This window comes from Populus alba, chromosome 8 (assembly GCF_005239225.2).
Source record: "Populus alba chromosome 8, ASM523922v2, whole genome shotgun sequence".
Taxonomy (NCBI): Eukaryota; Viridiplantae; Streptophyta; class Magnoliopsida; order Malpighiales; family Salicaceae; genus Populus; species Populus alba.
The window spans coordinates 18,326,263-18,391,675 of NC_133291.1; the positions used below are offsets into that span (position 1 = coordinate 18,326,263).

A 65,413-nucleotide genomic window follows, 5' to 3' on the forward strand; every position below is an offset into this window, starting at 1 on the left:
CAATGCAGAGGCATTCCTGCTGTAATCAATACTCTTGAAAGTTGGCATAGTGGTTCGGGGACATTTCTTGTTAATGCTCATGAGTTCTTTAGGATTAAAGGTGAGAGTGTCCAGTGGACTAGGGTTGTTTGGGAGGAATGGTCCCTTCCTCGAACCAAATTTATTCTATGGCTCACTGCCCTTAGTAGACTCCGAACAAGGGACCGGCTCAACTACCTCCCTACAGAAATTGTTTTTTCTTTATGCAGTAAAGAAGACGAGACACACGCCCATCTTTTTTTCAATTGCAACTAGACTTCTTTACTATGGAATCGAGCTAAGAGCTGGCTAAGAATCAATCAGCCTATGTCTACACTTTCAAGTGCCATAAGAGGACTGAATAGGAGGAGTAAAGAGTTGAAGCTAAGAATGAGACGTCTGTCCCTTGCCCTGCTTGTGTATTTGATTTGGGATGAAAGAAACAATCGCATCTTTGCACAAAAGTCATCCTCTGTAGATGCCACATTCCGAAGATTCCAAATTATGTTTTACACAGTTTTGCATTTCCATGAAAAAGACCATTCTCTTTACCATGTTGCTGCATGAGAAAGGCAAATCGATTTCCTTCCGCTACGTGACTACATGGGGAAGCTTTGGTCATGCATGCTTTACGTGCTTCTTTTAATGCCAGGTCCCTTATCTCTACATGAATAGCCATTACCCACTATTCTTGGCAGCTAGTGAATTAATTTGCTTGGTTGTCGTTTTGCGTCTCTGCATGGATGGATGGGTTGTCTTTACGTGAATTAATTTGCATGGTCATCCCTGCATGGAGGAGCTGGTCTGAATCTGCGTGTTCTCCTTCGTCCCTGCATGGAGGAGCTGTTTTGTTTTTCTGTTTCTTGGCTGCTAGGTTGTTGCCTCTGTCTCTGTATGGAGGAGTCAAAGCTTGTTACTGCTCTCGTCTAGTTCTGAGCTCCTGTCGCTGATTTGTGTCTTCTCTATCTCCTAATGTGAGTGGATGTTGTTGTAGCTGTTTCAGCTCCTCGTCAGCTTGCTGCTTACTCTCATGGTTTGATCATCAAATCAGTCTGAGCTTTCTGGTCATCTTTCTCTATTGTAAATTTTCTCAGGATGTCCCTTTGTCCTGTCTTTTGATTTGTGTTACGTTGGGAACCTTGTAATATTTGGTTCCTTTCATAACCATGGTCTTATTTTTATTTTTATTTTTACAGTGGTTTGCTATATAGCTCACTAAGAGAGTCTGTTTCCTTTTTGTTTATCCTTGTTTCTCAACTTGCTGGCTCTCCAGCATTGTATATTTTTTATCTTTTTATACACTTACATTTTGATCAAAAAAAAAAAACAATTGGTTTAGAACTTCTTAACCGAAGGAAATTTGGGTTTAAATTATGGTTTAATTGAAGATTTTTAACTCCTTTTTTCCATGCATACAGCCAGACCCTCCCCCTCTTTTCCCTTACAATTTCTTCACTTTACTACTTGTTAAGGTGTTTTCTCTACCTAGTAATCTAAAACTTGTGTAGGCTTGACAATGTAGGTGTTTTTCTCTTAAGTTTAGTGAAGGAAAAATCTAAAATCTTCTCGTTCTTTTTTCTCTCAACATGTCTAGCCATATACTCCCATTATCTTTTAATTATACTTCTTTTCCTCTTTTTACTATATCTCCATTTTTTGTAAGTTTTATTATGGCTACTTTTGGTATGATAGCTTAAAGACTTTTCTTATTGAAAATGGTTTCGTTATTGGCAAAATTGACACCACCCTCTTCATAAAGAAAAAAGGCAATGAAATATTGATTGTACAAATACATGTTGTTGATATTATTTTCGATGCTACTAATACATCTCTTTGTAAGGAATTAGCAAAATGCATGCAAGATGAGTTTGAAATGAGCATCATAAGGGAATTAAATTTATTCCTTGAATTGCAAATAAAACAAACAAATGATGACATCTTATTCAACCAAAGCAAGTACATTGAGTTACTAAAAAGATTTGGGAGGGAACATGTTAAGAAAGTCGACACACCCATAGGAAAATCAATAAAGCTTGATATGGATGAAAATGATAAGAATGTAGACTTCATCAAATATCAAGATATGATCGGTTCACTCTTATATCTAACCGCTGGCAGATCCACTATTATATTTAGTGTTTGTCTGTGTACATATTTTCAAGTATGTCCAAAATAATCCCATGTAAGTGCTATAAGACATTTTTCGATATTTTAATGGTACAATCAACTTAGGGTTGTGATATTTGAAAGGATATGAGTTGAATTTAATTAGTTATTCAGAAGTGGATTTTACGAGATGTAAAGTTGATAGAATAAGTACTAGTGTTACTTTTTAGGATCATCACTAGTATTTTGGGCTAACAAGAAATAAAATTCAGTAGCCCTATTGACATGACCAAAAGATTGATGTCTTATCCCAAGTGCAGAAGTGTCGAAGTAATAAATAACCCGACAAGACCGAGTTCGAACCACAGGGAGGGAACTATAATAAATTATATATATATATATATATATATATATATAATAAAGAGTTTATGAGAATTTTATGGATATTGATGTAAGGATTAAACAATAATAAAATAATTGTTCAAGATTAGAGGATCCACTAATAGTATTAGAAATAAATATAGTATAAACTCTTTTTATTAATAAAGTGGAAACCACATATAAAGAGGTTCCCATCGGATGATTTATCCTTAATAGTTCATTATAAATTTTTAACATAATCATATTAATTATCTTATTTTAGTAACACCATACTTTTTAAATATTGTCAGGAATTCATGATGTTAACAACAAATCAAGTTCCTTTCATAACACAGGTATAGGTTATATACCGTACAGTTGGCTATGAAAATGCCAAGCATTTGTTATACCAAGTGTTATACAACAAAAAATCTAGATTAACCATTTAACAAGCATTGTATTAAGAATAAATAAGATAAAAAGATAAAACATGTTAATGACAAACTTTCTTGGATATGAACATTGAAGTCCATGTTGAGTTTATATTATACATATTCTAACATCATTAGTGAAACCTTTTCACCTTGACATAATAAACTTAGCTAAACATAATGAAGAAGAGAAACATGAATAAACAACATAAGAACATAAGTATAGTAAAGGAAATGAAAAGCATAAACAAGAGATTAAGGAAAATATAACATGAAATAAAACTTAAACATTACAAAAATATAAAGAAAGAAATAAAGAGCATGATCTTGATATGAACAACCAAGATGCCTAAATGCATGGCAAATGCCTCCTTTTATAGGCCAAAATTTGAAACTATTGATTTGATGACTAATTGTTAAGTGGGTGGCCATATCTTGACTTGGTGGCAATCCTTATCTACTTGTCTGAACAAAACATCATTGATAACATTTGAATTTGATAAGAACCAACTTTACTCATGAAAGTTCTAGGAAATTGTCTCAGCTTTCCAGGAAAAAAAAATTGAGGTCATTTAGACTTCTAGAATTCGAGATATGGGCTAAACACTAAATAGTGTCTGGACTGCAGGACAGATTCAGACTTCTCCGTTGTTGCTATAATTTGGACTTGAAAATGACCTTTTTTAAATCTTTGACTCCACATGAAAGTTTTAGGCCTATGTATTAGCTTCCATCCATATAAAACAGACTTAAATACGAGATCTATAGCTCCATATATGACCCAATTACCGAACAATGTTCCAGTTTGGACTAAACCAGCATCTCTTTTCTAAGTTTGTCCCTTTCTTTCTCCATTCAATTCTCGTACTTAAACTCATCAATTAATCCTTTCATTTATGTGATAGGCTTGCATTTAAGATGAACATTTAACATATATTATAGGTATTTTATATTATTAGATATGTTATTATAAAACATGCTTTAGTTAAGGAGTTATTGATACTTCAAGTGCAAAATGATGATATAAAACCTTAATAAAAATACACTTTTAAGTACTAATCACCTATCAACAATTGAAGTGAAATATATTTTGTTGCAGGTAGTTGTTGTGCTCAGATTTTATGGATTAAATAAACCTTATAAGATTTCAAACTTAATTTTGACCATGTCCCTATTATGTGTAATAACACAGGTGCTATAAGTCTATCTAAGAACCCTATACAACACTCATATACAAAGCATATTGAAGGAAGACATCACTTTATAAGAGATTGTATGTTGAAAGGTGATATTGTACTCTAGTTTGTTAGTACAGAACATCAACTTGCAGATATTTTTATAAAGTCATTAAATAAGGATCTCTTGTGCAAAAGATGAAGGAATCTAGGCTATATACATACTAATGATATGTAAGGTCTTATTTTTGTGTTTGTACATCATTGTATATAAGTTGGACATGTTTAAGTGATAAAATGTACATCATTTTACCGTAAAAAAATCTATTTTGCAAAAAAATTCTCAGTTAGTGTAATCTGGGAAGAATTGGCTGACCGATTCATCATAGAATCTCAACCAGATGACTAGTTCAAATAGAGAAACAGAGGTTTCACTACTGGATGAACATTAGCTTTTTGAGATTTCAGTTAGGTTTAGTTTTTTAGACTACAAGTTGAACAAAAAGGCTTCTTTTTGTCTCGTAAAACATTTGTTTTGCTCAAAACTTGGAATATATGATTATCGTGTGAACTAGTCGACTGGTTTATACATCCAGGACAACCGGCTAACCGATTGAAACAAATGACAAAAACCTTTGCTTTTTCCCAAATTTTAAAAATTTTACCCTTTTATTTCTTAATGTTTTGGACAAATGTTTTACATTAAAAAAAAAAAAAAAAAAAGTCATTTTCAAGTATATAAGAAGTATCAAAAGAGTAATTTGAAAAATTTCAAGCTTTAGGTTAAACTAGTCAACCGGTTGCTTGATAGTATAAATATTATCCTCGTTTTCCAGCAAATATAGAATTCCAAATTCCAAAAACCCTAACCCTAAATTGAAACCTCTCTTTTAAATCTCTCAAAATTCACCAAAACTCGATCTTTCCAAGTCAATTTCTTTAAATTTATACATCAATAACGCTAAAAAAAGCCTTAAAACAAATGAATCAATGAACAAAAGGGCCAATGATCCTCAATCACCTCCAAGTTATAATGTGAAAAGGTGCATGATCATTTTCTCAAATAGATCTGTTGCTATAGAAAGAGATATAGGTGATGAGGTAAATGCCTTTGTGATAAATACTTTATTTGAGGAGATGGGTTGGAGTACCATATATAAAATGAAAAAGGCTACATATCCCTCTCTTATTAGAATATTCTTGGCTAATATGAGAACAACCTTTGAACCTAGGATCATGAGTAGCCTTCAAAACAAGGCTATTGAGTTTAATTGTGAAATTTTAGCAAATATTTTGGGTATTTCAAATGATGGGCCTCATGTGTTTGAAATGAAGATTATCCCTACCATTAAGGGATTTTTATATGATAAGGTGGAGATTATGCATACCGGGGAACATGATTTTGCATCGAGTGTAAAAATTAAAAGTTAAGGTTTATTGCTTTGACTTAGGTTGTTATACAAGGTCATAACACATAATATTTTTGCCCAAAAAAAGGCACTTTGATGAAGTGACTTTTATAAACTCAATTATATGATTAAGAGAAGGCCAATTAATTTGCTATACATTATGATGAAGAATTTTATAATGACAAATTATCAAAAACAAAAGTATTTGTCTTATGATCAATGTTTGTTGACTATCTTTGAGTATTTTGATATTGAGTTAACGAATACGGATAGGACACCATATTTCAAATATTTAGAGATAGATCATAAAATCCTCACTAATATGAAATTTGTATTAAATAAGAATGGTGGTTGGGCAAGAGACCAAATGAAAAGATTAGAATGATGAGTTTGTTTAAAAAGGATTGAGTGAGCTATAAAAATTATAGTTTTCAATTGTACAATCTACTTTTTGAGAGAGTGAATCTTGTTGTAAACAAATTATTATTGTAAACACTCGAGAGTTTAGATAAACTCTTGATATTGGTAAGGTATTGCTTAGTGGTGAATCTTGAAGGAGAACATCTCCAAGTGATGAATTGCTTAGTGTTAATTCGTCAAGGGCATTATATCTTTTACTTGAACTAATGAAAGATAAAATATGGTTGGTATTTAAAATTTAGATGTAGAATTACTAAACCATGTTAGCCATAATCGATGCATGTTCTGAAGTGCATGACATCCCTTCTAAATTAGCCAACACATTCCATTAATTGATAAAGAAAAGGCAGATTAAGAGGTTTAAATATTAAAAAAAAAATGTGTCTGAAGATTAAAACATTATTCTTTCGTTATATTAACAGTTCAAACTTAGGAGAGTCTGGTTTTTTTTTTTTTTTTTCCTTGCCATCTTCTACTTCAGGAATCTGGTGTGATGCCATTAGAGCATGCAAATCGATACACCCAGCCATTCATTCACAAAGCATCAACTTCAAATGCAAATAAAACATGAATCTGGGATTATAAGAATTCAATGACCAAGAGAACCAATACTAATTAAGGAACATTACAGTTCTTCGGTGAAATTATTATCCAAGAGTAGATGGAAATATCCTCCTAGTGTTTAGGTTGCTTCACAATCAACACAGAGCAGGGTGCGTTATGAGCACAATGGTCACTAACACTGCCCAGAAGTGCCCTGAAACATGGTTAAGATTTCCTGTCAGAATACAACACACTGACAAGGATGTCTGTACATTCCAAAGATCATAGAACTGGTTCGGGCAGATTCAGTCTGCAATGGAATTAGGGTTAGCTATTTGTTGTACCTTTTGACAGCTCCATAATTATGACTGCCCACCACCAGCATGGATGCGTGGTGTCTATCTACAGCATCGCATATGACATTCCTAGCATCACCCCTCCATCACTTCTACTACCACATCACTTACCTGCAAATTAATCGCTTAAATTTGGTTTTTCCTTTGGTTAAGCAATTCATTTATTTTAATTTAAAAACTTTATAGTTTTTCAGGATATATTTCAAAAATTCTAAATCAAACCCATAAAACCACCTATTAAATCAATACTGGATAGAATATGATCTTAATCAAATGATAGGAGATCCCAGTTCCGCCCCTCTATCTTCAATAAAACATAAACTACATCATCACCCAGCAGGAGCCATGTTAATCTTCTATGTATCGTTTCAAATGTCCTTTGCAGAAACAACACAAATTACAAATTACAAAAGAAAAGAAAAGGGCATATCAAGCACACTATGCTCAACAGACGATTACTTACCCCTTTATTGTTGCAGACTTCTCTGGCCTTGTCTACAACATTTTGGGTTCTTTTCTTGGAATCTGCCTCCATGATCGGTATAACATCAACCCATCCTGCATTATTAAAAGAATTTAACTAATTAATAGCAAAAATCAACACCATATCAGTCTCTTTCCCTATTTTTCATGAATTCAAAACGCTACTGAAGTGATACCTGGTCCAGTGAATCCTACTACAGAAGCGAGACGGGGTTGAGCATGGATAATTAGGAGCTTGAATGGAGGATCCTGACCAAATGGAACAAAGAAATGATCAAGGGTCCACTGCAGCGCGTAGAAGCTCGGTTCGTTATTATCCATGCCCAATGCCATTACTTTTTTCCCAGTGCCAGCCATTTTCGCAGTTTTCTTAGCTTTAGCGCCCACAAACTCTCCTTCCCTTCTCCAGCAGAAACAAAAACCGGCCCCGCTTTTGAATATTTCAAGCTTTAAACATGTTGAGATAACAATATTACAGTAGGTAAAAAGTAAAATAAAAAATATTAGAAGGTTTGCTGTAACTGCCATGAGGTTATTGCGGCCTTGGACTCGGTTTATCAATGTGTTGTCTGTTGTGAAATATTCATGTAAGCCATAGATTGGATTTCCATTATTCGCAAGGCGGTTCTATAGATTTTATGAACCGGTCCCATGCTATTGAAGGTATAATAATATTGTTTTTTAAAGTATTTTTTATTTAAAAATATATATTTTATATATTTATATATTAAAATTATAAAAAAAAATACTAAAAAAATATTAATTTTAAAAATAAATAAATAATTTAAAAATTCAGTCCAACTAATATTTGGAGATTCTATAGATTTTATGATTTACTAGAAGTGTAGTAAAAGTTATTTTTCAAAGTATTTTTTTTAATATATTAAAATACTATTTTTATTTTTATATTTGTATATCAAAATTATTAAAAAATAATTAAAAAATATTAATTTTTAAATTAAAAAATATTTAAAAAAAATTTAAAATATGATCTAATTACACAGGCATCCTGAGTGACCTAGGCTTTAAATTATAATTGTAAAACATAGTTCAAGAGAGTCAACCTAGATCGTCCTAAGAATTTTTTTAAAAGAATCAAAATAATATTATTTTTACTAAATTTTGTTTTTCAAAAAAAAAATAATGGATTAAGAGATGAGTTATGATCGGATCAATGTTGTGTTTGTTTCTGCAACTGCTTTTGCATTTGCGGTGAAACAAACACAACAAAATATTTGATAACAAATCAAACTGCCTTTTGTAATGTGGATCCACTAAAAAACTAAGTTTGAAACATAGTTTTTGTGAAGCAATTTTTACATATTTTTTTAACTGAATTTCGTAAAACCTCGTTTGTTTTTGTGTTTCAAAAGAGCTTTTGAAAAAAAAATTAAAATTTTTTTTTTTTTAAAATTAATATTTTTTTTGTGTGTTTTTAGATCATTTTGATACGCTAATATCAAAAATAATTTGTAAAAAAAAAATTGATGCATTTTCAAATAAAAAGCGCTTTGAAAAGCAACCACAACCACACTTCCAAACACAATTACCAAATATTTTATACATGTTTTTTGCTACACATAAACTTCATCCATATTTTTTACCAATCACGTATCTAAATTCAATTAACTACAGTTGATCTATTCATATTTTTTAAAAATTACAGACATAAAAATTATCTAAAAAACAAATACACTTTAAGTCTTGATTCAACTAGACCAACTCAATTAATGAACAAATTAATCTTAAAACACTTTTTTTAAAAAATATATATTGGATGTGCAAGATGTCGAAATAATTTGTGTTGAATGTAAGAAATAAAAATAATTCTGCGTTGAAAACCTCTCCAAGATTTTTACATGGATGAACTTCCCGTCGTATAATATATAAGAAAGTGTTATGGTAAGTGTATCCTCTCTCGAAATGTTATTTATTTAATTTGGATATTTATATTTATAATATATAATGATTACACTATTTCTACAATAACCTTACTATTTTTTCAATTGAGTACATGAATTTTAAAAATATTTTTTAAAGTAAACCAGCTTTTTAAAATTTTCATCGAGTACTTCCATCCAAGCAGGTTAATTGCTGTGATTTTGCTGACACGTCCCTTTGACCTTTAACAAAAGAAAATTACAATATTGGTACATCAATTTTTAATTTTTCTTAATTGAGTACATGAATTTTATTTTATTTTCATGTTAGGACACCAAATTATTTGATTGTGCTAATCAAATACTTCTATAAAATATCCATTAATTGTTTCTGGTTATTTTTCAATCACATGATATTCGTTTATTTATTTAAAATTATAAGTATTTAATTGTATTAATAATTTATTCGTGAGTTTTAATTAATTGTGCAAAATAGTTTTAGCCTTTTTGTTTGTTTTTACATTTTAAAAACGTTTTAAAAAAAATTTCAAAATTTTTTATTGTTTTCTTTAACTTTAATTTAATTTTTTTTTGGTGTTTTTTTTGATCGTTTTGATTCGTTGATATTAAAAATAATTTTTAAAAAATAAAAAATATATATCATTTTAATGCATTTATGAGTAAAAAATACTTTATAAAACAACTACAATTATAATCCCAAGTATTTTGGCAATTGATAAAAGGATTGTTTAAATTCTTTTAAATCATTAATTTAATTTAAAATAATTAATTTAAATCTCTCTCTCCATGTATGTCTTGCAAGATAAAGCTCGAACACCTAACTGGAGCTTTCTGAAAATGAGCGATTCCTACAGGCAATGAATAAATACAGTATAACCTTTATTAAATAACATTTTTGTTATTTATATTTGAAATTTAAATAATATCTTGATTAAGTATAAGTTTTCATAATTCGAAGTAGAGATTTATTGCAATGCCATAATTGTATTGACAGAAGAAGGATCAGGGAGAATAGGGACCCACAGAGTCGGAAGCAGCACTATGCAGCAAATCTAACACCACCTTCGATTCCAACCCATTTTCAACTTCCTTCAATGCTATAACAAAGACATGTTTAGAAATGCGGTTTAATATGTGTGTTTAAAAATTTTAAATTTTTTTTAAATTAATATTTTTTTAATATTTTTGGATTGTTTTAATATATTAATATTAAAAATATTTTTTAAAAAATAAAAAATATCATCTTAATGCATTTCTAAGTGAAAAGCATTTTGAATTACAGCCGCTATTCATAATCTCAAACAAATCCTGAGACTAGACTAGTGGACATGGTTTACTGTTTTTTAGTTAACATTTTTTTTACTAAAATATTTAGGTATTGTAAATATATTTTTTAAAAAAAAAAAATTACTCAAGTTATAGCACAGATCAACTAAATAAGCTAGTTTTATTTAATCATGTTATTAAAAAAATAATAAACATCAATAGTAAACAAATACACACACACAAGAAGTCACAATAACATAGAGGGAAAAAAACACTTTATCCAAAAGAAAAGAATAATGTTATTTAATTTTTAACCAATTAAACATGGAAGAACAAAATATAGTAAAAAAATGAGGAAAAAAACGAGTGTGAGCTAATATGAGCCAGCATAGTAGACATGTAATTTAGACATTAAAGGACGAGTTAATTTCGGATTAACCTTGATAAATTTACATCCTAAATCATGAGTTTGAGATAATTCGATAGAAAAAATAAATTGAAGATAATTACAAGGTTATTTTTTAAAAAAAAAAAAAAAAACAAATGTCAAATGATGATATTGGAAAAAGAAAATAAGAAAAAAAAATATCAATCCCTGTTAACTTTTTAAACATTTAACTTGGATCATCAGACCAAAAGCAATATATATGAAAGCATCATGAAGTCCAATCCATAGGAAATGAAACGTTGAAGGATAATTTGAGAAAAAAAGTTAGACAAAAAAATAAATAAATAATACCAATTAAAAGAATGTGGGTTAAAATCAAAAGAAAAAATAAATTCAAAGGCAACAATGAATTTTTATTTTGAGAGTTAAATTGAAAAGAATAAAAACACTAACAAAAGAAAAAAAAAATTCAAAAGAACAAGGGCTAAGAAAAACAATACATAATTAATTTGGATTGAAGGGTGAAATCAAAAACAATAAAACTTCTATAAAATGAGGAAAAAATAGATAATAAAAAAAATAAGGATCAAATTGAAAACACCAATATATGATAAAATAAAAAAATTGAACATGTAGAATTTTTTTCAACGTGTTTTTTTTTACAAAAAAGAAGGTTTCAAATGTAAATTGAAAAACTTATCTATGCATCTAATTAAATCAATCACAAACTATTTTGTAAATAAAAAAAGTCATCTACGATAAATAAATAAAAACGTAATTGAAAAAATTGAAAGACAAATATAAATCAAAATATTTAATATTGTAACACAAGTCATTTACATGGTTGTGTTTAATAAATTTATTTATTAAAATTAATTTGTAACAAATCAACATACATGTAAAATCTATTGAATAAAATAAAAGGAAAAGATTTCTACCCAAGGTTGCATATATTAAAAATATTGTAAATAAATAAATTTTTTTTTTTTTAACAATAAATTTAATCTATATAAAATATAGATGAATCACACTAATCTCATAAAAAAAAATTATAAACACTCAATATAATTAAAAAATAAGTTCTATTTAAAAAAGCTAAATAAGCAACAACAAAAAACATGGAGATGGGGTACTGATCATAAATGCCAAAAACTCAAAATCCAGCCACTATAGTGGTTGAAAAGGCAAGGTTTTTTGTTTTTTCAACTCAAAAACTCATTTATAAACTATATTTTACCCAAATACTTAGGAAATACTCTTGGAATCTTGTTAAATCAATCTATGAATTTCAAAAACATAAAAAATCACTTCAAAACCTATAATCAACCCGAAAAAAAAAATATATTCTCAAGCTCAAATGTTTTTTTTTTTTTGTGCTTTCAAGGTAAGAAAACACATATTCGTAACTCCTCTCATCATATAAATTTTGACATAAAAATAGACCCTTTTTTTAAGTCAGAATTGTCGCCAACATAAACTTTCTCTATTTATGCTAGAATCCGACAACCGCCCTCTCTCCTCCAAAAAAAAAAAGGACTAAAAATAGGAAAATAAAGTTTGGTATTAAAATTGATTTTAAAAAAAAAAATTAAAGGGACTAGTTACCTATTAGCTAAAAAAGATAAAAGACTAAAATGAACTTTTAAGCAAATCTCAAAACCATCACTTGTGTTACCCGCTTTTTTCACTACAGTTATTTGTCTTTTAATTCAACACTCCCTAAAAAATATGCAATTGGATGTAAATTTAGATTCAATTATGCAAAAAAAAAATAAATTAATAATCAAATTAAAAAATTAGAAAAAATAGCTATTCTAAATTTCTAATCCATGCTGATTTGTGAAAGAATATAAAGTAACATTGTTACTGTGAAATGGACACATGACTTAGGTTTTTTTAAAAAAACAAATGGTTCAACTTTTATGATGAAATTGTTATTTTATAAGAAGAAAGGTTTGAGGTGATAAATAAATTATTTTAATAAAATAAAAAAGGACTACTTTTGTGACCAGATATTGGACACTAAAAAAGCTAAAATCAGTCAAGTTTCGATCAAAATAACTTTATAATTTAAATTTATAAATTATTTTATATTTAATTTTTATTAAATAAATAAAAATAATAAAATTTAAATTTATAACTAATTGATCATTAAATCTCTAGTATCATATTAAAAAATTAATTCAATTCAAAAACTATAAAAATTTGGGAATGAGAGAGGAAAATCCACGAAACATTGCTATCATAAGAAGAACCGAGCGTAGACAACATGATAACCCAGCAAGTAACAGGAGCCAGTTTACAGGAAGGAAGGTAGCGATCTACCAGAAAATGTGGTGGATACAGCACAAGTATGGAAAGGATGCATTATCCAATTCAGTCAAGAAAATCATTAAACTTTAATTCAAATAATCTGCTGATCTCTTTCAAGTCTTTAACTAATCAACCTAAACCTCAACCTCAACCACGCATGCTTTAAGCTAAAGCAAGGCTTTTATATATTCAACAAAAGAAGTGTGCTGCAAGGCATGATGGGTTTCTGTTGCTGGGTCCGCCGGCACCCTTCTTCTTCATCTGCCCCACCTTGACCGGAACATCGCACCCTTAAAAACCTCATTTCAAGCCAAACAAGGCATCCTGTCCGTTGTCTCGGGTCAAGCTCCGGAGCGTCGGAAGCTGATAAAAAAATGCATCAAGTCAGAATGCAGCCCTCTGAATTCTTATATCACGTAGGGTTTGGACAGAATAATAGCGCCTCGTATTTTATTCACACATTGCTGCTGCCATCATTCCTCAATTCTCGTGTCCCCATGCTCTGTGCTGCCTGTGCATGTCAAATAATCATTTCAGGACAAAGATTCAAGATGCTACACCGAGTGTATGTTTTATTTTATTTTATTATTAAAAATAAATGTCAACATCAGGATTAATTTTTCTAGTTTTAAAATTAATAGTTATATAAACTTTTAATAATTTTAAAATTTATAAAATTTAAACTGATAACCTCTAAAAATTAAATTTAAAAGCTTGATTGGCGTTGAGATAGGACTTCATGAGTGGCTAGCATAGCTAACAAGCATGGAGGCTTGAGATTCTTTTGTAGTTTTATAAATGGAGTTGGGTTCACAAATTCCTCACGCGGCAGTTGGCACAGGGAGCCAGAGGAGCAAAAAGTCGCGCTTCATCTATCTTTCCCTGTTTAGTTAAATACACTAGCTTCGGTGCCAGCACTTCACCCTCCGCTGGGTGGACTAATTTTTTATGATTTCCAGGCAGTAAAATAGGATTAAAAAGGAAAAAATATCTAGTTATGATAAATTTATAATTATAATAATTAGGATTGAGCTAGCATGATATTATAAATTCAATTATATACCAAAGGATAAAATTGAAAAAAAATTTAAATAAACAAGAATTAAAATTAAAAAAAATAATTAGTAAAAGGACATAAAAATCAAAAGAATGAGGGTAAAAATTAATTTAAAAACAAAAACAATATTTTAATTAAAGGGTGAAATTGAAAATAATAATAACTTTTATAGAAAAGCCAAGAAAAAAAATTAGAAATCAAAACAATGAGGATCAAATTGTAAAATATAATATTTGATAAATTGAGATTTAATGATGGAATTGAAAACAAATAAAACTTATACAAGAGTATCAAGACCAAAAATAAAAAATAAAAAAAAAAAAAAAAAAATAAGGATTGAAATTGAGGGTCAGATTATAATTTTTTAGGAGGAGAGATAAGAGAAGAAGAAGAAGAAGAAGAAAACGGCTTACTAGCAACAAATTGGATCATCACTAGATATATATACACGTTGCACCAATAGAAAGACGGTGCTTCTAATGACATGGAAAAAAAAAAAACATTTTTGAACACCAAGAGGCTATGCATGCGCTGCTTAAAAAGCATAGACACCTCTCACTCACCTCTAGATGTTCCATACAAGCATGTCTTTTTTTTTTTTAAATAGCTAAATACCAAAGTAATCTCGAGCTCACTTTCTAATTACCAAAAAACCATTGTAAAATATTTAAAACACTCCCTGACCTCAAGCTTAAATTTTATAATTTTAAGGATTTTTTTGTTGTTTTACTATGCATTATAATTGTTTATTATCTTTTATATTTGATCAAATACCAAATTGCTCCTCAACTTAAATTGTAATAACAAAAAAATCATTGTGAAAATATCCTGGAATGCTAAGTTTAATTATTATTTTTTGCTTTCAAAGGTATTATAGTTGTTTCACTATGCAATCAAAATATAAAAATATTTATTTTTCATTGGTCAATTTTGAAATGATAAATAAACCATGTGAAAAGACTTCAATTTCTTTGGAAGCCAGTGTAAAAAAAAAAATTGTAAAGGGGAAAAAATATCATAACTGTTTATGGTGCTCATGAGTCTGAAGTTACAGTGTTTTTCGAAGGGGCTCTAGGTTATTTTAATAAAACTATTTATCAGACTCTCATGCACTGCTTAAAAGAGCCTAACCCGACTTGATGGATTGATCTATGACTTTAGTGATCCAAGGCCTACACCGGATTGGGTCTCAACAAAGATAAAAGGAGAATTGACATAGTGTGACCTGAGGTCTAGTTCACGTTTCAACAAAAATAGAGGAATAATTAACTTAGTGTGATCCGATCAAAAACTCAGGTTTACTAAGTCAAAACCAATTGATTTTTTTAAAATGATATTATTTTTATTTTTTTTATAAAATAAAAATAAAATAAGTTGAAAATCAAGTGTAATGGGTAAACCCGTTAAACTTGTGAATTGGGTAACCCAAGTCAACAAGTTAAACCTGCAAACCGGGCAATGAACTTCATTAGAATTAATAATTCGTTTTTTTTTTAAACTATTTTTTATTTAACTATATAATAATAAAAATACACGATTGCAAAATGGAGTGTCAAACCAATACTGAGACTTGTTTTTAAGACTATGATAATCTTATAGAAAAAAAAAAAAACAAAATAAATTATGAAACTCAATTTTCAATTGCTCTAATATCAAATGATAAAATTAAAAAAAAAATTATATAAAAAAAGGAGTTAAACTCGTCATACACGTCAACGGGTCCATGTACTTTCTAAAATTTAATACATGTTTTTATTTCAAAACTATTTTTTAATTATATGATAAAAAAAATAGACAATCACATAATTGAGTTTAATTAAAAAAAAAAAAAAAAAAAACCTTGCTAAAGTCGCAAACAGAGGCCACCAGGGTTATCTTGTCAAACTCACAAAGCAGATTATTGACTCCACAAAGTTTAATAACCTGGTTTCTTTTAAAAAAATATATTTTTTTATTTAACTAAGTTTTTTTAAAAAATAAATCATACATCAATATTGAAATATTTTTCTGATACCAACCTGATACTGTAATATTTTTTTGATACTGAAATAATCATATAAAAACAAAATAAAAAAAAATTATCTATTCTAAATCCCTATAAACACTTTATATAAAATCTAAATTTAAAAACCAACATTATAGATTACTATTGTAATCTACCAGGATGGGGAAAACAATGTTTTTTCTATATCTTTTAATTTTATTTATTTATTTATAATAATCTTTCAGCATTTATGTTACAAGATTCCAAGTTTCATTATTTTCGTTTAATTAATGAGCTTGGGATACCAAAATTTAATATTTCAAATCATTTTGATTGCTTGCTTAAACTAGCTAGTTCACATAATTTACAAGAGAATAAATTCTGATTGATGAAGTCAGAGCATACTTTATTACCAATTAAACCAATTATGTCGATAACAACTTAGCTGCGAGACCCGTTTTCATGTGTTTGGACCGAAACAAGCCGGCACATGTACATATCATAAGAGATGAACGGATACAAAATGCAGGATTAGATATTCCAAGCAGGGGGAGAAAATAAAGGGAATTATTCGAAATATCTATAAATAAACGTAAACTTTGGGTATGTTTAGAATTATAGTAGTAGTTACGGATTTAAATATTTTTTACTTAAAAATATATTAAAATAATTTTTTTAAAATTTTTTAAAAATTATTTTTGACATAACACATTAAAACGATTTGAAAACATAAAAAAAATTTAAATAAAAAATTTAAATTTTAAGTTTCCGAACATGATTCTTGATTTTTTTTTGGAGAATTTTTATTTTTAAAAAAATCTACTTCAGTTTTCATCTTAAATTCTAGAAACAAAAAAAAAAAAAACTTTCAAATCTAAATAAATCAAATTAAAAAACTCATTATAAAAAATTCAAAATTTAAGTTCCCAAACATGATTCTTGAAATTTTTTTGGGAATTCTTATTTTAAAAAAAAAAAAACCAGTTCAGTTTTCATCTTAAATTCTATATAAAAAAAAAAAACTGAACTTTCAAATCTAAATAAACCAAATTAAAAAAAACTCATTATAAACTAAGGTCTTATTTGGTATTGCAATCCAACCATGCTTTTAAAAAATTTTGAAAGTTTTTTTTGAAATTTCAATTTTTTTTTAATGTTTTTGGATCATGTGTTGGTGATGAAAAATAATTTTTTTAAAAAATAAAAAATATATTATTTTAGTACATTTTCAAATAAAAAAATACTTTTAAAAACAACCTTTTAGCACCAAGACAAACTATTGTAGGGGATTTATTAAAACTATTGAATTCGAAAAACAGACCCTAAAGATTCATTAATTCAAAATTTGTCCAAAATAACTCAAATAAGAATCTAGACTTATTCAATTTTAATAAATATAGATCTTTTGTTTGGTTTGATCCAAAATTATAAAACAAAAATTCAATTGGATTAAATTACTCGAAACCGAATCATTGAAACCGATGCTCATCTCTAACTACAAACAAGGATCACAAGTAATTTTTTTATTTATTAATATGAGTGTTTGGATCAGCTTACATGCACTTCGACTAATTCCACATGTTTTGAAGTTAACAATTATATAAACTTTGAGCGACTCTAAGATTTATAAGACTCAAATTAGTAATTTTTTAAAAATTAAATCTAAAATCTTATCAGTTAATTTTTATAAAGATTACAGGTAATTATTTTTATAGTGAAATGTTACAGGGAAATTGCTGAGACAGATGCATGGTGTCCCTGGTACCTTGTTGCTATATCCTGCCTGACAGAACAATTCTCGAGCTCACATACTTTTCGGAGCCATCAGAGAAGCAAAACCCACACCTGAAATCAGAGATTATACAGGTGGGCATGCCTCTCACATGCCAGACCACACAATTACAAAAAAATCTCTCTTGTATAATCAGACAACAGTCCACTGCAGGATTACCGGTTCGTTATTGCGTTCTAAATGGTGATTTAATAAATTTCGAAATTTTGTTTTTTTATTTAAAATTATTATTTTTTTATATTTTTAAATTGTTTTAATATGCTAGTATAAAAAATATTTTTAAATAATAAAAAATAATTTTGATATGTTTCCAAGAAAAAAACTCATAAAAAAATAATTATTATCACACTCTCAAATATTTTTTTATTCCAATTGTTTTAAACTAAAAAAAATCATCCCAAAACCTAGAAAAAAAAAATCATAGCCAATTACTTCATAATAAATTAGAAAAACATCATTATTCAAAAGCATATTTGGATGTTCTAATATCATCTCTCGTTTATAAAGAAGAGGTACTATTTTTTTTTATATTGACAATAAAAAAGATTATTCTTAAACTAAGTTAAGATGAAAAGGAATTCCCTAATCGGTCAATCATGAATATTATTTTGATAATATAGCTCATGTTACCTTTTATATATTGAGTTTTTGTTTTGAATGTATAATATAGTTGTTAGATTCCTAAAAATAAAGTTTGTATTATTGAGCCGTTAAGTTAATTTATGGGTCACTGTATTAAAAAAAAAAAACTAAAAAAGATTGGAAAAACACTTTGCACACAAACACAATATGGCCACTGTGTTCGCTGTTAATAGCCAATCTTCTTGCACAATAAAATGACCTCCACGGCCTTGATGCCAAATAATTTAACTCTTCAATTAAAAGGTATTTCTGTCATTTTATACATTAAGTATTTTCAGGATACAAAAGAAAAGAAAATGGGACATGTGTTGGGCAGGTATTGTTGCTCCGCCGTCTTCGAACGGCATGTGTGGCTGATTGGAGCCGGAGAAAATGTTATCATGGTGTAGCATAAGCTTTGTCTAGGGACAATTTTAGTATTCTAAAATTGAGTGGGGGCAAAATGGTAATTTGCTTTTTAGATTTAAATTACAACACTGCCCTTTAATTATTATTTTTGTTTGTCCTTATAATTAGGGTTAATTCTTATTCTAACATATGTGGCCCACAATAAAAATACCTCCTTGCCATTGGAGGAAACAAAACACACATAAGGAGACCCATTCCATAATAGGCAATTATCTTGCACTGTAAAATAACCTTTTATGACCTTGATGCTAAATAATTGAACTCCAATTAAAGGGTATTTGTGTCATTTTATTTATGATTTGTTTTGTAATTAGTCAATAGAGCAAGGTTCATTGAGTATTTTTCTTAATAATAAAAAAAAAAAAGGCAATACTTGTTGAGCACATATCAACTACTCTGTTATCTTCAAATGATGCATATCGCTAATTAGAGTGGAAGAAAATGTTATTTAGGGATAGCATAAGTTTCATCTTGGATCCTTTTCTTAGATATGTGACATATGCACACTCATAGGATTTTTGGGTTGTTGGCAGCGGCTAGTTTTTTTTTTCCTCTCTCTTCCTTAATTTTTGTGCCCTCCATTTGATTTTTCAAGACAACCCCTATATTTCTATCTTGTTTTTATTTAGTCCCTTTGCTTTTGGTTCTAGTTCTTCTTCTTTTTTTTAATAATTCATTTAATTAGTTTTTTTTTTTTAAATTAATCCTTATTGATTTTTTTTTTTGTTTTTATCAAATTTGATTCTTAAATTTTTAATTGTTCATTTTTATAGGAAGAAATAATTTTATAAAAGTATATATTTTTTTAAAATTCCACCCTTCTTATTTTTTAAAATTTGGTTTTTTATCCAGTTCAAGCCAATAAATTTTAGTATCATGTTCTTCTTGTTTTTTTATATAAATATTATCGTCCTCTTGGTAATTATAATGCATTAGATAGACTATCACCAAGTCTTGGAGGGTAATCTTTAATCTCTTCCATCAGATATGGAGCACATAGAGCAAGTAATAATAATAACAATGCCAGATAATCCTTTTTTTTTATATATAAAAATATAAAATAATAATAACAATCATCATTATCAAATATTGTACTCCTCCATACATTGATTTGAAAGGTGTTTCTCTCGAGCAAGGCTGGCCGGGATTGCCATGCCAGATCTACTCCTCGACTCGGAAGTGAAACATAATTGGCTTTTACTTCGAGATCTATGCTTTCAAGACTCTTCATTTTGATTGCTTGGTAAATATTTGACTTGGCGTATAAAATATATGTGTCTTTACCTAAACAAACAAACATGTCCTTCCATGCACCCTCTTTCTATTTATTTATTATTTATTTATTTATTTTAATTTCTCTCTTAATTCTTTCTATTCCCAACATATTTCTGGTGTTTTCCATCAAGTGCCGTCCTAGCAAAAGTGAATTTGAATTGAATATTTGGTGTCATTATTTTCTAACCTTATGCATCAGCCTAGCAATGGTAAGGAAATTAAAATGAATTGCCATGTGTTACAAAAGAGGATTTATGCACTTTTATTAAGCTCGACCCAACCTGATAGGTTGACCAGAAACCTGATTAAATCAAATTATATGTCAAAAAAATCAGCCTAGAGGTGACCGGTTTGGCCCAATAAAACATTTTAAATATTTTTTTCAAAACAATAATGGTTTAATATTCTTTAGAAGAGAATTAATTAACCCAATGGGTCAACTCCACTCAAAGTTTGGTTTAATAGAGTGAATTTATGATGTTCGGGTAATTTATCTTGTTTTGCTAGAAGAACATATCTTTTCTTAGGCCCATCATCATTATTAGCTTCGGCACTTGACATTTTTCAATTATTTTTCTCATTTGATGCTCTAAGTTGAAAGATGATATTTCAGAGGTAATAATTGTTTAATGGCATTTTTCATTTGGATACAATAATTATATTTTTTAAAAATATATTTTCAAAACCACGCTAATTAATATCAATCCTGGAAAAATAAAAAATCTCAGAGACCTTGGAACGAAAGAAACATCAAATGAACAATGAGTCATATTATTCATTATAAAGTTTGTTCAAGATTTATGTTTGTTTTGCACTGTTTTTGTGTTTGTGATGTAAAAAATATAACAAAGTATTTGATAATTGTAAAAATTACATTTTATATTATGGAACCCACTAAAAAATTGAATTTAAAATACAATTTTTTATGAAGCAGTTTTTATATATTTTTTTAACTGAGTTTTTATAAAACACTGTTTGTTTTTGCATTTTAAAAGTACTCTTGAAAAAATTTGATAATTTTTTTTTTAATTTTTTTCTTTGCTTCAAATTAATATTTATTTTTTTGTGTTTTTAGATTATTTTGATAAGCTGATATCAAAAATAGTTTTTTTTTAAAATAAAAATATATTATTTTAATGTATTTTCAAGTAAAAAGTACTTTAAAAAGCAATCGCAACCACACAACTACCAAATATTTTATATATGTTTTTTACTGTACATAAATTTCAACTACAATTTTTACCAAATACGTATTTAAATCCAACTAATCTTAGCTAATCATATTTTTTTAAAATTTATTTTTTTAAAACCACAATCAAACTATTTGAAAAGCAAATATATTCTAATTTGAGGATGACATTTTGAATTATATAACTAAAGATAGTAGTCGTTATTATATTTTTTATAACAAAATTTTCGAATATAGGATTCGCATGGATCCTATCTTTAAAAGCTAAAGTTATCCTCAAATTTGGTAGTTACAAGCCTTTTTTTTTTTTAGGTTTTCCCCTTTTATTTCAATATTTATCATTTAATACACCTATAATAAACCATATTAGTTAATATAAATTTATTACACTACAAAAATAATATAAATAATGCATAGTTTGTCTATTTTACAATGTCAATAAAGGTTCTTTTAACCACATTTTAAACCCAACATCTTTAATCTCTTTTCAAATGCTTCTTTTTTGTATCATAACTTTTCAAATTATTATTTTCCCCTTAAATTAAAAAAAAAACTTTTTTTTTTTCTAACATTGAGATTTTTGTTCAATTTTACAACTAGAGTAAAATTAATATTTTTTTTCTTTTTGCAAATTAATATTTTTGAGATACGATGTAATTAGTTGATAAATAAATTGTATTATCAAAATCGAATCCATGAATTTTTTTTGTCATACACCAATTTCTTATTAGAAATAGAATAATTTAGTTGTTAATATCTATTTAGTATTATAATAACTTTTACTTTTTAAATTATTGTTTACTTGAAAAAATATCACATTAATATTTTTATTTTTATTTTTAATGTGTTAATATTAAAAATAAAAAAAATATAATTTAAATATATTTTCAATTGAAAAACTTATTACAATTCTTTGTATGTTAAAAAAAAAAAAAAGGGAAAATAAGCAAAAATAAGGAGGGTAAATTAGTCACAAAACAAAGTTTCAAAATAGCCGTTTTATAAAAAAGAAAGAAAGAAAACGATAATAGTCTAATATATATATATATATATATATATATATATATATATATATATATATATATCCATCTCATAAAGTAAGCAGAAGTATTTACCATATCAGCATCGCAAGCAACCCCTTCCCTTCCCTCTCTGCTTCTCTCTCTCTCTCGCGGAGCTTTCTGCTAATAACATTTCTTTTCTTCTCCCCTCAAACGGCAAACCATTTCCAACGACGCTCCTATTTCCAAAAGATTAAAAAAAGAAAGGGTTCCGCTTTTCATCAGCTTCAGATCTGCGTCAAAGATATCTCTCTCACTTGGCAGATCTCTCTCAATTCACAACTTCATCTCTCGTAAACAAAATCGAAGAAAAGAGAAGCGTGTGATAAGATCGGGATTTTGTTTGAATTTCGTTTCATGTTCTCTTTTGGATTTGAATTCTCTCCTCCTTGTAAGTAATTTTATTTTTATTTTTTTGAATTAATTATTTTTTTCGTTTTGCATTGTTAATTTTTTTCCTTTTATTTGTTTATTTAATATGTGTGTGAAGCGGTGGTGAAAGATAGATCTTGAAAATTGGCTCCCCAAAGGCGATCGCAGCGCCACATGGGCGGCCAGATGCAGCAAACCAATTCTGCTGCTGCTGCTGCTGCTGCTACTGCAACCGCACTTTATGATCATGCCGGCGCTGGTGGGTCCTTGGGTCCCACTAGTGATGCTGGCGATGCGGTTATGGCTAGGTGGCTTCAGTCTGCCGGCTTGCAGCATCTGGCCTCTCCCATGGCTTCTACCGGCATCGATCATCGCCTCCTCCCTAATATTTTAATGCAGGTATGGACGGAAAATGTAATGGATTTTTAATTCGCTTTCGTTGTAAATTAATGGTGTTTATTTGGATTTCTATTTGAAGTGATTGTGCATTTAGGATCAGAAACAAATTTGGAGGTTTTGTTGCCGAGTTATGTTTGGAACGTGGACTTGTGTGCTTCTTGTAGTATTTATGTATTAGAAACTATGTTAAGTAAAGCAAATGTGGTTGAATGAATTTGTGGTTTTCCTTGGATCTGAGTTGGGTGGTTATGTTGTCTTTGTTGAAGGGTTATGGAGCGCAATCTGCGGAAGAGAAACAGAGGCTTTTTAAGCTTATGAGAAGCCTCAATTTCAATGGAGAGTCTGTTCCCGAGTCTTACACCCCAACTGCCCAAACTTCAGCTGGTGTTTCTTCCTCGGATGGCTTTTATTCTCCAGAGTTTAGGGGCGATTTTGGAGCTGGGCTTTTGGATCTTCATGCTATGGATGATACAGAGCTTCTATCTGAGGTACTTCATCTAACTTGGAGGGAGGAATTTACTTATATTGCTTTCAAGAGTCCCGACTTTAATATGAGCAACCGGTAAAGGATTCAGTTCTTAACACCAAATTGTTTACTTTAACTAGATTATAGGTGATATTGTTATTTGCTTCTCCCTCCTCCACGTGTCAGTGTTGTGAAATTCTATTCACATGCAAGAATGAAGAACAAGAGGAAAAGGATTAACTTTAGCTGTCTATGCGATGATGCTCTTTAAGATAGTGATCTTGCTTGAACCAATCCACTCTCACATCTGTCTGCTAGTGGGCCTATAGCTCTTAAGCTGTATTTTTTACCCTTTTCTCTCTCAAGGTGAAGCTGTCAGTAACTGAATTAATTTGACAGTAAGTAGATATTAGTTGCTGATTCTAGAATTGGATTCAGGAGTTTAGAATCATCGAGGCTATGGAATTCTGATAAGTCCTCCTCTTCTTGATGGATTCTCCTTTAGCCATTTTGGCTTGGCAGCTTATCACTTCATATAAGCGGATGCATCTGTTGGGATTTTTAGTATTGTCTTCCTCTTCCTCTCTCTCTTTGTTTGCTTGATATTGGGAGGATACTGCCCCTTATTCCTTTTTATTGATGTTTTCATATCCTTTTCAGCATGTCATCCCAGAACCATTTGATCCATCACCATTGATGCCTGGTGCTTCAAAAGGATTTGAAAATGATTTCAACGTGAATAGTAGCAGACAACAAAGAGAGCAAACTGATGCAGATCTGTCAGTTCCGTTCCCTACTAATGAAAAAGAGAACAGCTCAAAGGAAAATAATGTGGCTAAAATTAAAGTTGTGGTAAGTTGATTTGTAGGGTAGCAAGATTCCGTGGGTTTGCATGATTTCATTTATGTGCCCGCATGAAGAAACATGGTAAAGCTGTGAGCACAAAATTTTTGTGTGAAAACTTGTCATTTTTGTTGGGTGAAGAATTGCATCATCACTGATGATATAGACATAAAACTCTAATTTTAGTTAATTCACTGCTACATTTACCAAGTTCAGTTCTTGGATTCCCCTAATATTTTGCTTTAACTTGAAAAACTTTTATTGCTATTTTTTGGTATTTAGGAGAAGCTATCTTAGATGCATTGTTTGTTACTAAACGAAGTCAATCCCAAATCTGTGGTTTTTTAAGGAGAAATGTTGGAACCAAGCCTTTATGAGATGTTCCATGGGCAACAATGCTTTTTTTTTTTTTTTTCCAGAAAGTATTTGCAGAATCACATTATACTAGCTAGCATGACAGACTGGGAAAACCTTTTTCATTTTTGTTGGTCTTTCACGTTCTTAATCCTTTTTATCCAGCGTTAGTCAATCCTGGCATATGGATGATATCCTGTTTGTTTTTGTTCTGTTTTCCATTTGATTCATTCACAAGCATATGAGAAAGTTGCCTGGAAAGCTCTTGATGATATGATATCTGTGCCATAGGTACGTAAAAGACCACTGAACAAGAAAGAGCTTGCTAGGAAGGAGGATGACATTGTAACCGTGTATGACAATGCTTTGACCGTCCATGAGCCCAAGCTAAAGGTTTGTTTCCACGATGTTGAAAAAAAGTCTTACAAACATTATTTTTGTTAAGATTTTTCAGATGCCAGTTGATTTTTTTTGTTGAAGTCCTGGAAGACTGTTCTCTTTCTCTTCATTTGTCATTTTCAGAGGACTGATATTTCATTCCAACATGGCAGGTGGATTTGACTGCATATGTCGAGAAGCATGAGTTCTGTTTTGATGCTGTTCTAGATGAGCGGGTCACCAATGATGAGGTAATGTCTTTTCTGTCAGGGATAGAAGTTGAAATGTAACCACCACTATGAATCATGCTTGCTTTTAGTTACAAGAATGTGAAAATATTATTTCAGTTAAGAGAATGTGTGAATCATGAGAGTATTTTTATGACCTATAAGCGATATATTTTATGCTGGAATTCAGCTCAAATGACATTTTTTTCTTCTAATCCATTCGTCTTTTTGTCTATTATTAGTGAAGTAGTTCCTTTGTAATTTTTTATTGGTTAGCTCAAAGAAATGATTGCTTCCCTCTCTGAAACAGGTATATCGGGTTACTGTGGAACCAATCATCCCCACCATTTTTCAGCGAACAAAAGCCACATGTTTTGCATATGGTCAGACAGGTAGAAATCCTCCTTTCTTTCTTTTTTTTGATGGATGCTTGCTGTATTTTTTCCTCATTATGTCCATTTTTTTCCATTGGATACATTTTCTTTACAAACCGTCCCAGGTTAAGTCTTTGGATCAATGTTGCTATGAATTCTGAAAAAAAAAAAAAAAAAAAAATTCCATACAGCACTTTCACTTGTTTTCACCTTCTGCACATTTGTTTTGGTTTCCCTGTGGTGGAAGCCATGGAGGGGGTGTTGATTCATTACTTATCTTGACTTTGAAGTTTTTGTTTCAAAGATGCTGCCTCTTTCTGAAGTCAAGTTCAGTCCAAACTCTTGTGCACAGCTGAAATCCTGATGCTGCTTTTATTTCAGGTAGTGGTAAGACATTCACAATGCAGCCCCTGCCTCTTAGAGCTGCTGAAGATCTTGTTAGATTGTTGCGTCAGCCAGTTTATCATAATCAGAGATTCAAATTGTGGCTTAGCTTTTTTGAAATATATGGTGGAAAACTCTTCGATCTTCTCAGTGAAAGAAAGTTAGTGTTTCCCTGTTCAAACTGGTTTATTTCATTTTTTTTTCCTTAAAAAAACTGTCTTCAGAACTTGGATATCTATTAGATTCAGTTTGTAATGGGGCTAAATATGACTTGAAACCTTGGCTGATATGATTCCTCAGTCACTGTGTTCCATGGGTGCTTGCTATGGTGACTTAAAAGTCACATTTGTATAAGTTTCTCCAGTGCGGTTGTGGCATAAGAAGTAATAAAAAGGACTTTTTTTCTTTAACAATAATTCTATAATATCCATTTGCTTTGTAATTTTACCTACACTGTGAATCTGTAACATCCATTTATAGACGGTAATTTCTTCACTTTTTTTCTTAAAAAAAAATTTGGGCTAGTTTCGTAACTTGAGTTAATTGAAGTGTAACCATAAGAAGCCGCATTGTCCCTTGTCAAGCAGGCATTATCTTTTCTGTATGTTTTCCTCAGAATAATTTTTATGTATGTGTTCATTCATGTGTCTAAAAGTCTTGAAGTGTGAATGGTTAATGAGTTCAACCATGTATGCTGAATTCAATTGTTCTTCTCAATTAGGAAACTTTGTATGAGAGAAGATGGTAGGCAACAAGTTTGCATTGTTGGACTGCAAGAATTTGAAGTTTCTGATGTACAAATTGTCAAGGAATATATTGAGAGGGGGAATGCTGCCAGAAGTACAGGATCTACTGGTGCCAATGAAGAATCTTCAAGATCACATGCTATTTTACAACTCGCCGTTAAGAAGCACAGCGAAGTAAAGGACTCCAGGAGGAACAATGATGTGAATGAGTCTAAAAGTGGAAAAGTAGTTGGGAAAATTTCATTTATTGATCTTGCTGGCAGTGAACGAGGCGCAGACACCACTGACAATGACCGGCAAACAAGGTACCCTTTAGCTGAACCATACTCTTCATCTCTTCTTTTGCTCTAACTTCAAGTTCATTACTCTGGTTTTTGTTAATTACTGACTCTACTCCATTGCTTGAGTTTTTAAGAATCCATTTATTATTTCATGTCAATCAAATACGATCTGTTGATCAGCAACATCAAGGCCTGTTTATGCTGCATGACTAGTGTGCCAATAGGGCGGGTTTCCTCAGATTTTTTTCTCTTTCCAGCTTGGCCTGTCTAAAGAATTTGGGGACAGAAAAATACAAATTTCAATGGTAGAGATGCTAATTACTCATTTATTATGTCTGAAGCAGTTACTTTGTTTGGTAAAGTTAATTTTCTGAAGAAACCTTCAGGATTTTAAGGTAAACGAGTTTACTACGTAAGACAAATAAAATTTCAAAATTTCCTAGAATGAATTTTTTCAAAGATCTTCCCATTCTTCCTGCACCTCTGTCAGGCAGTGTTTAACTATTCAATGGATTTTGGTTTTGTGATGAAGACTGGTAATGCTATCTTTTGCAATCTGGTTGCCTCTTTGGCATTGCATGGTTAATTGGGGCCATCAATCAGCTGAGTATCCCATACACATGTTTAGAATTCATTGAGCTGGGGGTGGGCGAGCTAATTTTCTTCTAATTAAGGTGCTGGATTTTAGCTGTATTATCTAGGTTTTTTTTTAGGAGAGTCAGGTCTTGTTATTTTTTTGGTATCTTGATCCATCACATTATGTTTGCTGTGGGGGTAATTTAAAGATTCAGTAATAGATCCACACTAAGACTTCTCTAAAGCTTTTGCGTTTTTTTCTGGTTCCTGGCACCTAAACTAGCAATGCCAGTCTTGTACTGATGGGATTCATTCTCCATATGATACATAAAACAGCACAAACTAGATTGGCATTATCATCTTGCCTGATGTCCATCCTCATGACCACTGATGATGGATATGTTGTACTCGTTGCAAAAAAATTTCTTGTCTGATGTGGTAGTTCAACAATCACTATGGCTTTGGATTGTTGTTGGGAAGGCAGTTTTGCACTTCCTGAGGCTCCATATGGTTTTTTGCAGGATTGAAGGTGCAGAAATCAACAAGAGCCTTTTGGCTCTCAAGGAGTGCATTCGTGCTCTGGACAATGACCAGATCCATATACCATTCAGAGGGAGCAAGCTCACAGAAGTACTCCGTGATTCTTTTGTGGGCAACTCTAGGACAGTTATGATCTCTTGCATATCCCCAAATGCCGGCTCATGTGAACATACACTCAATACATTGAGATATGCAGATAGGTAAGCGTGTTCCAATTGCTTCAACTGAAATATAGTTGCAGTGGTCTCCTGTCCCTTCATTGATAAGCATGCTTATTTAAATGACAGGGTTAAAAGTCTTTCTAAAAGTGGAAATGCAAAAAAGGATCAGGCTGTAAGTTCATTACCACCAACTAATAAGGATGCTTCCTCTACATCATCTCTGCCAGTCTCTGCTGATGTTGATGGTGTTTATGAGCAACAAGAGGTCAAAGTGCCAGATATGGGTAGAAGGGTTGTGGAAAAAGAAACTCAATCCTTCAATCCTACTGTTGATTATGATAAACAGCCCTCAAGTTTTACATCAGGTTTTTCATACAATGGACGAGAAGAAAGCGGGTTGACTTCTGGCTTGGCAGACAGGGAGAGGTATGAAAGTAACAGTTCCTTTGGTGGCTTGACTGGTCAAAAGGTCCATTCATTGTACACCCAGCACTCAGTTGATACAGAAGAGAAAGCGCCGAAGGTGTCACCAACCCGCAGAAAAGGATCCAGAGAAGAAAAATCAGAAAAATCAGGGAACTGGTTGAAAAAAGATGGCAGTGGACCTGATCTCCCCACTGGAAATTCAAAGCAGCAGAATACAGGAAACTTTAGTGCAAGTAACACAGGACCACGACAGTATGAACCTTATCCTCCTGATGGGAATATAAATGCAATACTAGAGGTTGGTAATATATATGGTATTTTTACTAATTTTTGTGCAGTCTAGTTAGATATTTATTGTGCCCTTAATTGATAATCTTTTTGGGATTTTCTAGGAAGAAGAGGCCCTAATCGCTGCTCATAGAAAAGAAATAGAGGATACAATGGAGATTGTTCGTGAAGTAAGTGAACCCCCCCATCCACTCGCTTTGCTTCCTTTTGTTTTAATTGCATGATCACCATCAGTGTGCTAATGCTGTGTGGCTTTGTGTACCAGGAAATGAAACTGTTGGCGGAAGTTGATCAACCAGGAAGTCTGATTGACAACTATGTGACCCAGTTGAGCTTTGTGCTCTCGCGCAAAGCAGCTGGCCTGGTTAGCCTTCAAGCACGCCTTGCTAGGTTCCAGCATCGACTAAAAGAACAGGAGATACTTAGTCGGAAGAGAGTTCCTCGTTAATGCAGCACTTGCGTTGCCTGCTACGCCTGAGGCATCCTGCCCTGTCTTGTAATCTCTCATCTCATGTATTTTACAACAATATGATTTTGTCCTTGTTGATCCAATATAATTGGCTCCAGCAAAGGAGATTTGATCTCAATTACCTGTATATAATTAATTCCCTTTTATAAACTTAAATTTGACTCTTGCAGTCAGCAAGCGGGGAATGGTGTTTGGTTTTTGTCAGTGTCTAATGCAGCCGGACTACACATCGACTGTGCTCAAGGACAAATGTTGCTGTTGAAATCCTGGCTTTTGGCTGTTGTGGCGGTGGGGATTCATGTTCATTGATGTTAATGGGTGTGTTAAATGAGATTGTGTAGACGAGTTTGATGACATGTATGGGTTTGTGGCTTGGGGATGTTGTTCGAGGTAAGTTTCAGGAAATTGAAAAAAAAAAAAAAAAAAAAAAGCAGATTGAAATAGATACTGTATAATTCCTTGGTCTTTCTTTCTTCCTTCCAATTGTGAACCGGATTGCTCCTTGAGCTAACTCAACATTGTATTTAATCGTTAATAGGAAAAGAGAATTTCAAGCAATGTCTCAGTCAGTTTTAGTCTCAAATTATGCACTGTTCTTTATTAGCGTTTTAGGATAAAAAGATAAATGCAAAAAGAATATATAAACGTGTTTGATAGAGACTATATTTGTGGACTTGAGTTACGCGGCGAGTTCAATTATTTTTTCTTTCACAACGCTGCAAGCATGTTCTCAGTTTTTTACACTTGTTTTTATGTTTGTGCAAAAAACGCAGCAATATGTTTGATAATTATAAAAATTGTGATTTTATATTATGGAGCTCACTAAAGACTTAGTGTAGAATATAGTTTTTATAAAGCAGTTTTTACATGGTTTTTTACTGTGTTTTGTAAAACATTATTTATTTTTGTGTTTCAAAAGCAGTTTTGAAAAAAATTAATATTTTTTTATTTATTTCAAATTAATTTTTTTTGGTGTTTTAGATTATTTTAATGTGCTGATATTAAAAATAATTTTTAAAAATAAAAAATATATTATTTTAATATATTTCTAAATATAAAGTAATTTTAAAAGCAACCATAACTACCAAATATTTTATACATGTTTTTTTATTATACATAAATCTTAACCACAATTTTTATCAAACACATCTAAATCTAATTAACAACACTTAATCATATTTTTTATAAAACTTATTTTTTTAAATCATAACCATAAAAGTTACTTCAAAAAAGAAACACTCTTTAAGATGGAAGATCGACAATTCAGATTATAGATTTGATAATTATGGTTGTTTTATTTTAATTAGACGATGAAAAAAAATAGATGTAGTTGAATTTCCTGGAAAAAATGTTCAATTCTTAATCAACTAAATATAAAAGGATACAATTAAATAAAAGACAAGCAAATTGACTCGAGTTAGAATGATAAATTATACCTCGAGTAATTAAAGTGGGATAACAAAAAAAAATCACAGCTTTTTATATATATATATATATATATATATATAATCAATTTTGAATAATGAAATGAAAATAGAAAATAAGTCCAAAAAAACAAAAAAATATTGATGTCAATCTGTATTAAGTTTTCAAACCTTTAATTCAAGTTATTAGACTAGAAGTACCTTATTTGAAAAACTTATAAAGCTTCATTATCAATGAATCAAATTTTAAAGAATAAAAATTTTAAAAAATTAATTATACAAAAGAATTAAAAAATAACAATTAAAATAATGAATATCATAATTGAAAAAAAAATAAAAATAAAGAACAACTAACAAAGTTTGATTCAAGGATGAAATTGAGAAGAAAAATCAGTTTAACGAAATGACAAAAAAATAAAAACAATGAAGACCAAATTTTAAAAAAATAACATATTATAAATATGAAATTGAAAACAAAATGAAATTTTATAAAAGAGCCAAAAAAAATTAAAAATAAAAATAATGAGGAACAAAATCAAAATCTTAATAAATAAGAGGATCATCCTAAAACTTTAAATGGTTAAAAATTTCGGAGAGAAGAGAGAAAATAAAAAAAAATAAAACAACATCGGCGACAAACTAACCAACACTCATCACCACGTGTTGTTCTCAAAGGAAGAAGACATCGTGACTCTTTAAATGCCACCACATGACACCTCACGAGCTATCCAAAGATGGTAGCGTCTCAAATGTTGTGGTGTGCATTATACGCACCAGCTAAATTATCCTGTCTGTTTACCCTAGTTCCCTGATTTGTTATATTTTTAATTTTAATCTTTTAAAACTTAATTGTTTAAATTAGTTAAAATTTATTTTGTTTCGCAAGATTAAACACAAAAAATTTCTCTTGATATTGCAAGATCATATTAAGACAAACACAAAAACAACGACTCAAATCCTAAATTAAAAAAATTTGAATGAATCAAGAAAAAAGGGGAGGTCAAACCTTCCCCAACTCCTGCTTTTTAGTTTTTGAATTTGGCAAGAAAAGAAGGGTGAGTATCTTCTTATTTAAATTTAATCATAACTTTAATTATTTTAAATCAATAAAATTTAATTTAATTTTAACAAATCAAGTATCAATGGAGCAACTTTTTTTTTTTTTCATAACATCGCAAGATCCCCTAGATAAGGCAGCAAAGTAATTTACCAAGTCTAATCCCAAATAAATGCAACTTTAAAGGATTGAATTGAAAGAAAGAAAAAATTAAGGGATCAAAACAGAAAAAAATCAAATGATAATAAAAAAGAAAATACACATTGTATTACAATACTTTCACCACCTGACTTAGTTTTTTTTCTTAATATTAAATTAATTTGTTTTTGGAACAGTGAAGAGATGGAGACATTAATCTATTTCTGGAACGGTTTTAATATAAATTTGTCTTTCTTTGTATCTCAATTAATCTATTTCTAGAAATAGTAATTAAAATGCTGTCTGAGAAATAAAATGGAGTGATGTACCAACACCAGAACACCTGATTATGAACACAGATGCCAAAGAAACTGGATTTTTTTTTTTTTTTAAAAAAAAACATAACTTGCTAAAAGTTTTGGTACGATAATTTGAAAAATAACATATTTAAATATTTTATAATATTATTTCTATTAATAATTGCTATTTGGAATAAGAATCGCATTTCAAAATGGTTAATGGTTATTTAATGAATGTTTCAGAACATCTTTTTTTTTTTTTTTAAGATTAATAAATTTTAAGAAAAGTCTACCAAATATTTTATAAAGATTGAATAGTGAAGAAATAAAGAAAAGGGTGATGTAATAAGTGATAGAAATGGGAGAAGAAAAGAAAAAAATAAAGAAAAAAGACTATTTTCAACGTTCAACATGTTTGGTAAACAAAAAATAATCATAAAATACATACTATTAAAAAAATCTAAATAAAATGATTCTAAAATACACCATTAAAAAAAGGATAAAACAATTCTAATTATACTTTGAAAAATATCAAATAAAATAATAATTAATCCTAAATTAATCCCAAATAAAATTCCTAACAAGTTACATCCATATTTAATGGTCTTTTAATGCATGATTAAAATATCTTGTTCTTGATTATTAAATCTTGAGTCACATTTCTTAATCTTTATAAAATTTAAATTGACTTGTTATGCAACTAATTAAATTTTAAATTAAAAAAAACATGATCTTTTTAACATCTATTATTCTCAATAACAGTATATTCACAACAGCAGTTTTGTTCGAACATGTAAGAATTCTAAAATACTCCAAAGAAACGACCACCATGAATTTCTCTTTTCCCAAAAAGCAGAAACTTGATCATTACAATTATGAACCAACCACCACGGAAGGACGACTAAAATAACCAGGTTGAATGAATTAAACGGGTAGACAGCAAATAACACGAGTGAGAAGAGAAGCAAAATCCTCGTTCGTTTCTGAAAATTACAAAACCATGACATTTCCTAGATCAACTCTTGCAAAAACAAAATCCCTCACAGCTCAGCTTGCACTCATATTACCAGCCACCAGTCCTGCCATGTTCATCGTCGATGTTGTACTGGTCATTGCACAAGGAATAATCTTTGATCGATTATATGACCGGTCCGGGGTAAACTGGAGCTGCTTGCGTTGCTACCAGATCGACACTTGACAAAGGCTGAAGGGCCCTCTATTCACAAGGCACAGGCAGTTTATAATCATCTGTCAAATATGGCGGATCTGCTCCTTGCAGAATCACTAATACAAAATAATGGATACATGTTATTTTAGTAGGACATGTACGCTTTCAATCAGTCAGCTCTCAATCTCAGAATTTCCTTGGCTGTCCTCAACCGAAAATAGGGCATGTGCTCCTACAAACAAAGGAAATATAGATTTGAGCTTACAGGTGACAACAATTACTGGTTTCCTACATAGGAGCCCAAGATTTGTTATCAGGATGACTCAAGATGTAGAAACATAAAGACATAGGTTTTATTGTACCACAAAAGAAAAAAAGGAATGAGGTTTCTCTTGCAAGGACTTTTAGCAATCTGACCAGGAGTGTGGCATCCATTCCATAGAAATAGGGAGTATCATTGGATGACTGACCCCTACTGGCAGGTCAACCAGTTGGTTCATTGGCTTGAAACCTTGAACAACAAGTGATGATAGCCACCACGATGAGGCCATTGGAGAAAAAGAAGCCATCAAGGCTGCTTATCTATGACAGGTGGATGGGCTTTCAAATTCCATATTTCTAATCTTCAACTAATGCAGACTAATAACTATAAATTAGAGAACTAAGCACATTTTGTTAATACAAAGAGAACATATATCAGCTTTTTTAAATGCATAATCATCTTACCTGGCCAAAACAAAGTCCTATACCTCTGCTATAATAATCAGCGTACTTGATCATAAACACACCACAGTCATACCTATTTACAGGGAAATGATGTTAATACCGGAAATAATTTAAATAGTTGATATAAACAACTTATGTGGATTAAGGTGTTCAGCAGAATTGAATTGGGAAAGTCCACACAACCAGACTGAAGCTACACATGGACTGAACTTCAGGAACATATACTAGTTCCTTGAGGTAAGTTGGGCACCTCAGCGATGAAGCACCATAAGTAGCCCGTGTAAATTTGTAACATGGTTTGTTCAAAACATTTATACAGCATAGACAAAATAACAATGATACTCGGTACGAAAGTATTATCCAAAAAATATATAAGGAAACTCAGACAAAGAGAAGCGGTAAATTGAGATTCTTTCATCAACTAATCCATCATTTTCTTATACCGAGTAAGCATTACATTGTACACATGCATGTTTGTTTCCTTAACAAAGTAGTTAAAATCAAGCTATAACCCACTAGAATGAGTAAACTGAGATTCTTTTATCAACTAATCCATCATTTTCTAAGACCGCGTAAGCATTACATTGTACACATGCCTATTTGTTTCCTTAACAAAGTAGTTAAAATCAAGTTATGACCCACTAGAATGAACAGTGACAATGAATATGGGTCAGGACTAAGAAACCTCACCCTAAAACTTGACAGCTCACCATATCCTAAAATTTTAAAGCCAATCATATTTTCATCAGACAAGGGAAAATGCAGCATTTAAGACAACAGAGAAAGAAAGAGAACAAGAAGTTGCATTCATGTTCAGGCATGTTAAGCTCATTTTCACTCTTTCTACATACCAATTTTAAATGTAAAGTCAGGGAGGAAAAACTGCTAATTCTATGGATCATTTGACAGACTTTTTTCATTTATAGATATAACATCACAACAGCTCACAAAAAATCTAGTCCACAGGATCATGAAAGAACCAAAAAGGCTGGACCATTTAGCTGCCCCAACTGTTTTTCCACTGAGGCTTAGTTGAGTTAAACTGTACTTCTTTATCATTCATTCTTTATTGTAGAAGTTAAGCTTTTAACAGGGTATTTCTTTTGGACCCTCTCACAAGCTTCAGCAGATGTGATGATTTACAGACTTTTTTTTTCAACAAATGGTAGCAAACAATATATATATATAAGCCACTAGATTCCAAGAGAAAATTAATGACATAAGAATAATGAATACACACCCATTCTGTTGTTCAGGAAGGTCTTCAACAAATTCACGCTCCCAATTACTCACATCAATGTCTTTCTTACTCTTGTCTTTAACTTCTTCAGCATAGTATTTAGCCTGGTAAACATAAATAAACAACATCAGCCAAGATTGAAGAAGTTGTGTGATTGAGCATTTTTCCCATATATTTTTCATTTCCCCCTCTTTTTCAGTTTTGCAACTAACAGCAATAAGCATAAAGATTTGGAGCCACTGAAGTGCAAGATCACAGATTCACAACTCAAATTTCCTGAATACAAGACAAACCATCTTAATGGTACAGCAACACACTTGTTACCAGGGATAAAACTTGAGGTTTCCACATTAATCTCATAATTCATGGTCATACATGAGCGATCCCACAGTCCTCAATAATTATCTATCTAACAAATCCTTTAGTCAGCTAGACTTGAGGGAGTAAATTCTGCAAATAATGATACCAGCTCCAAAGCATAACCAACTTTCAGAAGATCAAAGACCATTTGTAAGATGATTCATACATGCACAACTCCACAATCCTCGATACACTATCTTTCTTATAAATCCTATGGTTTACAATTCTCTCAAGAATTTAATCAAAGGAAAAACCTGTGTGATTGACTAGACTTTAGAGTAAATTCTGCAAAATAATGATACCAGCTCCAAAACCTAACCAATTTCAGAAAATCACCAACCCCTTTTGACCCCAAAGAATTCTGAAAGGATTCTCGCAAAACATGGCCAGAATCGAAGCGTCCTTTTCTATCATAAGGGGAAACTGCTCTCCCCAAATACGTATCAGGGGCATGTCCACCTACCTAGAAGGTCCTGTATCCCATATAGGAGCCTAATACAAGCCGTTTGCTGATTGGAGCTTATTCTTTGAATCTGTTTTTTTGGAGAGATGACTTCATAGCATTAAATAGGACGTACAAAAGGAGATTATATGCATCACTTAGTGCTTTTAAAAGTAAACTCCTCACCCGAACATTAGTAGCCATCTATATATATAGTTGGATCAAACAAGCATTTGCTATGCACTTAGGGAAAAATGGAAATGCATAAAGCACAATCTTTATCCTTCAATATGTAATCCAACTTTTTAACTGCAGGCTTCCAGACTTAGAGTTTAGTTGCAGGGACAGGCTTTTGAAAAGTATAGAAACGGCTGCAATCAATGGTCCATTAGCTTCTAAAGAAGTCTCAATGGAACCATGTCACTTACAAATAGAGATGTTGAGGCTTTAGCTACAAGGTCCTTTGAACTAGTTCACGGCATGCCTCTAGATATATGAATATGTAGACAACAAAACAAAACATACCAAACTTTCAAGAACTCTGTTGTCCCTTCCTTTGAGTGAATCAAGATACTGGAACTTCTGATCCTTTTTGTTAATGACTGCCAAACACCAATGTATCTCTTGGTGAACAGGGACAAATATCTGAGCAAAATAGAAAAATAAGAATATGGCAACTAACAGTGAACAAAAATAAGTGCTCATAAAAGTGGAAAGGATTTGCGTTGCTTACTTTGTCACAGTCAATCAAGAAATATCCCAACTTTTTTTCTGTAGTCCATCTTTTGACAGCTCTATAATCATAGCCACCCCTACCTCCACCTGTTAACTGGATATTAACATTTAGGTTATATTCCGAGCTTGAAAAAAAGAAAATCACAGCCAAAACACAACAAACACAGTCAGCAACAAGAGAGAAACAATAAACAAAAAATTAGAAGAAAAATTCTGAACTCTAATAACATATGCAATCAGCATGAGAAGAAAGCTGCAACAGCATAGAATGAACAGCTCTGTTAATTTATTTATTTTTATTTTTTGAGGGGGGAGGGGTGTTGAGCTTTGGGAATTATCTTTTTCTACCTGTTGCTGACTAGGAAACATGGACTCAGAAGGAAGCATCGCAGAAAAGCACTTTTTCAAGACCAGAGAAATTAGTTATTTGCATTGAGAATAAATAACGGTAAGAAAAGAATGAACAATGCCAGGGGGGGGACATAAAGCGGGGAGTCACAATTGACATCTCAAACTTCACTAACTATCAAGAAAATTGAACCATAGCTGCCAAGAGCACTATTTTTAATACTTCAATGCATTACAGTAGGACTCATGTTTAAAAAGATTGAAGGACAGAGAGTAAATTTACAAACCTTTTTGTAAAAAAAGGTATTGAAAAAATGACATTTTAGGAACTTCTTTGGTTCTCTCCTTTCCCTTTCTTTGAGCAACTCCATGTACAAATTTATGACCTGAAAAAAGAAAACATAAATGTATCAACAAAACCATATTAGCAGCCCAGCAAAAAAACTAATTCTCGGTAACATTACATTCTAAATATATGCATGAACCATTAACTTCAAGCTACATAAAGTGGGAAAACACATTGCTAACTATAACTATTAAAAAAACTATAATCCAAAATCATCACCTCATCATTCAACCATGCTCCTGGTGCAAGGCAGTGCAAAATTTGTCCAGTAATATCAATATTGGAATTGCCATGACTGACCAAGACCCTCCTCCTACAGGAATGAACAACATAATGTTATCACAGCAATATCAATAATGCAATCAAAAGGAAATATCAATCAAATATACCTATTGTTGGGAAAAAATGCTTGTTTAACCTCGGTTTCTTCCTCAGGTGTGAGAGGGATAAAAGGCTCTAGCGATATCTCCTGAAAATCATTTTGTCCAGTAGAACAACACTTCATTAAAAAAATAAAAATAAAAATAAAAATAAAAATATAGGCATGCTAAGAAAGATACTTCTTCCTAAACTAAAAAAGGAGACACCACTCAAACTCACTAACAAAACAATGTATGAAGACCTAAAACTCAAGTTCAATAAAACAACGAGGAAAACTCACCTCCACAGGTTCCTTCTTCACAGGTCGCAAGGCCTTAAATGAATCCCACCTTTTCTCATTGTACTCAATCTCAAATTTCAATGATCCCAACCTCCCGTTCCTCCTCTCTGTATCCTCCAACAACTTCTTGTAAGTCTCAACAGTCAAAACCCCAAATTCATTATTCATTGCCAATGAACCCAACATCTTCCCTGTATTCTCCACGCCTAAATTCCCATCAATAGTAACCACTGATCTCTCCTCCAAAATTTTAACATCACCATCATTCTCACTGCCCACAACCCCATTTCGCAACATCCAGTTCAAAACCGCAGACCCTCCCTCTCTTCCATCCTCTTCGGAAACCTCAACTTCTTCAATACTAGAATCCTCAGACACAATTTCTTTCTCAATCTTCTCACTCTCATCATCAACATCAATCACTTCTTTCTCTTTGACCAAATATCCAATCGCACCAAACGCGCTTTGTTTCGCATAATCCAACTTGCTACTCAAGAAATTCCCCATTACATCACCTTCAAGACCAGGATTTCTCTCCTTTTCGCTAAAACCACCACTTTTAACCCTGGACAAGGTAAATTTCTGAAAACTACAAGGGGCATGAACCTCTCGGCGAAACTTCGTAGCTGTTTCTGGGTACTTAGAGATTCTAGAGGCAATACTGTTAGAAGAACCTAGGGTTTGGTTGTTGAATTTACGGGTTTGATGCATGGTAGAGAATCTGGGCTTTTTAGAGATGTGAAAATCTGGAGAATTTGAATATGGGTTATAATTACATGGGTGATCTCTTTTGTGGTTACCACTACTTGTTAAAGCACCCATTTTTTGAAGTCAAAAACCCTAGAAATCCAAAACCCATCTACAAAATAAGCATTCTTGCCAGAATTTAGGGTTTTGCGAGGTAAAAAGAACGAGAGAGAGTTGAATTGAATTGGGGGATTGAGAATTTTGAAAATAATGAAGAAAGTTTGGATCTTTCTGGAAAATCTTGATGGGGCGATTGTGAAGATGGTGGTTTTTGTTTTTGTTTCGCGGCACTAAAGAGGACCTTTGATCTTCTGGCATGACAACATAATTAAACGACAGGTCGCTTTTCTTCTTCTTCTTCTTCTTTCCTTTTAGAATATCATTTCTTTCTTTTTAACCTTTTTAAGAATAATGTCTGGCTTGTCCCGCTATGCTCGAATTGGATGTAAAAAGTTATTTTTCTAGAAATTTTATTTTACTTAAAGGCTAATTGTTACTTTATTAAGATTATAATTACACAAAAAATAATGAGATAATATTTAGATGAGTTTGAATGCTTCTTAGTTTGTAATTAAATAAAAATGTTCTTTTCAGCTAATATAATATTATTTATAAGGTGACAATATTTTTTTTATTGGAATTATACTTGATTATTTATAAATGACAAAGCAATTAACCAAACTATAAAATAACTAATCAAGTTAGTGAGTAATAAGATAAATAGTCGAAATACAATAAATAAAATATATACTATTTTGTAACTTGAAAACACTATAACTATAATAACTTCAAATAACCATATGAATTGTTATAATTATCACATGGACCTACTTCAAGGAGTAAAAACTTACAAGGAGGAAAGGGAGTGTTTTTTCCACTTTTTTTTTTCTTGTATTTATCTGCTACGAGCAAAACTAAGCCTGTTTGAAAATATAGTTGCGGTTGTTTTTTAAAGTGTTTTTCGTGTTAAAATGCATCAAAATGATATATTTTTTTTATTTTTTAAAATCATTTTTTAAATTAACATATCAAAACGATACAAAACATACAAGAAAATTATTTTTTAATAAAAAAATTAATTTTTTTAGAAACACGAGTACAATCACGTTTCCAAACTCTCTGTTAGGCAAACATCTAACCAAAATACTTTAAAAATCCAATTCATATACAATGGTAAATAACTAGTTTAATATAAGCAAGAGTGTGCATGAGATCTAAGGCAGGGTAGACGATTTTTTTTCTTTTTTCTTTCTTCTTTGTATGACTATTAGATTCTATAATCAAATTAACTCCTCGAGGCACTGAATAAAGGAGTAGCGTCCATCTTCGCTGATTGCAATATCATTATGCTTCAGGTGGTGAAACTCCTAGAAAGTAATGGACAGCAGATTAGCAGCTGAACTGCAGATATGTTGCATCGTATTGTAGCTGGGCAATTTTGAGCTTGCATGGAGGATGAATATTGTTGTAGCTCAGCTGCAAAAACTCAGGGTGATCCCTTCTCTATGACTTCACTACAGTTTTGAGTTGCGCAACCGCAGCCACTCGCAAGTTCCCAGTTTGGGCTTGCTCTGTCATCTCTTTGAAAATCAAAGCAAAATGCCAGCAACATCCCTCAGGAGCTTTGGGCAGAACATGACCCTTTTGTTTGAGTTCTCTAAGTGGGTGTTTGGATATGCTACTGCGGTCACGGTTGAAATGAAAATCTGTAACATAGTGTTTGGTTAACACCAACCACGTTTTTTATTGACATGGGTCCCAGTCCAAAACTAAGGTTGGACTGCAGTTTTTGAAAAGCAATTACCAATTGCTTTTCATGCGTTTTGCTCTCTCTCTCATCATCGACACTTTCCCCTTGCTTTCTCAACAGTCCCAAACTTTCTCAAATCCTCACTGGGTGAGTCTTCACAGAACGGTTAATTGGCATATCTTTGGCCATTGATCTACAAAAAACTCCCATTTTTCACCTTCCCCAGGCTGTTCCCCTCTCTCATCTCTTGCCGACAACAACATCCCCATTTCAAAATCTTGCAAAAACAACCACGTTCAGGACGGTTTACAAGAAGAGCATCCCTCTTCCCCAGTCCCTTCTTCTTTCCAAACACCCACAAAGATTGTTACCCAAACCTTCATCGATCTGTCCCTCCATTGTTTACCATTGCAGAAAAACCCAACAGCTTCGTGTTGGGAAAGGTCACACGAGCGAGAGACTCGTAAGTACTTTCCTTATCTTCGTCAATTTTTTTTTCAAATTTAGCTCAAAATTTCATTTCTGTTTTGGGTCTTCATTTTTTCTTTTTGCATAATAACGCTGCAGAACCAGGCTGGGAAAAGTCAGATAAGAGAGAGAGACAGAGGTAAGTTCTTACCTTGAGCTCCATCTTCATTTTTTTAGCTAAAAATTACAGTTCTGTGATGTTGCATGATATGTTTACTGTGCGTTCTTGGTTTGTATGAATTGAGCTAAGAAGAGTAGTTTGATGTTGCTGCTTCTCTTCTAGTTATTGTGCCTTCATTTATTTTTTTAATTGAGCAAATTTAATTGCATTTCTGTGCTGCTTCATGACCTGTAATGTGCGTTCTTTAATTTTTTATTTTTTTTTTACTTGAGCTAACAATTTTACTCTTCTGTGCTGCTGCATGGTCTTTTAGAAGGCAACATAAATTCTTGAATATATGTTTTTGGATGAATGTGAGTCAAAACAAGAAAATTAACGTGGTGAAGTATTTAAAGAAAGAAATTAAAAATTCCAAAGATCTAAAAATTATATTGAAAAACTGAAGGTGTAGAAGAATAAGAGGGATAAATTTTAACAATATTTTTTTAAAAAAACAACTTAACTGGGCACAAAATAAATAAAGAGGAAAATAAGAAAGAAAATTATACAAATTAAGAAAAAAAAAATTATCAAAGCCTATGCTGGCCTGGACTAGGCGTACAATTAAGTGCCCATTGGCCAAACTTGTATATGCATTAGGCACCAATCTACAAGGGAAAGCTGGAATGGATTTTAATACATGAACCAAGGAAATTACCTTATCGGCTTTCTTATCAGCTTTGAGCTTTTTAATTTTACGTTGAAGTCCTTCCTAACATTGACTTCCTCAGCAACCCATCCATTAACCCTTTTTTTTATAGTTGCATCTGATAGAGGGCAGGGTATTAATATACAGCAAACTACATTAGTAGTGACACACATGTATATAATCCTATCCCAAGTTTTAAGAGAATAATATAAACAAAAATTTATTGGATTTCACCTAATTGATTATAATCCTGGCTAATTTGCTGAATCACATAGATTACATTGAATCAGATTCAGATACTCTCAACAATCTTTAACTAGGGTGATTAATATGTACCAATCTTTAAGCTTATTTCAATTTTTTTCTCTGTTTTCTGAGAATCCAAACAGCCATGATGACGATGACGATTTTCTTTTAAAGATGTAAACAAAAACTGAGTGTTATGCACAATTGAAAAATAATGGGTTTGAATTAGTTTTCATGACAAATTGTAACTCCTTCTGGTTTACTTGGAATTAACAAGAACATTCTCATTCAAATTAAATACATAGTCAATGTTTGTTACTAACCACATAGCTTTTGTAAATGCAGAACATTGATTGTTTTTGTATTGGTTGAATCCACGGTTATATATGTCCCATAATGATGACAATACTATTTTCATGGTTTTTTTTTTCAATCTGGAGAGGCAAAAGACGAATCTTTTGAATTGTTGAATGCTCTGCTTCTTATTTGGGTTTCAGTTCTTATGATTTAGCTTATTGAATAGGAAGATCTGAAGCTCTCTATGTTTCTGATTTTGTCTTCAAGTCCATGCAAGTTACAAACAGACATGCATACTTATCCCATTGCTAGGAAAAACCTCTGCATAGTCCTTTATTCACCATTCATGAAATAAACTAAAAAATGTGTTCTGTCTCTTCGGAACTACTTCCAAAAACTGTTCTGGAATTGAAAACCTTCATTTCTGTGATGCTTTTGTGTACTTTGTTGATATACCATGTCAATTTTGTAGTAATCGTCGCTGAAAATCTAATTTATCTTTTGGGTCTCCATTGTGTATCTGTTTGTGGGACAAAGTTGCAGAACTGCGCTGGTCTGGACACCTATAGACTGAGGTAAGTTCCTGCCTTATCTCCATCTTCATTTTCATTTTTTTAGATGAAAAATTGCATGTTTGTGTACCTGCATGATCAATTACCGTGTGTTCTGCAATTAACAAATTTCATAGCTGTTGTTGATTGTCTTCTGTTTACTGTGCCTTAATCAGTTGTTTTGAATTTAGCAAAATTTAATTGCTTCTATATACTGCTTGTTTGTTGTTCTTTGTCTATGTACTTTAGCAAATATATTATGTTATGTTTGTTTTTTCCCTCTGTTTTTTGTCTTCCAAACAGCATGATGGCAATGGAGTGTTGCTTGATAATTCAAATATTTTATCATGGCTGAAACTGAGTTTTCTTAGCAGTTCAAAATTAATGGGTTTCAATTAGATTTCATTACAAATTAACGTGAACATTCCCATTCCAATACATGTATGTGTTGAACATTTAGTGTTTTATTATTGTTTTAGTCCACGGTTTATGTATGTGCCATAATTTATTTGATATCATTTATTGATTTCAAAATTTTATTAAATGTGTTAAAAGATATCATGGAAGGTCTTGAATCTTTTGATAAGGCAGCTTGGACAAAGGACATGTTGCATATATTTTGTGATATATGCATCAAGGCAATTGATATGGGAATGAGACCTAATACTCATTTCGATAAAACGGGGTGGAAATTTCTTATAACATCATTCAAAGAACAAACTGGGCATGCATTCACTAAAACACAATTGAAAAACAAATGGGATGGATGCAAAAAGGATTGGAGGATATGGAATAAGCTGGTTTTTGAAACCGGTGTTGGCTGGAATAGTGAAATAGGCACAATTGCAGCTAGCGATGAGTGGTGGAAACAAAAAATTCAGGTACATTCCTTGTCATCCTAACAATTTTTTTTATTATTGTCAAATTCCAGCCCTAAAATTTTACTAGTCTTGATCCTTCATTACTTGATTTAATTTACATGCAGGAAATTAGAGGAGCCAAAAAATTCAGACATATCGGTATTGAGCCGTCTTTGAAGAATAAATTTGACCGAATGTATTCCAACATTGTCGCAACAGGAGCGTTTGCATGGGCTCCTTCATCAGGTGTACTTGCGGGTAGTGGTGTTGATCCTGGTACCAGCAATGCCGACATTGCTGATGATGGTTTAGAAGAGGGCAGCGGTGATTCGGAGGAAGATGTGCTTCCAGATTTCCAGACTGACATGGCTCGAATGGTTGGAGGGATAAATATGTCTAGCAGCACCAATACAAAAAGCGGCGACAAAAGAAAAGAACAAGATCATTATGATGTGCGATGTAGAAAGAAGAAAACATCTGGAATTGGTGTTCAGCTGCTGACAAGGTGCAATCATCTACTTGAGAGTATGTCGACTAAGAGTGATTCGACGTCTGTTAATATGGATCGCGAAGGCTGTAGTATTCCTGAGGTGATGGCTGAGTTGCACTCAATTCCTGGAGTTTCAATTGAAGATGAGTTCCACGACTTTGCTACGGAGTATTTGAGTTTAAGAAGGAAAAGAGAAATGTGGGCTAGTATGGGTAATAAGGAGCAGAAGTTGAGATGGTTGCAACGAATGTATGCACGTACTAAACGTGCTTAGCTGACATGGTATTATTATATTTTCTTAACCGTTAATATATTAACTATGTTCACTTGCTTAATGTATTGATATAAGTTTATTTTATTGTTGCAGAATAATGGGATGCTGGTTTTTAAAAAGAGTTTTTTCCAATTGCCGAAGTTTAACCCGAGTCATTGTATTCTTCCACATTTCGTGTTGAGATATATGGAAGTTTTCATTTGCGGTAATTTGCTTACTGTTGTATTTATATTAAACTGCTTTTCGGGAGCTAATATACTTGTATGAGGATATAGTTGGTTTTTTTAATGTTGTATTTTATCAATGTATTAAAATCTATCACTTCTGTTTTTATTAATGTTTGATAGTTGACCATTGGATTGAATTTGCTGGTAATTTTACTTCACTGTGTTGATATACAATGTGCAGTTACTGTGTGAATATTTGTTTGTTTTCTTTTTCTGCTGTGAGTTGATGGGTGCTGCAGGGTGATAAGAAAACTGCAAATAATTGAGATACCATGTGCAGCTGCAGTTTGATAAGATGGATTTGTTTTCTTTTCTGCCATGTGCTTGTGCAGTGTGATAATATGTATTTCAATTCTTTTCTGCCGTGAGAATGAAGCTGATGCCTTGTTCAATGTTGTTTGAGCTACTGGAATTTTTTGAATGTTTGAGCTGTTGGAATTTTTTGAATGTTTGAGTTGCTGGAATTGCTATTGTCAATGTTGTTTGAGCTGCTGGAATTTTCGAATGTTTAAGCTGCTGGAATTGCTACTGTCAATGTTATTTTAGCTGCTGGAATTTTCCATTTTCAGCATTATGAGTTCGGGACTATATTTTTTTACTGAGCTACTTTCAGTTAAGAAAATAAAAAGAGATGCATGGCTGTGAACAAATTTAAATATTGTTTTTTTTTTTACGGTGTTGGATGAAATATATATAAAATGTGTTTATTTTGTGAGGTGCAAATTGAATCTCCAGGTACAGTTGAATACAAATATTTTGTGCTTTTGATGATTTGTACATGTGGGTGTGCACTGACATGGTGATAGCAAAAGATAAAAAAGTGGCCCAAAGGAATCTTGAATAAGAAAGTGAGAACAGAAGGTGAAAAAATATGTCAGAATGTATAAGTCACTTTTACAATCAATACACGTGATATTGTACCTGTAAAAGAGATGTAAAAACATGAGTTTTTTTTTCTATATAAAGAGGATTGTAATGTGGTCTACTTTCAGAGCTGATTTTTACTTCATACCAAATCTGTCAAACTTCATCTGCATTTCATACAAGCAAGTGGAACATTGTTTTTTGTTGGCTTTACAGGTATGAAAAAACTGACAAGTACCAACTACTTGATACTTTTTTTTTTATTGAATGATATTTAATTATTTAAATGTTTTTATTAATAGCATATAATTTTGTTTTTGTTTTCATGTAATTGAAGTTATGGATGATTCACGGTTCAATGACATCTTTAATGGGGATTTTGATGGCAATTATGATAATGTAATGAACCGAATTGTAGACCATATTAATTATCCTAGTTGTGAAGGTAGTGGTGCCTCATTTTCTGGTGCTGGAGATGACAGCGATGGAAACAACACCGACGATAGTAACGATGATAGTGATGATGATGTTGACGGTGACAGTGATGGTGACGATGCATTTATTATAAGGAGGCATTCTGATAAGAAAAAATTAATTATATGCACAGCTGGAGCTATAAACGCGTATTATATTAATTATATGTATAAAGAACCATGTATGGTTTCCTATAACACAGGGATGCGTTGGTTGACGAAGGTTTTAAGAGGTCATTGGAAACGAAGTGTTAACATGTTCAGGATGGACGCAACGACTTTGTTGAGTTTGTGCACCGACTTGGAAACGCACCATGGCTTAAAGCCGTCAAGAAGAATGAGCGTTATTGAAAAGGTGGCAATGTTTCTATTTACAATAGCAGTTGGGGCGTCAAATAGACAAGTGCAGGAAAGATTCCAGCATTCAGGTGAAACTATTAGTAGATGTTTTAAAGAAGTGCTTAAATCATTACGTTTGTTTGCTGTAGAAATTATAAAACCAGTAGATCCACAATTTACGAGCACACCAAGAGAAATTGCTATGAATCCAAGATTTATGCCACATTTTAAGGTAAGATTAATTTTTTATATATATAATTAAGTAGTTTAATTAAGTTGTTCGGAGGAGTATGAAATATATTATAAATGTTTATATGAGTACTATAAATGTTTTTGTGGCATGTAGAATTGTGTCGGTGCAATTGATGGAACACATGTCCGTGCATGCGTACCAGCTGCAAATCAAATTCCATTTATTGGAAGAAAAGGTGTACCAACACAAAATGTAATGGCCACTTGTAGTTTCGACATGCAATTCATGTTCGTGTGGGCAGGATGGGAAGGCAGTGCACACGATACTCGTATTTTTCTAGAGGCCATTGACAATAGCAATATCAACTTTCCAAAACCTCCAGAAGGTTGTGATTTTGACTAAATTGAAGATTGGGTAATTGAAGGAAGATAATTATTTTTTTAAGTTTTGTTTAAAATTACAATGTTATTTTTTTCAGGAAAATACTATTTGGTTGATGCTGGATATCCAAACGAGTATGGATATTTGGGTCCTTACAAAGGCGAGAGGTATCACTTCCAAGAATTTAGACGTCGTGGACAACCAAGTGGTCGGAAAGAAGTGTTTAATCGTGCACACTCGTCACTACATAACGTGATCGAACGTTCTTTTGGGGTATGGAAACAAAGGTGGAAAATTTTGCAAAACATGCCTGCTTATCCATACAAAACACAAGTTGAGATTGTAGTTACATCAATGGCACTACATAATTATATTAGAAGGAGATCGCAAGATGATGCAGTTTTTTCTGAGTATGATCGCAACCCCAATTTTATTCCAGATGACTTTTTGCCTGATACTGTTCAGGTTTCAGCCGTTCAAGGCTCACAGAGGCCTTCACGTATGGATTTTGTACGCGATGGAATTGCAAATAGTTTGATGGAATAATAAAAGAGTACATTAATGTATAACGATTTTTCATTTTGTTATGTAATCATAATTACAAAACACCTATGTTTTGGAATTATATATATGTGTCTATATATGTCCTTTTAATTAATTCCAATCAAATATTTAATTCCAATCAAATATAAAACACAAACCATATTAAACAAAACACAAGAATTTTTTTTTTTTGAACCACAGTTTTTACCAAAACACAAAACTGCTTTTTTTGAACCACAATTGTTGAACCACAATTTTGTAACCAAACACTAAAAACTGCTTTTTTTAAAACCACAACTTCAACCACAGTTTTAACCAAACACCAACTTTTTTTAAAATCAACCTCATAAAAAGTACTTTTTATGAAACTACTTTTTACAAACCGCAACCACAAAAGCTACCACAATACCAAACACACCCTAAACACCATTATTGTCTCTCTTTGATGGACAAATCAGTTGAAATTGAGCTAGAAAGGGCCCAAAATTATGAACATCTAACTTTCTGTCAACGGTGATGACAAGAACAACGCTCCACATCTTGATGGCACGGTCTGAGCATCTCTGGGCGTAGATGTTATTTTAAAGAATTAAATTGATAAAATAATATTTTAAATGCTATAAATATAGTTTTTTTTTTCTTTTTATCATGTATATTTTAATGAAAAAAAAATCATTTGAAAAGTCAATTGTATTTAAGTGAAATAAATAAGTTTTATATTTTTTCTTGATGATTTTGATGTCATTTTTTTTTCTCTACATGGCTATATTTAATTGGTTTATTTTTTTGTTGGCTTCAATTTATTGGTTTTGGCTTTTTTCTTAATGATTTTGTAGGAATAACATATGTTTAAGAGAAAAAGGCATTTTGTCATTTTGTTTAGCTTCCTTATTGGAGTATGAAAAACAAGCAAAGAAAAACTAAAATATTACTTTTTTTAATTTTTGGCTCTCCATTTAGCATCGCGTTGGAGTACCCACTTATAGGCCCAATCGGTTCAATGATTGATTAAAAAAAAAAGGATTAAAATGATGTTATTTATTCAATTTTTTAAGAAAAAAAAGATTTGACTGGTTAAGGGTTGAATTTTTGATATGATAAGACAAGTTTTTTTTTTTTATTCTATTTTTTCTTCAACACAGATTGATCCAAGCTTTGATTGGTCAGATTCTAGATTGACTCACCAAGCTGGTTTAGATTTTATAACCATGATGGTATAAGTTTAACACAATACTAAACCTTAAGACCATATAAAGTACAATCAAAGTTGCAAAAGTCTGTTTTTTATTTAACACAAAGTCTCATGCGGTGATTGACGATGACTCGGCCTCCTCCACCAACCTATCCCCTTGCTGATGACAAGAACCACCATGCCAACTTCTCCTTCTTCCTCTCAGCTGATAGTGTATTCTTCCTTCCACAACCAATTCTGGCCACCAATTCCTCCATCAGCACCACTACTAACGTCACATTGGCCTCCCAATGACGTCAACCACACCTCCCCCTGCACCAGGTAAACTTCTTCCTTTCCCTTTCCTTGTTACAAGGTTGCAGCATGCAGAACAAGAATTTGTTCTGTATGCAACATGATTAATTAACATGGTTGTTGGGCTAGGGCTAGACCTATTTAGGCCCAGCCCACCTAAAAAAAGGAAGAAGGGTATGTTAGGTCGCAATCGACCCAACCCGACTAGGTCGGGCTAGACCTGTTTCGGCCTAGCCTAGATGGCTGGGTTGGGTTTAGCCCAATAAAAAAAATAAAAATAAAATTCCAAAAACATTCTAAGGGTCATTTCAAAATATTTATGATTTTCTCGTATGTTTTCTAATCAATTTTACATAATATTGGACTATATGGTTTTTCTCCAAAACTTTCCTAACAAAAAAAAAAATCTCAAATTTTTTTTAAAAATTAATTTCCTTTTAAAAAAAAAAATATTTTTGTTTTCATGCATACAGAAGAATCCTAAAAGTTTTCCAAGCATATTTTTTTTTTTATAAAAAAAAAAACAAAAATGCATTTTTCTCATGTTTTTTGAAATGCAAAAATGGATATTGTAATTAGTTTATGATTATATGTTAATATTTAGCTAAAATATCAAAAACTCTTCACCAATCATTTTGTTCATTTTATATTAGGGTTTAGATATAGACCTTAATATTTGGGGATGTAAAACTACATAGTAGAGAATACCATCAGGCATTAAAGATACAAAGTACAAAATAAATGTGATGTTAATATGAAATCACAAATGGTTATCCACAAGTACATGCCATACTCATTCGCCAACTCATTTTACATGTATCAACACCAATTTTATGCACTCTTTGGCTTAGAAGCATTTACATGTCGCTACGTATAAGAACTTAATAAGGTTTGGTAAAAAATTGAAGGGTTTTATAGGGATGGGAAGCAACTTAGGATAATATCTCAGCATATGATGAGAAAAGTCAAAATATTAGTAGCCTTATTCTTTAGTTAAAGTTTTTCAAATTTTAATCAATAAACAAATTCCAAAAGACAGTGACAGATCATATCAAACCTAGATGAAGTAGGTATCAGATGTCGAAGCTAAACATTTGATACGTACAACTAACATCATACATGGTAATAGATTTTAATATTCCATTGTCTTACAAGTCCACAAACATTTGATGCCTATAATTGACATAATACATTTTAATAGATTTTAATTACATGGCATCCATTTGATAGATTCTCCATCAATGTTGTGTAGTTGTGACAATGATTAATTGAAGGGTCTCCAATCTAGCAATGAGAGCGAAAACCTTATCATAGTCAATCTTATTGATTAGTACTTAAAAGTGCATATTTATCAAGGTTTTATATCATTATTTTGCACTTAAAGTATCAATAACTCCTTAACTAAAGCATGTTTTATAATAACAAGTCTAATACTATAAAATGCCCTAATATATGATAAATGTTCATCTTAAATACAAGCCTATCACATAAATCAAAGGATTGATTGATGAATTCAACTACTGAAATTTGTGAAGATAAAGAGAGGGTGAAACTTAGAAAAGAGATGTTGGTGCAGTCCAAACTGGAACACTGTTTGGTGTTTAGGTCATATCTCGAGTTCTAGATGTCCAAATGACCTCACATTTTTACACAGATGCAGTAAGACATAGGCCTACAACTTTCATGTTTTCATCAAGATCTAAAAAGGTCGTTTTCAAGTCTAAATTATAGCAACAACGGATTAAGTCTGAATCTGTCCTGGCAGCCCGAATACTGTTTTAGTGTTTGACCCATATCTGGAGTTCTAGAAGTCCAAATGACCTCCATTTTTTTTCCTGGAAAGCTGAGTCAATTTCCTACAACTTTCACGTTTTCCAGTGGACCCTGTTCAGGATGGTAGCATTTTTGTTTTATTCAGACAAGAAAGATAAAGGATTTTCACAAAGTCAAGAGTTGGTCACTACCCACTTAACAATTAGTCATCAAATCAATAATTCTGAATTTTGGCCTATAAAAGGAGGCATTTGCCATATATTTGGGGGCTTGGTTGTTCAGATCAAGTTCATGCTCTTTATTTCTCTCTTTATATTTTTTGTAATTCTTAAGTTTTGCTTTCATTAATATTTTATTTATGCTTTTCATTTCCTTTCATCTCCTTAGTTAACTTGTATCTTATTTATGTCCTTGTTTTGTTTATTTATGTTTCTCTTCTTCATTATGTTTAGCTAAGTTTATTATGTCAAGGTGAAAATGTTACACTAATGGTGTAAGAATAAGTATAGTGTAAACTCAACATGGACCTTAATGTTTAATATTAACATGTCTTATCTTTTTTATCTTACTAAAATTCTTAATACCTTACTTGTTAAATGGTTAATCTAGATTTTGTGTTGTATAACACTTGGTACAATAAATGCTTGGCACTCTTATAGCCCAACCGTATGGTATTACCTACACCTGAGCTATGAAAGGAACTTATTTGTTGTTAACATTCGTTAATATCATGAATTCCTGACAATATTTAAAATTTGGTGTTATGTAAATAAGATAATTAATATGATCATGTTAATAATTTATAATGAGCTATTAATGACAAATCATCCGATTGGAACCTTCTTTCGTTGTGTGATTTCCAAATTGAGTAATAAGAGTTTTATACTATACTTATTTGAAATACCATTGGTGGATCCTCTAACCTTGACATTGTTTTTTATCATTGTTTTAATCCTTACATTAATCTTCCATCTCAAAGTTCTCATTAATTTCTTTCATCTTTTTTTTTTTATTATTATATTATTATTACAACCACTACTACTACTACTACTCTTATTATTATTATTATTATTATTATTAATAATATTACTATTTACTATTATTGTTGTTGTTGTTGTTGTTGTTATTATTATTATTATTATTATTATTTACATTTTGTTTATATTATATAATATATCTCTTTGATCTTTTCATAAACTCAGTATATAGGCTGGAAAACCTGTGACCCGATCTTTTAGATCATTCTCAGGTATAACAACGCTACGTACTGAGTATTATTACTATTTCTATTACTATTATTTATTACTATTACTATTATTGTTGTTGTTGTTGTTGTTGTTGTTGTCTTGTTATTTATAATTTATACAATTAACCTCTCTGTGGTTCGACCCCAGTCTTGCCGGGTTATTTATTACTTCGACACTCCTGCATTTGGGAGAAGACATCAATCTTTTGGTCGTGTCAAGTTTTTGACGCCGTTGCTGGGGAGGTAAATTCTTGTACAAATTATAGTATTTATTTTGTTTTCTCTTTTCACTTTTCTTGTATCTAACTTTGTTTCTTTTTCTTTTGTTTTCTTCTTCCTTTTATTCTCTTTCTACACGTGCATGAGTGTTTGGTCACGTACATTAAGTGATAGACTTTGTAGGGTATCCTCATCATTTTCAGAAAATATAGCCGAAGAAGATAACCAATCACTTCATAATGAGAATAATGAGAATAACCGTGTTAGGACACTTAGAGACCACATGAATCCCACAAGAACAAGTGCACTCTCATGCATAGTTTTCCCTCCTGATGCATCTCATTTTAATTTTAAGCCAGACATTATTCAACTTTTACCTTCTTTTCATGGCTTAGCTCTAGAAAATCCATACTTGCATTTGAGAGAATTTGAAGAAGTTTGTAACACCTTCATTAAAAGATAAAGCTAAAACATGGCTACAAAATCTTAGGTCAGGATCTATTCGTGCTTGGGATGAAATGCAACAACAATTTTTAAAGAAGTTTTTTTCCGTCTCACAGAACAAACTCTTTTAAAAAGACAAATCATCACTTTCACTCAAAAAAGCCAGGAGAAACATTTTACCAATGTTGGGATAGTATCGAGAGTTGCTTTAATACTTGCCTACATCATGGTTTTGAAACATGGAGAGATTGGTTTCACATTTTTATGAAGGGTTTAACACCTAAAGATAGGCAAATGGTTGAATTGATGTGAAATGGAACTTTTGAAGATAAAGACCCTAATGAAGTAATGGAGTACCTAGACTTGCTAGCTGAAAATGCGCAAAATTAGGACACTAAGGGCACTTATAAGGCACCAAGTAAAACTCAACCTCATACATCTAGTGGAGGTATGTATAACCTTAGGAAAGATCATGACCTCCAAGCCAAGTTTACATCTTTAGCTAAAAAAGTCAAGGCACTAGAATTGAAAAAGAGTGGTCAATTAAAATCTGTTTAAGACATTGTGTGTCAAATCTGTGAAACAAATGAACATGCAACCAATGACTGTCCAACTTTGCCTTCTTTCAAGGAATGCCTCCATGAACAAGCCCATGCTTTAAACAGTTTCTAAAGGCCCAATCATAACCCATACTCGCAAACATACAATCATGGTTGGAGAAATCACCTAAATTTCAGTTGGAAGAGTGATAACAGCCTTATGCTCCACCTCCTAGAAGAAATCTTGAGGAAACATTGCATGCATTCATTGAAAAGCAAGAGGCAATCAACACTCAACTTGCTCAAGGCATGACAGATTTTAAAGATACTCTTGCAAAGTTAACATTTGCTCTTAGTTTTCAAGAGAAAGGTAAGTTTCCGTCTCAACCACAACAAAATCCAAAGGGGCAATACAATGCAAATGCAAGTAGTTCCGGAAGCCAACACATGGATCAAGTCAAATCAGTCATCACTCTTTGTAGTGGTAAGGTTATTGAAAAACCCACTCTTGAACCTTGTGAGAAAGATGATGAGTTAATCTCTGAGGGTAAGAAAGGGGTTGAATTTGAACATTGTGAAGAAAAGACTAATTCTTCGCCAGCACTTCCATTTCCTCATGTCATGACCAAACAAAGGAAAGTCAATCACAATTCTGAAATCCTTAAAAGTTTCAAACAGGTAAGGATCAATATACCTTTGTTGGATGCTATTAAACAGGTACCTTCCTATGCTAAATTTTTGAAAGATCTATGCACTGTAAAGAGAAAACTGAATGTGAAAAAGAAAGCCTTTTTAACCGAACAAGTAAGTGCTATTCTTCATAACAATAATGCTTTGAAATATAAAGACTCTGGTTGTCCTATAATTTCTTGCTTTATTGGAGAACATAAAATTGAAAGAGCTTTAGTTGATCTTGGAGCTAGTGTGAATTTACTTTCATATTCAGTTTTTCAGAGTCTCAATCTAGGTGAGTTTAAACCAACTTCTGTAACTCTTTTACTTGCTGATAGATCTGTAAAAGTGCCTAGAGGAATAATTGAAGATGTGTTAGTACAAGTCGATAAATTCATTTATCCTGTGGATTTTATTGTCTTGGACACGCAACCTGTTGAAGCATGTAATTCATTTCCTATTATTTTAGGACGTCCATTTCTTGCAACTTCTAATGCATTGATTAATTGTAGGAATGGACTTATGAAGTTATCTTTTGGAAACATGACATTGGAGATGAATATTTTCAACATTTGCAAGCAGCCTGGAGATGATAATGATTTACAAGAAGTAGATCATATTGAAGAATTAGTTCATGATCAACTTGAATCTACTTTGAATAAAATTGAGTTGGATGAATCTGAAGATTTGCAAATGATTTATTCTCAGGAGGAAATCACGAATGAAAAAGGCACCAAAAATGTTGATACCGATCTTTTGTCAAGAGTGACAACAAATTAGACATCTGACATCCCACCAATCGATGATTACTCTCCTGACGAATCCTTACTTTCTCTTAGTTCAATGCCTTGGTTTGCTAAAAATATAAATTTTCTTCCTTTAGGAGATTTGCCAGCTCACTAGAGTACTGAAGATAAGGGAAAGTTTTTGAACGAAGTGAAGAACTTTTATTGGGATGACCCTAACTTATTCAAATATTGTCTTGATCAAAATTTTCAAAGATGCATTCCTGACAATGAGGTAAGTAGTGTCATTAAACTTTGTCATTCTGAAGCATGTGGGAGTCAATTCTCATTAAGAAAGACGACTATAAAAATCTTACAAAATGGATTTTATTGGCCCACCATGTTCAAGGACACGCATGCATTCTGCAAAACTTGTGAAAATTGTCAAAAAGTTGATACTGGTCAAAAAGTTTTGCTTTATAATTCTCGACTCAATTTATTTCCTGAAAAAATAAGATCACAATGGAGCGGTCCATTTATTTTGAAACATGTGTATCCTTATGGGGCCCTTGATATTGAGAATTTAAAAAATGACAATGTTTTGAAGGTAAATGAACATCGTTTGAAAGCTTACTTTAATGAGTTTCCTAGTGAAAATGAATCCATTGGTTTGAATGATCTTGTAGATAAAGGTTGATTATTTTGTTTTTCTCACATTTTTTTTGTGTTCTTTTTTGGTGTGACTTTTTTTTTTGCTAGTCTCTCTCACCCCGGTCAAATGTCGGATAATGGTACTCCGTGACTCTTAAGTCGGTTCTTTCAGTTTCCCATGATAACTGATATCTGTGTATATATTTGTGCAATTCTTTGCTCTTTCTCATTTCTTTGAATCTCTCCCCTAATTCTCATTTGAAAATGGACACCACTCTTGAAAATTTGAAAAAGTATTTTCCCGCTCTGCCTCAGAATGCGATTACAAAAATTTAATGTGCTAGGTGTGAAAGATTGAGATTGTTAATGAACCATGGAATTCCTGAAGATATTCGTTGGCTGATTGAAGCAAAGGTCCGATTATCAGGTGAGTCCTCAAATTCTTTCATTTCACACATGCCTAGAACAGGTAAAAGCACTTTTGCAAAGAAGCATCGTGCAAAACGACTGAAAGTCTGTCACAGATGTGCCAGATGAACTTGTAATGTGACATGTCGTTCTTTAGGAATGGTATCTGTAAACCGTGAAGATAAAATACAATTCATTAAGGATGGCTTGAGTAAGGGATCTTTAGATAATCTTCTATTGACTCTTGAGACGCACCCTAGTGGAGATGTGCATCGTGCAATTTATGATTTATGGCCCCAATTCCATAAAGAACATGCTCGATTTAGTCTTGGGAATCTGACTAAAAAAGACCTTGTTTGCCAGTTTTTAAGAAAACTGGATGGGAAGCCTATCCCCGACCCATAGAGGGCGTTTAAGCCGTTCTTGGACGTAAAACCAAGGAAAGATGTGAGCCACATCACAACTACCTATACATACATATGCCTTTTCAAAATAAATAAATAGAGAGAGAGAGAGAGAGAAAGAGAAAGTGAGAGAGACTACGGCTGGCCTACATATAGGTGGTATGATTGCATTCGAAATTTCTCATCTATAAATTCTTTTCTTCCTTCCCTTCATTTCTACTCAACCCGTACATTCATCAAATATAGAAGTGTGTAGAAATGGCAAGTTCCTCAAGTCATCACATAAACAATATTTGTGTTTTCGGTGGATCCAGTCCTGAGAAAGAAAAAAAGTTTTTAGAATCAGCAAATCATCTTGGTCAGGTACTAGCTGAGCGAAAGATTCATTTAGTGTATGGAGGAGGCAGCCTTGGGTTAATGGGGGGAGTGTTAATAGCTGCATCTTTAGGAGGTAGTCAAGTTTTGGGGGTTGTCCCCAAAGCTTTAGCACAAGGGGACATCATTGGAAAAACAATTGGAGAGGAATTACAAGTCCCACAATGTCTGACCGGCTGAATACAATGTTTAACCATGATGATGCCTTCATTGCCTTACCAGGTGGTCTAGGCACATTGAAAGAGATCTTTCATATTTCCTCTTGGGCCCAATTGCACATTCACCATAAACCCATAGGTTTGTTAAATGTTAATGGTTTTTATGATAAGTTGTCTTTTTTTTATCATGCTGTGGAACAGGAATTTCTAACATCTTCAGCACGACAAATCATAATCTCTGCTGCTACTGCTGAACAATTGATTGACCAATTACAATCTTTCATCCCTGTAATTAATCCCTCCATGAGTCGCATAAATTGGTCAACTAAGGAAAACTGTAAAAAGCTTAGATTGGATTTAAGCCTTCGTTTGTAAAAACTTTGCGTGTTTTGGTTTTATTATTGTGTTTTGTTGTTTCTTATATTTGTTTAAGTGTGTTTCAGGTTGTTAGTGTTCGCTATTTCAGGTGATGTCTTCTATACGCTATCTTTCTACCTTAAGACATTGAGGACAATGTTTCATTTTGGTTGGGGGAAAGGGTAGTAGTTGATATTTTTTAAAAAAATAAAAACTGTGTTTTCTATTTCATAAACTATTTGCAAAACTATTGTTACTAGGATGACAGAGTAAAAGGAGTTCTTTTGTTAAAGTGACTCTTGAGACGCATCTTAGTAAACATTCTTAACAGGGTCTATCAGAATATTTCTTGAAATATTCAGGTTTACAAACTCTCGTATTGGTAGCACTTGATTCTGCTCATATGCTCATTTAACAAGTATTTTTAAATCTTCATTTTCACACACACACTTTAACATATGATTGTGGGTTGCACATTGGATTATTACATTATTTATGTTCTTTTGTTAAAGGTAACAACTAAGGGAAAGGGATAGTACATAATTTACAAAAAAAAAAAATGATAATAAAAAGGTAAATAAGTTTGGTTTCGTAACCTCCCTAACCTAAGCAATTAAGCCTGAAGGGGTGTTTTAACACTTAATACCCTAAAGTCAACTGACTTGGGAGCTATTGGCCCAACGCTTGTTACATGGGTTGAGGAGAAAAGCTTAAGGGAATCAAACATTGCACTATTTACGTATCAGTATCTGCAACCTGAGTTGTTAAGCTCGTAGGGGTGTCTCAACACCTAATGCCCTAAGACCAATTAGTCTGGGAGTCATTAGCCTAAAACTCGTTACATGGGTTAAAGATACATTGTGTTTCAAGTTGTATGTGTATATAAATAAATAAATAAATAAATAAATAAATAAAATAATCCCAACCTAAGGAAGTTAGCCTTAAACATTAGAACAAAAAATTTGTTTTTCTTCCAAGTAAAGCCCCATAACTATACGTTGATATTTTGAGCACAAAAGAAAGGTTTAGTAATATCTTGTTTAAGAGGTATTGAGCAGATATATGAATTTAATGAGAGTTTGTTTATCTGGATAAATTAAAGTAAGTTGAAAGATGAATGCCTTGCTTTATGGAATTTGCAAATTGTTTTTCTTTTTTAATGCTTTGATTACTAGGGACTAGTAATAAGCTGGTTGGGGGTGTGATTAGTACTTAAAAGTGCATATTTATCAAGGTTTTATATCATTATTTTGCACTTAAAGTATCAATAACTCCTTAATTAAAACATGTTTTATAATAACAAGTCTAATACTATAAAATGCCCTAATATATGGTAAATGTTCATCTTAAATGCAGGCCTATCACATAAATCAAAGGATTGATTGATGAATTCAACTACTGAGATTTGTGAAGATAAAAAGAGGGTGAAACTTAGAAAAGAGATGTTGGTGCAGTCCAAACTGAAACACTGTTCGGTGTTTAGGTCATATCTCGAGTTCTAGATATCCAAATGACCTCAAATATTTACACAGATGCAGTAAGACATAGGCCTACAATTTTCATGTTTTCATCAAGATCTAAAAAGGCCATTTTCAAGTTCAAATTATAGCAACAACAGAGAAGTCTGAATCTGTCCTGTAGCCCGAACACTGTTCAGTGTTTGGCCCATATCTGGAGTTCTAGAAGTCCAAATGACCTCCTTTTTTTTTCCTGGAAAGCTGAGTCAATTTCCTACAACTATCATGTTTTCCAGTGGACCCTGTTCAAATGGTATCATTTTTGTTTCATTCAGACAATAAGATAAGGATTTTCACAAAGTCAAGAGTTGGCCACCCACTCAACAATTAGTCATCAAATCAATAATTCTGAATTTTGGCCTATAAAAGGAGGCATTTGCCATGTATTTTGGGGCTTGGTTGTTCAGATTAAGTTCATGCTGTTTATTTCTCTCTTTATATTTTTTGTAATTCTTAAGTTTTGCTTTCATTAATATCTTGTTTATGCTTTTCATTTCCTTTCATTTCCTTAGTTAACTTGTATCTTATTTATGTCCTTGTTTTGTTTATTTATGTTTCTCTTCTTCATTATGTTTAACTAAGTTTATTATGTCAAGGTGAAAATGTTACACTAATGGTGTAAGAATAAGTATAGTGTAAACTCAACATGGACCTTAATATTTAATATTAACATGTCTTATCTTTTTATCTTACTAATTCTTAATACCTTGCTTGTTAAATGGTTAATCTAGATTTGTATTGTATAACACTTGGTTCAACAAATGCTTGGCACTCTCATAGCCCAACCCTATGGTATTATCTACACCTGGGCTATGAAAGGAACTTGATTTGTTGTTAACATTCGTTAACATCATGAATTCCTGACAATATTTAAAAGTTTGGTGTTATGTAAATAAGATAATTAATATGAACATGTTAATAATTTATAATGAGCTATTAATGACAAATCATCCGATGGGAACCTCCTTCGTGTGTGGTTTCCAAATTGAGTAATAAGAGTTTATACTATACTTGTTTGAAATATCATTGGTGGATCCTCTAACCTTGACATTTATTTTTATCATTGTTTAATCCTTACATTAATCTTCCATCTCAAAGTTCTCATTAATTTCTTCATCTTCTTATTTTTATTTTTATTATTATTATTATTATTATTATTACAACTACAACTACTACTACTATTATTATTATTATTATTATTATTATTATTATTATTATTATTATTATTTACATTCTGTTTATATTATATAATATATCTCTTTGATCTTTTCATAAACTCAGTGTCGCACGTCAAAATTCCGCGCGACATCAGCTGGCGATTTTTCTCGTTGTTGTATTGCTTGAATTGGTTCGTTAGAAGTCGCCATCTAGTAATTTATTGAAGGTTACTAGGAAACTGGATGTACTGGTCTTGTCAGAGATTGGCGGGTAAGGGACTGGTTGTGGTTAGGGAAGATATTAGCACCCTAACGCACCCTACCTGAGGTAAACTGCTTCGTGGACTTGATGTGTTAAAGAAGTTTTAAAAATTTTATCTTTTCATCGGATTTTAGAAATACGACTTACATGTAAATTTATATTTTTTTATCTGTGAACAAATCAAAATATTAAATTCTTCTTTATTCTTACAATTTTATCAAAAAAAAAAACATTCACAAACAAAATACACACCACACATTCACTTTCAAGCTTCGTGGGCTTGATTTAATTTTAAAAATAAAATTTTAGCCCAATTCTAAGGTTTTGATAAATCAGTTATTAATTCCCAGAATAGATGTAGAAACGTGTTCTTACATTTTCATGGAAAATACAACATGATTTTATCTATCCTTTAGATATTTGAGCATGTAAAATTAAAATATTAAATTTCTTTTTTTTTTATTCAATAACATACATAAAAAAATACAAACACACACATCTCCTTTTTTATTATTATTTGTTTTTCTTTTCTTTTTCTTTTACATTCACATTTACACAAAATACAAATTCAAAACAAATAAACAAAAATTACATTAAAATTACAATAAGAGCCCCAAAACAATCTGAAATTACATGAATGTGCTTCTGCAAGCTGGAACAGTGTGCAGGAACAGTGACGGCGCGTGGGTTCACGTGCCGCCGCCGATGAAGATGGCAGGAACCGGGGGATCGGGAACCTCTTCCTCTTCTCTGTCTTCCTACGTCGGCGACAACCTGTAAAACAAACAACAACACAACAGGCAGTTGATTTTAATTTTGTTCTCTTTGTTTTAAAATCTGCTTCGGTTTTTTCTTCTTTTTAGCAAATCTGCTTCTTTTACAGATCTGTATGTGTTTCTTCTTCTTCTCCTCTGCTTCAGGTGGCAAATCGGGCGGTGGCGCTGTCATCCGTGGGCACCTTTGAAGGTTGTTGTTCGGTCGTCGCTGGGTTCTTCAGTTGTGGGGAGTTCGGTGGCGGTGCTGAGGAGATCGCCTACAGATCGGTGGCTTGGTGGAGATGGGTAAAGGAGAAGAAACCCACTGGTCCAAGCTGGGAGGGGCAGCGGTCGTCTTCAACAAGAAAAGGGAAGCTTCGGCTGAAGGGAGAAGACCTGGGAGGCGCAGGAGCTGCGGGTTGATTTGGGTGGAGGCTTGGTGCGCAGCGCGCGGTCAGGGCTGATCTGTAGCCGTTTCTATTGAAGAGATCGAAGGCGAAGAAGACGCTGCTGAGAGGAAGGCTTCGGGTTGATGGAGATGAAAAGATCGGGCACTGGGTCTGTGTTGTGTGGCCGGTGAGTCTGCTGGTGGAGACCGGCGTTGATGGAGAGACGATGGGGAAGTAAAAGGGAGGCTGGTTCGCAGGGAAGGAGATGGATGTGTGGGGGCTGATTGGCTGGGAGAGAGGAAGAAAAAAAAAATCATGGGAGAGAGGAAGAAAAAAAATCAGACCAGCAGGGGGCCGGCGGTTCAAGAGAACCGGCTGAGGGAGAAGAGAAAAAGAAAATCAAAAGGGGAGGTCTAGGGGAGCTGGCAGCTGTTATTGAAGAAAAAGGAAAAAAAAAATCTGATCCCGGGGGTGGCGGCTCCGGGTTAAGGAGAAGGAAGAGTTAGGTTTAGGGTTTCTCTTCCCTTTTTTTATTTGTCAAAATTGCCCCCTCTTTGATTTGAGTTGTAGGCTACTATTTATAGGCAGTATTTTTCGGGCCTTAAAATTGATCCCTTAATTTTTGTGTTTGGCCCCTAATTTCAATCAATTCACTTGGTAAAAATTAAATTTGGTCTCTTAAAATTTCAATCTTTTCAATTAATTTCAAATTAGGCTCCCAAACTTAATTTTTCACCAATTAAGCCCCCAAATTAATTTGACCCATTTAAAGTATAATTAAGTCCTTACACTTAATTAAATCCTTCAATTGGACCTAAATTAATTCTTAAACATAATTAAAATTTAATTTGGCCCATGATTAAATCAAATTGGCCCATTAAAAATTTAATTATGTCATTGGACTTAATTTTTATGCAAATTCGTCTAATATTCTTGGGCATAATACGATACAATTAGGTCTTGAAATTCCTTCGAAAATTGCAGGTTGATTTTTGCCTATTTTTGCAGTTTTTTTTTTATCAGCTTTCTCCACATTGCCAGCCTTTATTTTATTTTTTTATTTTTAAAGTGAATTTTTGGGAATAACCCAGAATTGGGTTATGACACTCAGTATATAGGCTGGAAACCTGTGATCCGATCTTTTAGATCATTCTCAGGTATAATAACGCCACATACTGAGTATTACTATTACTATTACTATTATTATTGTTGTTGTTGTTGTCTTGTTATTTATAATTTATACAATTAACCTCTCTGTGGTTCAACTCCAATTTTTCCGGGTTATTTATTACTTCGACACTCCTGCACTTGGGAGAAGACATCAGTCTTTTGGTCGTGTCACTTATTTTATTGACTATAACATTTTTCCACGAACCTTGCCTCATATCTCTCCACCTATCCTTTTGCATTCCTATTTTCTTTGTAGATCCACTTGATAGTTGACACTTATTGGCTTTTTTCCACTTGGTCTTGGAACCAATTTATATGTGTCATTCTTCTGAATTGATGCAATCTTTTCATCCATATCAATTCTCCATTTTTCATCATTTATTGCTTCTTCAAACATTATATGATCATATATAACAAGGTGACAATATAGCATTACATAATCATTAATAAAAGTAGTTGCCTTATATAGCTCATTAAGACTCTTCATCTTCTTGGTGGACTTGATGGATTGCTATAACTTCCACTAAAAGTTAAAGATAAAGACGAAGATGACATCATTGGTGATTATAGAGTTATGGCTTGTTTTTTATGATCTTCATAGCTCTTCTACCTTTCATTAAGAACCGGTAGAAAATTACATTTCTCACCACCACCTACCTTCCAATCCCATGCTCTTTCATCAAACTCAACATCTCTACTAATCATTATCTTTCCTTTGTTGGGGTTGTAGAGCTATATCCTTTGGACTTTTGGTCATAACCCACAAAGATCATTATTTTGCTCTTGTCATCTAGCTTGATCCTTACTTGATCATTTAGATGCACATAGCCAATGCTTAGTAACTCTTGGCTTTCTTCTATTCCATACCTCTTGGCAGAACACATATTTGACAAATAGATAGCACAGTCTATAGCTTCGTTCAAAAACTCTTTAGGCATTTTCTTGGTTTTGAGCATACTTCTTGCATGTTAAGAATGCTTCTATTCTTTCTCTTCATCACCCTGTTTTGTTGTGGGGATTTAGGCACTATTAAGAGTCTTTTTATACCATGATCTTCACAAAAATCATTAGAAATTTTTTTTTTCATCCCCTATCCATCCTAAGTGATTTTATAAAATAACCATTTTTTTTCAACTAATTCCTTATACTTCTTAAAACAACTAAACACATTGGACTTTTCTTTTAAAAAATATACCAAAGTTTATCTACTATAATCATCAATAAAAAGTATAAAATACTGATTTTTACCAAACAAACATGGTTCGATAGGACCAAAAACATCTACATATATCTCTTGAAAAAGTTGATTTACTTTAGATGTAAACTTCTTTAGAAAGCTCTTACGCAACTATTTGCCTACTATACATCCTTCATACAACTGATTTGGATGTGTAATGGATAATAAACCCTTCAACATCTCTTTTTATGTCATCTTCTTTAAGCTATCAAAGTTTACATGCCCAAGTCTCATATGCTAAAGTCAAGTCTCATCTTTCACACATGCCTTTTAAGCATTTAAGCACATCTGTATATATGTTTAGCAAAAACATTATGTTCCTTGTCATGGTTATCTTTATAATCATAGCTTCACGAGTATCAAGTAATGTTAAGATACGATCTTTCATCTTAATCTTATAACCATTCTTCAATAATTGTCTCAAACTCAATATATTATTTTTTTACCGTAGGGATATAATAGACATCACCAATAGATTGATGATTTTTATTTTTCAATTTTATGAGAATTGTACCTTTTTCTTTGATGGAAACTTTTGAATGATCTGTGAATGTGACATTACCTTTAATTGATTCATCAAACTCCCTAGACTTATATATATATATATATATATATATATATATATATATATATATATATATATAATTGTTGGCATCATTGTCTAGATATCACATGTTCTTGTCGGCTTGCATTCGTTCATCATAGACTAGTAATAGGGTGTGGTTTATTTCTCCTTTTCTACAATAAGATTGGCATTCTCTTTAACTTTTTTTGGTTGGATTCCAGCAATCCCTAGTGTGATGACCTATCTTTTGACAATTATAGCATCTAACCTTTGTTTTGTCATACCTGGATTTTGAATTGTCATTGTTAGTGTAACCAGTCAACTGCTTTGCTTCATACGGTCGATTGGTTGATCTATTAAGGTTATCATGACCTCTTTCATATCTACTTTTTCCTCTGCTTTATCCATATCGTTTACCCTTATGGAAATATTCAGAACCTTCTTGCTTTGAAAAAAGTTCTTGTGCACCCATATCTTCTTGAATTTTGTTAACTTTTTCCTTATGGACTTATAATTTTCCTATGAGACCTTTTTTAAAAGAACATCCATATTTTGTGACTCTTGTATCATGATCACCAAATAATGGT

The 65,413-nt window shown here is 32.0% G+C and overlaps 3 protein-coding genes, 1 long non-coding RNA gene and 1 pseudogene across 7 annotated transcripts; 3 read left to right on the top strand and 2 right to left on the bottom strand.

The window, feature by feature from the left end:
• Window positions 1–6,458: 6,458 nt before the first annotated feature.
• Window positions 6,459–7,881, bottom strand: LOC118032846 (uncharacterized). The gene is made up of 4 exons (XR_012170437.1): window positions 7,478–7,881; window positions 7,282–7,376; window positions 6,807–6,929; window positions 6,459–6,676 (listed from the first exon to the last, which is right to left on the bottom strand). It is a non-coding gene; the product is annotated as an uncharacterized lncRNA (long non-coding RNA).
• Window positions 7,882–22,619: 14,738 nt separating this feature from the next.
• Window positions 22,620–30,419, top strand: LOC118032838 (kinesin-like protein KIN-13A). The gene is made up of 14 exons (XM_035037612.2): window positions 22,620–22,968; window positions 23,068–23,348; window positions 23,615–23,836; window positions 24,475–24,666; window positions 25,303–25,404; window positions 25,563–25,640; window positions 25,927–26,008; window positions 26,372–26,534; window positions 27,096–27,425; window positions 28,499–28,717; window positions 28,805–29,402; window positions 29,497–29,562; window positions 29,658–29,888; window positions 30,032–30,419. Exons 2-13 carry the CDS (start codon window positions 23,124–23,126, stop codon window positions 29,838–29,840), a joined length of 2,460 nt encoding a protein of 819 aa, XP_034893503.1. The 5' UTR covers window positions 22,620–22,968; window positions 23,068–23,123; the 3' UTR covers window positions 29,841–29,888; window positions 30,032–30,419.
• A 3,168-nt stretch (window positions 30,420–33,587) lies between these two features.
• Window positions 33,588–39,948, bottom strand: LOC118032839 (ubiquitin-like-specific protease ESD4). 2 transcript variants are annotated; one of them, XM_035037614.2, is made up of 9 exons: window positions 38,806–39,946; window positions 38,534–38,613; window positions 38,364–38,457; window positions 38,086–38,184; window positions 37,449–37,544; window positions 37,241–37,360; window positions 35,914–36,017; window positions 34,674–34,746; window positions 33,588–34,179 (listed from the first exon to the last, which is right to left on the bottom strand). In XM_035037614.2, the coding sequence occupies exons 1-9, from the start codon at window positions 39,625–39,627 to the stop codon at window positions 34,117–34,119; spliced, it is 1,551 nt and encodes a 516-aa protein (XP_034893505.1). In that variant the 5' UTR covers window positions 39,628–39,946; the 3' UTR covers window positions 33,588–34,116. The 2 variants fall into 2 exon arrangements, with proteins under 2 accessions (XP_034893505.1, XP_073267100.1); XM_073410999.1 differs by lacking the exon at window positions 34,674–34,746 and having other exon boundaries at window positions 38,806–39,948.
• Window positions 39,949–41,406: 1,458 nt separating this feature from the next.
• LOC118032856 (uncharacterized) lies at window positions 41,407–45,597 on the top strand. 3 transcript variants are annotated; one of them, XM_035037635.2, is made up of 6 exons: window positions 41,407–41,765; window positions 41,870–41,909; window positions 43,595–43,697; window positions 44,229–44,554; window positions 44,659–45,305; window positions 45,391–45,597. In XM_035037635.2, exons 4-5 carry the CDS (start codon window positions 44,234–44,236, stop codon window positions 45,295–45,297), a joined length of 960 nt encoding a protein of 319 aa, XP_034893526.1. In that variant the 5' UTR covers window positions 41,407–41,765; window positions 41,870–41,909; window positions 43,595–43,697; window positions 44,229–44,233; the 3' UTR covers window positions 45,298–45,305; window positions 45,391–45,597. The 3 variants fall into 3 exon arrangements, with proteins under 3 accessions (XP_034893526.1, XP_034893527.1, XP_034893525.1); XM_035037636.2 differs by having other exon boundaries at window positions 43,666–43,697; XM_035037634.2 differs by having other exon boundaries at window positions 43,660–43,697; window positions 45,391–45,596.
• On the top strand, window positions 43,279–43,361 carry LOC118032869 (small nucleolar RNA snoR64a; annotated as a pseudogene).
• Window positions 45,598–65,413: the final 19,816 nt, after the last annotated feature.

Bases quoted from the DNA above. Each gene is read 5' to 3' on its own strand.
- LOC118032856 (XM_035037635.2), top strand. From the start codon at position 44,234: ATGGAAGGTCTTGAATCTTTTGATAAGGCAGCTTGGACAAAGGACATG. The intron at 44,555-44,658 runs GTACATTCCTTG...ATTTACATGCAG, and splicing joins GGTGGAAACAAAAAATTCAG to GAAATTAGAGGAGCCAAAAA.
- LOC118032839 (XM_035037614.2), bottom strand. From the start codon at position 39,627: ATGGGTGCTTTAACAAGTAGTGGTAACCACAAAAGAGATCACCCATGT. The intron at 38,185-38,363 runs GTGATGATTTTG...TTCTTTTTTCAG, and splicing joins GAGCATGGTTGAATGATGAG to GTCATAAATTTGTACATGGA. The intron at 34,747-35,913 runs GTGTGTATTCAT...CCCTGTAAATAG, and splicing joins CTTCCTGAACAACAGAATGG to GTATGACTGTGGTGTGTTTA.
- LOC118032838 (XM_035037612.2), top strand. From the start codon at position 23,124: ATGGGCGGCCAGATGCAGCAAACCAATTCTGCTGCTGCTGCTGCTGCT. The intron at 26,009-26,371 runs GTAGAAATCCTC...CTTTTATTTCAG, and splicing joins TTTTGCATATGGTCAGACAG to GTAGTGGTAAGACATTCACA. The intron at 29,403-29,496 runs GTTGGTAATATA...GGGATTTTCTAG, and splicing joins ATATAAATGCAATACTAGAG to GAAGAAGAGGCCCTAATCGC.